Genomic DNA, 53,720 nt, shown 5'->3' on the forward strand with positions numbered 1-53,720 from the left:
ATTTCCAGACATTCGTTGGAAATCTACTGTCATTGCGCGTCTTTTTCAGTATATGTCAAAAAGTTGAAGCGTAAATAAAATAGTTTTCTGCCGCTTCGACTATGTCGAATTTCGAACCAACGAGAGTTTTTGCGGGGAGTGTTACTTTATTACTTCAATATGAAGAAAAAAGCTGCAGAAAGTCATCGCATTTTGGTGGAAGTTGATGGTGACCATGCTCTAACTGAGCGAACGTGTCAGACGTGGTTTGCACGGTTTATAAGTGGTAATTTTGACTTGGAAGACGAAGAACGTTCCGGACCACCAAAAAGTTTGAAAATGAAGAATTGGAGGCTTCATTTGATCAAGATCCGTCACAAACCCAACAACAAGGGTTTTTTGCATCGAATCGTTACTGGCGATGAAGAGTGAGTCCATTACGACAATCCTAAACGTCGGGCAACGTATGGATCATTCGGGATCACCTTCGGAAAAAAAATTGTGTTGTGATGCCATAACAGTCACACTTAACACTACACCATCTTCGTCACCAACTAATAACAAATGCTGGCCTGATGCCAGTTGCGTCGAGTAGGGGGTGTGGACCGCACCCGGGTACACGATTTTGGGGTTGCAGATTGATCCGGAAAATTAAACCGGATGCGGGATCTCCACTCGACGCCGCTGCCTGCTACCAAATCATTTACCTCGCTGTAAAGCATGAGTCATTTAATATCTCGACGCAAGAGAACAGATCTATCTTGGAACCGTGTTGATGAATTAAAAATGCTAAGTACTCACAATGAAGGTCATTTATTGCACTTTAAAGAAAAAATAGCGAAAAATTCATTCTGATTTGGTTTTAATGCAATCTCGAACTTTTCTTCAAACACCACTTATCATATGTTTGACACTCTGTTGGCTAACCTGAGCGGCCATTTTGATTCACCATCTCTGTCGCATCCCGAGTCAACTTTCCATTCTTCTTCAACTTCTGTTTTACAATCGCCCAATATTTCTTTTCAATTGGGTAGAATTGACGGCAGTTGCGTGGATTAATGTTTACAATCCACAATACAATCCAATTAATACAATACAGTTAATAAAAAAATTACAAATTGAAACAATAAACTTCTTCTTCTTCATAACTACCATCAGATTCATAATAATCTTTTCCTGATTCAACGATTGTGTCCTTCAATAGAAATATTACTTCATCCAGAAGCTTTTTAGAAATTACTTATCTTCTTTTCAAAATATGTGTTTATTTTTGGATCTGTGGAGGTGAGAAGATGTGAGACTTTGTGAACTTATCAGCAGGAAAAATCTTTTCATTTCGTCTTGTGATTTTCAATACTTCATTGTTTCATAGATTTGTTGTCTTTCTAATCCGTTTCCTTTGGTTAAAAGAGTATATTAAAATACATGTATCAAACCATGAAATAAACAACTTACTCGACATTGAATTGTGTGGTACCGCTGAAGCTGAAGGCTCCATAATAAAACTCAACGAAATTATAAATTTGATTTTCCAAATATAGCTGATATCTATTTTGAACGAATCGTAGAAACAATGACACTGGAATCACACAACGTTTCCAATGAAGCTGAAGAGATGCGGTATTGCCACGAATGCTCTTTGTTTTTTTTCTCATACAACGAACTAAGTTTTACTGTTTGCAAAGAAGTAGAAGTGTTCAATCAGTTTGTGTGATAGTATTTTTTACTGAATGTTTTCAATAAATATTGTTTTTAATGTGCTCAAAATGATAAATTAGTTTCATATGATTTTGATTTCATAAATATTTTTTTACTCTACCCTACTTTTATACCTTTTTTTAATCACATACTTTTCTATAACTTTTTAATGATGAATTTTGTGATGTTTAGCCCATATTTATATTTCATCCTCTACAGATTACTGTGATACGAAAATTTTCATCAATGGATTATTATGATTTTGATTTATTTGTATCCTAGATAAAATTTAAATATAAAAAAAATGCTGAAAACTTACTATCGCTTTTCTCACTAAAACAACAATTCGCGGAGTTTTGCGCATCGTCGGACAGTGTTCAATTAAAAGCTTTTATTTTTACCTAAATTTTGAATATAGTTACAACTGCGGCAAAAAAAAACTTTTACTTTTCTACAAAAAAATCACAGTTTTCATGTTTTTTTTTGAGTTAGGCTTACTATGATCAAATTTTACAATATCTAATGAAAGAGATTTTTTTATATAGTTTTTGGAACAACTTTTTCTTTGACGCCAAAAAAATCCAAGCTATCATTGAAGCTGCAGAGCGTTTCAAAGTAATGTACTTTTTTTCAAAAAATTATCAAAAACGTCAACAAAGGATGTGTCACATCAAATTGCATCACGGAAAAAACGCTGTAGAAATTCGCCCAGTAGACCGATCCTTTTGAAAATTTTAGACAGTAAAATAAAAACTATTAAACAACTTTTGGCATTTTCTTTTTATTCATACTTCCTCTTTACCCCGTCCATAAGGTTCTGTACAACGTCAGGTTGTAGTTTTTTTTTAACAGAAATTCATTTTCTCTTGAAGTCCGCCTCCGATTTGACAACTTTTGGGTTCTTCCGGAGGGCCTGCTTCATAATGGCCCAATATTTCTCTATTGGGCGAAGCTCCGGTGCGTTGGGCGGGTTCATTTCCTTTGGCACGAAGGTGACCCCGTTGGCTTCGTACCACTCCAACACGTCCTTTGAATAGTGGCACGAAGCGAGATCCGACCAGAAGATGGTCGGGCCCTCGTGCTGCTTCAATAGTGGTAGTAAGCGCTTCTGTAGGCACTCCTTAAGGTAAACCTGCCCATTTACCGTGCCGGTCATCACGAAGGGGGCGCTCCGCTTTCCGCAAGAGCAGATCGCTTGCCACACCATGTACTTTTTGGCAAACTTGGATAGTTTCTGCTTGCGAATCTCCTCCGGAACGCTGAATTTGTCCTCTGCGGCGAAGAATAACAGGCCCGGCAGCTGGCGAAAGTCCGCTTTGACGTAGGATTCGTCGTCCATTACCAGGCAATGCGGCTTCATCAGCATTTCGGTGTACAGCTTCCGGGCTCGCGTCTTCCCCACCATGTTTTGTCTTTCGTCGCGGTTAGGAGCCTTCTGAACCTTGTATGTACGCAGGCACTCCCGCTGCTTGGTCCGCTGGACGAATGAACTTGACAAATTCAATTTTTTTGGCGACATCCCGGACCGAACTTCTCGGATCACGTGTAAACTGCTTAACTACGCGCTTGTGATCCACAAGCGGAGTGATGACGGAGAATCCATTTTTGCCGTTCTTCACCTTCCGGTCGATGGTAAGGTTCTCGAAGTATCGTTTTAGTACTCTGCTGACCGTGGATTGGACGATTCCCAGCATCTTACCGATGTCCCGATGTGACAACTCCGGATTCTCGAAATGAGTGCACAGGATTAATTCACGACGCTCTTTTTCGTTCGACGACATTTTTCCAAATTTACGAAAAATTGACAGTGAAGCATGGCCAACGTGATCTATACACTCTTATCTGATTATAAGCGAAAGCTAAAGATATAATTCCTAAAAATTAAATTTCTACAGCGTTTTTTCCGTGATGCAATTTGATGTGACACACCCTTTATGCTTTGAAAAGTCATGAAAAATCAGATTTGATGATATCGCGCTCAAATGTGGAATTCAAGCACTCTAGTGCTTAAATGCAAGTGCAAGTATTATAGCAAGAAAGGAAAAATATTACTAAACAGCTGACACCAATTTTGTTTTTTTTGTCTGATGGCCACTGTAGTAAAGCCATTTTGTAAGTTTTTCAACGAACTTTAAGGGATAAAGACATGAAAATTATTCGTGGTGGAACAAGAACATGAACATGGTGGGTTTAAAAATTCATCCGAACAGCTGACGAAAAATTTTCATTTTTGATTCCCTTTCATTTCCCTACGAAACGACTTCCTTTCCTTTTCTGTACGCTATTTCTATGCTATACTTATTGCGACCCAAACAAAAATAGCTGCAAAAAAACATGGCGGATCACAAGCTTTATTGTGAATTTATCAGCAAAAATGAATTTGAACTTGCTAGGGACATCACAACGAGCATTGTTTCTATAGAACGGGAAGCTCCCCATAATCCATCTTCAAGTAAGTTTCGTCGTTCATGAGGATGTGTTGTACTTCGTAAGAACCTCATTATACAACGCACGTCTTTTGGCCACTAGATTCTGCTTCATTACATTTCAGATCCGGCCACTAGGAGCACTGCAGTGAAATACACAGTGCGTCCAGATATTAAATGACTCGAGGTTCATTTATTCGTTCCACGAATGAATGTACAAAAAATGTACATTTCGAATACAGCACTGAAACATTCATTTGAATATAAACTGCTCGAATGAATGAATGTTTCAACTCGCACCGAAAATGACGATTGAAAACTTCAGTGTGAAAAATGAAACGAAAGGATGTGAAGGTAGTGTTCATCAATATCACGAGACAACTGATGTCCAACATAAGTCGAAAATCTTATTCAAATTATGACTCACGAAGTACGATGCAACAGGTTCCCTTTTACTGAGCTTCGGCAACACGCTTTGGCCGATGAAGTAGGCGGTGAAATTATTCGTAACGAGTTGTTGATTGTCGCAGAATGTATTTTATCTTCATCGATCAAAGCTTCGGTTGTTGTTTCTTGTAGTTTTATACTATATAAATACTATGTTAAACGGTGAGAACAGGGGTTTCGTGTGTCCCTCCTCACAGAAAAAGCGGAATCACGACAGGAAAAGTTTTGCCGACATTACGAAAGATTGTTGCAAATTCGAAGGCACTGAATATTATTGACAGTGGTTGTGTTTATGCACAAGAAAATTTCAATTTAAAGTGTAAACTTCTATTACATCAAATGGCATGGTTTTTCTCATTTTGACGATCATAGTGCGATAACTTGCAACATGCTTTGATCATCAAAGGACTCTGACAATCTATTTATCAGCAAAGAGTGGAGAACTCGATTTGTCGTGTTACGTTTTGTTGTACGTCGTTTGATGGTAATGTTGCATCATCGTTATAGCAGCTCAAATATATGCAGTGACAATGACCACTTTCAGCGGCCATATTGTTCCACCATCTCCCTATGTCTGCAACATCCCGAGTTGCACCATTCTTCAATTTCTACATGACAATTAGATTGGGTGGAATTGGGGGCAGTTTTCGTTGGGCGGAATCGAGGACAATTGGGAGGATTGAGGTTTTTTCAATGTAACTAACCCCATTGTCGCGGTAACACTGTAGTGTCTCTCGGCTAGAATGGTAACTTTCCAAATCAGGCTAAAACATTACCGGAACCAGAACGGGAATTAAACTCGAACCCCCGGCATGATAATGTGTGACGATGACCCCACGTTCACAGAAACACAACACGAAATTACAGCCTTTCAATAATAACTGAAACATTTTAAAATTGCTCCATATTTTCTTTATTTCAATTTTTTGTCAAGTGTATGTGGAGTGTGACTTCTTCGTTCGCCTACTGGAAGTAACCAAAATCCACTTACTTTCCGATCAGTACATCGTTCGCATTATTGAATGCCAGTTGAAGCAATGCATCGTAATTCAATCACCCAAAGTATCTGCTTCCTGATTCACTGACGGCTTCACCCGAAATATGCAAACTGAGTCAAAAGTCACCCCATCGGGACGGACAAAATGGACCACAACGCAAAACAACTGCTCGACCTACTTTCGAGCCGAAAGTTACAGCTGTCCGTTCGTTATCCTTTTTCACCACCCCTAAAACCTGAAGAAGAAAAAGAGTCCAAATGAACACAAAACGATGGGAAAATGAAAACATAACCAAGTACCGCAAATTGGGACTCTTCCGCTATTTACAGCTGTAATACTTTCGGCATTACAAAGTTTTTTTTTTATTTTGGAACTACACTACGGAACATATGCGGTACAAATTGTAAATATGGCCTCCGGTTCATGTGGAATTTCGTTGTACGTTGATTTGGGCGTTAAAATCAGAGATCAATGCGACAGTTTAGTTAGGGGAACTGGGGGGAATGTGGTCACCCTAAGGAACATGCCCATTTCCTGTGTCCACTTACCACTAAAATTCCCGTTCTTCGAAGAATATTGTAGCTCAACTTATTGTAGTTCAAGATAGTAAGTGGTTTTTATTATGAATATTAAAAATAGTACATTTTTAATTATTAGAAAAAAGGTGAAAATCGAATATTTCTTAATGAGGAGGTAAAGTGGTCACCTGTGGGAGGCAAAGTGGTCATTTGCACATATCACGCTAGAAGAGATAGATTTATGCGTGTTTTCTTGTCCAAATTTGGTTAAATCATGATTGAAATAGTAGGTACATGCATGAAATGAACTAGGCCTATTCACCTAGAATCGTAATTGAATTTTACTCATACGTACAAAAACGTAGTAGGAAACACATAACGTTTTTCAAAATGAGGCCTGGTTGGGGTGGCATATTTGTCCTGGGTCAAAACCACAAAAGGGACCCTTTACAAGCAGAAGGTGATAAGGTATTAAGTTTTTGAAAACAAAATATTGTCAGTAGTAATCCTCCACTGACTACTTTGCCCCCCAAACAACGAAATGCGAAATATGCGAAATAATCGCTGAAATTGAATAAAATATCTGTTCACCTCCTCTAGAATATGTGAACAGTCGTCCAAACTGTTGATTTGTCGCAAATATCAGATCAAATAAACTGAATTTCACTAGAAATTCTTTAAATTCGAAACGCACAAAACTACGGCCGGATGGCTACAGAGAGAGCGTTTTTTATTTTTTTTTTTATATCTTGACATGCGACAGCTTCACTGTAGTACAGAGTGACTCAAAAGTCATGAAATTCTTCAAACATAAGATAAGTATCAATACATTGTCAATAGTCAATAGTTATACTACCAAACAAGCTTTACTCCACGTAACCACTTTACCCCCACTAACCCTACTCGTATATTCGACTGAATTTGTGAGAAAATGTGCTGAATACGATCACTTCACATCTGACAACCAATCTGGTATTTCAGTGTTATATCTAAGCAACGTTATCAATATTTCAATGGACTTTTCTGTTTGTGAACTGTTTCAATATATCAGAAGCGTATCAATATCGAAAACTTTGAAACGGAAATGCTATCCGACCAAATACCAGTCGGTTAATCTGGTCTCGACATCCGATCCGAGGACGACGCAAAACACTACCAATTGGAACTGCAATCTGCATCCGGTTTATATCATGAATCATCAATCCTCGTATGAACTCTGCTGCAAACTTTCACCGTCATCTAAACCTTTCCCCGCGAAATTGAATAGTTGGACTGAAAAAGGCCATCTGCTAAACGCGGAACAAAAACAATCACCGCTGCACGGCTTTTGGCCCTCTGATCTGTACAGATGAAAGACAGACCCAGAGAGGGAGGGCCATGCCGTCCGCAAACTTTCGCGTCCATCAGGCGGCATTTGTATCACGCATGCATTTTCTTACCGAACGAAGGTTCGCCTCTCCCCATCCGATCCAATGCTAAACGCTGTGAAGGCAGACGGCGTAATGAAAGTGTTGCATTATGCGTGGGAAATTTTCACAGCACCATGGGTTCGGAACGGGAAAAGCGTTAGGAACCATGCGGCTAGCGGTTGTGTTTGTTATTTTGTTTTATTAACAAATTGTAGTAGTTTTCCAACAGTGGGAAATATGTAATCGCGTGTTACATGTTTATACTAACTCAATAGTTTGATAGTTCAGAAAATATATGAAGCTTTCGATTTATTCACTCCATTCAATTACAAGAAATTTGCATTTCTCCTTTCTTTTAGGTACCATTTGCGCTCAACACGCCAACATGAAATCTTTCGCATCGTCTTGAATGTTTTGCTTTCGATTCGAAAGTGGTTCTGAAATATAAACGTATATAAAAAAGATCGCACGACTTAACCTATATCTGTCTGGAGTTATTTTAAGGTAGTCTGTCACTTGCGTTTTATTTTGTGTCGATTTACATCTGGACAGCAGCGTCCATTAGAAGAGGATACAGTTTTTTTTAAATTCATTCAATGTATGTAGACTATTCAAAATCAAGAACTTCAATTCTATTTCACCTTGTTCTTCATTTGAGCAATGTCGCTGGTGACTGCACCCTTCATCTTCAGCTCTCGTTTCATTATCATACAATACTTCTTTTTATTGGAAGGAACAGGGAACACTTTGGAACATTCAGCTCTTTTGGGATGACGCCATTGTCAGTTTAACACATCCTTGCTGTAATGACAGCTGGTTAGATCTGGCCAAAACGTGACTTGATCATCATCGGTCCTAATGAAGAGTAAAATCCACGAAAACAACTTAAATCTACTAGGAACCTTGCCACGAGCAGGAACCTTGTATTCCCCTTCGGGAGTTGGTTGAAATAGGCTCTCGCATAAGTTTCATCGTCGTTCAAGACACCTGAGAATTCAACTACAGTTATCGAACAAAGGCCAACAATTTAGCCAATTCTCGGATTGACACTAATGATATTGGAGCTTACTGTGCATTTTTTCGCCTCTTGCATTATGAACATATTGAAACCACACGAGTTTTAAACTGTGAAAAATACCAAAAAAAAATACAAACGAAAAATTCAAAACCTCTGGGAGCGCCGCTGTCGCCAAAATGGAATGCCCCATTTCCACATTTCCAGGAAATCCTGTACAATAATTTGTACCGGCTTAACATTCTATTATTTATCACGCGTACTTTTGATCGAAATCCAATTGCTACGGCGAATAATTGATTGATTATAATTGTGGGCCAGGCTGGGAAGGTAACCGAATGAACGCCTCTAAAACCACATGGAGAGACCGGACAAACTACGTGTAGAAACACCGAGGCAAACAACATTTTTGACCACAAAACTTTCACTAGGGAGTACCACGTTTACAACCCGGATTTTTCCTTCCAGGCGAATGCCGTGAGAAGTCTCGAATCGCAGTATTTTAGAAGGCAAATGGCGTGACGATAGTTTATCATTAGAGTTGATTTTAAGTTGTGTCCTCTTCTGCTATTGATTTGGGTAGAAAATAGAACCTAAAAAGTAAGGTGCTTTTCATAATAAAGCGAGTGACATTATTACCTCACGTGGCTCGTGGCATAGAATAAGGGAACCCTTCCCGAGATGTGAAGATAGAAGGCAAAGTCTCCGTCGCAAGTAGGAGCGTCGATTACTTGAAACGAGCATGTTTCATAAACTCGAGAATGGGGCAGCTTATGAAAATACTGAGTGTTATTCAACTGCATTCAGCATCTTGTGAAAACGATAAAAAGGTTTGTAAAACGATAAAAGTGTTTGTCGTTTCGAGTGACTTCCATTGGTTCAGTTCTCCCAAATTTTATAAAAGAAGATGCACATTTTTTGAACCGAAGGTTGATAATTGTACCAAACGCAAAAAGCTTTGTTTGTGAAAAATGTAATGAAAACCATAGTTAGTCTCCAAGATGACAACTCAACTTAACTCAACTGTCTACTCAAGAATTGGACTTTGATACAGATGAGCTTTACCTTAGGATTTCACCTATAAAGAAGAATCAACCTTCGAAATAAAACTTTTTTCAGTTGTTCCCAGAAAGTATCGAAGGTCAAAAGGTTGACAAATTCCAAGGATAGTGAACAAAAAACCAAACCAAGAGCTGCTGGTCATTCAGTCCCTGACTGCGATAGAAATTTCACTCTGTTAGGCCGCGGTGACATTGCTTCGGAGTACATACGAAAACTGACAAAAAGAAACAAACTATTTTATTCGCTCAAAGCAGACGATTTCGAATGTCGAAACCACATCAATGCAGTACTTCGTGTAGCCACATTTTCGTAAGAAGTTGCGAACAATGGGCCCTATCATAGAAATCGAGGCAATAAGAATTTTGCTCGTTAGTTCTATTTTGCTCAGTCGATAGCATCGACTGAGTGAAAGCGCTTAAATATCGGGGTTTTCAATAAGAACGCTACCAATGTTTTTTTTAAATAAACAAAAACGGTTTTGGATATCAATGAAATTCTTTATTCATGTTGAAGTACATTTGATGCCGTTATGTATGGAACGGTTTTCAAGCATAAATCGGCCGATACTGCTGCAATTTCACTGGCTTGTTGGCATAGACCATAGACTTGACGAAGCCCCACAGGCAATAGACTAACGGCGTCAAATCGCACGACCGAGGCAGCCAATTGACTGGGCCATTTGGTGAGATAACACGCTCACCAAACTTGCTTTTCAATAAATCGATTGTTAAATTCGCTGTGTGGCTTGTGGCGCCGTCCTGTTTTAACCACATATTGTACAAGTCCATATCATCCAATTCAGGCCAAAGATATTCGGTTATCATTGAGCGGTAGCGATTCCTATTTACAGTAACGTGCCGGTCTTGATCATCACGGAAGAAGTACGGATGACGCCGCCGAATCATAAACCGCACCAAACCGTATTTTTTTTCGGGGTGCAATGGTGACTCATGGAGTACGTGTGGATTGCTGCCTGACCAATAAGGCATATTTTGCTTATTGACGAAGCCATTCTGCCAGAAATGAACCTCATCATTCATTCGATGAAAATCCGGATCATTTTCAAGTTGTTGCTCAGCCCAATTCACAAACATACGACGCATCTGATGATCAAGCGGCTTCAGGCCAAGATCTTTTCGCAAAATTCGCCACAATGACGCCACAGAGATGCCCAACGCTTGAGAACGACGTGTGAGAGACTGATTCGGGTCTTCCGATTTGGGATGCGCTAGCGGCAGCAATATTCTCGACACTACGAACACTTCTTTATCTCGCTGGCTAGATGCTCAATTGTTGATCTAGCAGGACGATTATAACGACCATAAATTGGACGTAACGCTCTTAAAGTTGCGGACATTGACTCCGAATTTCGGTAGTAAATTTCAATAATCTCGTCTCGTTGTTAGGTCGTATATCTTTCCATTATGAAATGGCAAACCTTACTGAAGAGAAATGTCAAGAGAGCGGGAACAAATATGGCGTCGGTCTACTTTTGTAGCGTCCCTATTGAAATACCCTTTAGCTTGCGGATCAGCAATTCGGTCGACTTCTGATAGCGACGAATTTCACGCAAAGAGACGGTTACCGGTCGGTAGCGATGTGGCTTCTTCACACCTCCTGTGGCTGGCGCGCTTTTCCGAGCTGCTTTCGTGGCTGTTCGAGAGAAAATAATGACGAAAGCAAAGGAAGCGTTGTGTTTTATACTGAGTTAGTATGGAATGTATACCCGACCTCTTCCACATTCTTTTCATTATATCTGTAGCTCAGTCTAATACTTATGACAGACATACAGCTGAACTACCGCTGTACTTCGAAAATTGTATGTCTGTCACCATGTACAACGCTAGAACCATGCAAGCAACTCGGTACAATCGCTGTATCTGTACCGACCTATTTCACCGTTGTACATGGTTACAGCTTGTCAATATCAACTGCTCGCAGCGCCATAGACGGGTAGTGGTGGCACCATGAACAAGTTTTGTCAACACCGAATCAAAACACCGCAGTGTTAAATATTCAGTTAGAGACGAATGAACTCCCAGAGTTTAAAGACTCTTAAATCCAACACCAATTCCAATTCCTATTCAGTTCGTGAGGAAAAAAACTATAAACTTTATATACCTGTGGCCAAGAGTAGTTGAACAACGGTAATGGAGCTAGCAAAGAAAAGGAAGGCTACGATGCTCGACAAATTGGGGATGCTGGTCGTCATTGAAGTGTGGAAGGACAATATTCTGTCCCTTCGGAGCACTTCCAAGAACTCCCACATCTACAAGCAAATGTGTGAGGCCACGGCGTTATACTCACGGCGGTCGAATTGAAAAACCGGATCAATAATCTCTCTCGGAAGTACAGGTAGATACTTTTTGAAAAGAATATAAAATCAAGTCAAAATAATTGAAGCAGCTTTGGATTTATGAGTAATTTGAGTTGGGTTCTGATTCAAGATAGAATATTTAGATAGTTCATCCGGCATCTTCTGGTAAGTATTCCAGCCAAATTTTATAGTTTTTCACTCAACTTGATAACAGTTTTTTGATCTATATCAGGCATTAACGAAGCAACTAACAATATCTTTTATTTTGTTCCAGATGATGACTACTGCGATGCTGAGTATTTAGATGAAGCGTACAACACGGAGAACGACACATTCGCTCAATCTATGTTTATGTCACCTTCTGTGCCGACATCATCAGTATCATCGCCATCACCAACACTGCCATCATCAAGCCGCAGGCATTCCGCTCCTAAAAAGAGAAAACAAAATGTGCAGGAAAAATTGTTGGAATTGGCTATAAAAGAAAACGAAAATATGGTTACTTTTATGGAGCATTCCAAGACTACAGATCTTCAAATAATCGAGCTCATGAAAGAAAAAAACGCGTTGATGAGCAAGCTGGTCGATAAAATTTGAATTGTGTACTTGGAAATTTGAACCAAATAAAACATGTTAAAAAAATCAAATGAATACAGAAATTGATAAAAAGTTTGCGGTGAATATAGAGGGAGATAATGGGACAGTTTCCCTGTGATATTTACCGAAATGTACCATCAGTGCGTTTCTAATCCTGGATGCTGATGCGTTTTCGTTTCTTACTATCAATCCTCTTTGTGGTTGTTGCTTCGAATTTAAGGTTTGAAGCTGGATCATCCATTTTTTGTTAATATGGTCATTGTGGTTGTTACATAGGTTATGTAGAATGCAGCAAGTTTTGATAATTGTATTGACATTATTTAGGTCGACCTCCAAACCTTTCCCGATTCTTCTGAAACGGGCCTTCAGATGGCCGAAAGCCTTCTCTACGACCCGTCGGCATGCTGAGAGATGATAATTAAATAACTTTTCATGCTCCGGCTGATCTACAGAAAATGCAACGGCTTCATCACCTGGTTTGACAGTCTGAAGGCCGAATCGCCGATCAACAGCATCGGTACTACAACCCTTTCGATTAGTTTCGAATGCGCTTTAAATGTCTCGTTCGTGCAGTGTACTTTTTTGAGTTTGGAGTTCTCAAAAATAGTTGAATCATTTGAACGGCCAGGAACTCCTACGTTGATATATGTGAACCAGTAACGATGATCCACCGCAGCAAACAGAATAACCGAATGCCATCCTTTGAAGTTATAGTAGTCGGTTGCCTCATTTTTGGTACTTTGACTTCTATATGGCATCCATCAATGGCACCGTAGAATTGTGGAAAACCCAGTTTCTCGAAGCCACCGACTATTTCTGATATCTTCTCCGAGGTTGGTGGGTATGCGTCGAAAACTTCGTGTTGCACAACATCTACAACCGCATTGCAGATTTCAATGACCAGTTCACCCGTAGTTGTTCTTCCTACACCGAATAGACTTCCAATAGTTCTATATTCCGCTGACGATCCGAAAGCATACAGGGCAATAGCGATGCGTTTCTCCAACCGAATAGCAGACCGCCAAAGAGTATCTTCTCTTTGCAGGCGATGTAATTTTTTGACCAACAAATTAAACGTACATCTGTCAACCCGAAACGTGTTTTTGAACTTTTTATCACTAAACTTTGGTACTTCATCTTCCCAAAATCTAGAATTTTCTACCTGAAAGACCGACATAGTTAGAGAAATTAAAGTTGATATTCAAAAGCATCTTACAGTTGACCACACCCTACGTTTTCGGGAATTAACCGGACTAGAGAGTAACGAAACGTATTTCCTGTAGAGCTTCCTAGATATCGAAGCTAACATCCTATATTTTCTGCTCTGCTTCAACAGCATTTGAATTTTTCTGTTATTTTGAATCATTTTCGTTCTGATTACGTTCAGCATCCTGAAGAAATAAAGATACAAAAAATAAACAAGCAAGAACGTTGACGGCATTGAGCTTCGTATTACGAAACGGGGGAGTAGGCATGACAATATGGGTTTGCAGAAGAAATGAACCCACTTTCAAAATAAAAACTATGAATGATAATTATTTTTCCCAAATCAAATTAGTACTCCATGTAAATGAAAATCACTTTTGCATGCAAGTAGTGAAAAAATATCATACAAAAATTATGTCTAAATATAATTTTATATGTTTTGGTAAGAATATTGTTTTGGTGAGAATATTTGGAAATTTATAGAAAATAGTTTAAATTAGGGTCAGAACAACGTACTTCTAGTAGGCAAACAATGCCAAGAAAAAAATTTCATACAAATTTTAGTAATTGAAAACTGCCTTAGGGTCGACTAATCTGATAGAGAAGAGTTGGCCTCACACAAACTAATGTCGTATCCAGATGTCGACACCATTCCGTCGTCAACCCGAATGCAATAGATTTAAATTCCTGATTGTCAGTTTGACATGCGGTACAATGTACAACCAAAGTATGTCTGTCATGGTACGATAGTACCTGTACAACGCTGTACTCTTACAACGCAAGTACAGCTGTATGTCTGTCCCTGGTATAAGAGAGGAACGAATCAAGACGGGTCTATGGTACTAGGTGAGGCCGTTTCGTCACTAAGTTGGTTAGGGGAGCGGTATATGAAAACAGTACGGAAGAAAGCAGAAGGGGAATTATTTGCTTGAAGCGTGAAAGAGACAGACTGATCAGGAGCGAGCTTCGGCACTAGCGTATTGTGTTTTGTTTACAAACAAAACACAGTAGACTTCCAAGATGGCTGAAGAGTGGTTTTAGCAAGTTGACCCACCTGAGGATATACTTCTAGGCGCCTTGGAACGAATAACATCGAAGTAAGTGTACAGTAGAGTGCCAATGGATGTATGGGAAAAAGTTACCCTCGAATTTCCAAAGCGAACTTGATTTAAAATGTTGATTCCCACGAAAAACTACCCTATGCAAAATATCAGCTCAATCGGACTTCATTTACTAGTGTCGCACAGCGGTCAAAGTTTGAGTTTTTTGAAAACCGAAAAACCACCCAAGGGGGGGAGTAAAAATCGCAAAAATTTGATGTCAAATGTCTTCAAATTGCATGAAACTTCGAGATCTACTGTCATCTCGGAATACGAGGCAAAACGTATGATTTTGGATGCCAATTAAAATCGTCATATCGATTTTTCATACGAGACTCCCTAGGGAATGTTGATTTGCACGATAAAATACCCTCTGCAAAATATTGGCTCATACGGACTTCATTTACTATTGCCGCAGATCTCAAATTTTTTGTTTTCTGCAAATCGAAAAATCACCCAAGGGGGAGTAAAGGAAATCGGGGTTTTCAAAAAAAGTTTTTTGATGCCAAATGTCTTAGGGTGCTCATACACTGTTTGACCGAAGCCAAATATTTGACTCTTTTTGACAGATAAAATTTGGTCAACGTGTACTGATCAAATATATTCTACACAAAACACGACAAGCAAATATTCAATTATTGGATGCCTAAAATATTTTTTCAGTCTGTTCTTCGAACCTGTCGGTACATGGTTAGGTTACCTTGGATATTTCAGTTTTTTTTCCATGTTCGGTGTTTGATATTGTTTACTACTGTTTAAAATTGAAGAGTGGCAAACAAAATAGTGTTTGTACAAATATCAAATCAAACCTTATCTGTCAAAAAACCATACGTTTCGTCTCGTATTCCGAACAAAAACCCACAGTCCCACAGTGTCTATATTTGACAAACAATTTTTTTCGAGATGACACTAGATCTCGACGTTTCATGCAATTTGAAGACATTTGGCATCAATTTTTTTCCAAAAAACTCAAAATTTAACCGCTGTGCGACACTAGTAAATGAAGTCCGATTGAGCTGATATTTTGTATAGGGTAGTTTTTCGTGGGAATCAATATTTTTCATCAAATTCGCTTCGCGAAATTAGAGATGGCCATTTTCATTGGCACTCTAGTATACAGTAATGTATTTGAATCCGGACACTTTGCATTACATTCAATATCCAATAACTATTAATGGGTTTCCAAGTGGGCGCGCTACATACGGATACGAATGATTTCAACAACCTGTTTTCAAAGCTATTGAAACAATTTTTTGAGTCAATAAATAGCAATCATGTAACTCTTGGACATTTTATCTTTTGTATGAAATGATTATCATAGTGTTTCGTTGATCCGAAGCAGAATGATTAATGCTTAACGTTACGAGCGTCGTCTTTAGACGACATGAAATTCATACTGCTCTTCGATCACACCAGCGCGATGTGCATACTTTTCGGCGAAGTGCTCTGTACAGGGGTAGCACTTCGGCGGAGCTCACTGCCGCAATGAAAGGTGTTACGGCCCTGATCAATGAGTGAACACAGGCCGCTAAATGCGCAATGAGTTAGTAATCGAAGTAGACAATGGCAACTGAAAATCATTTTGAAAATTTGAAAAACGTCTTGAATTTGTTGTAATAAAAAATATATTGCATTGTGAGAACTATTAGTTTAAAAAGAATTTGCATAGTTTAAAGGTAGGCTGTTGTCATAGAAGAAAAGGGGGAAATAGAACATTTATTTTACTTTTAGTTCGTAACCGTTACTCTGTACTGAGAAGACAGGAAGATTGGGGGAAAAATATAAGGAAAAGGAAAAACCAAATTTGTAAGAGATATAAAATAATGTATTTGTTCCAATGGTAATTTATGTATATTATAGCTTTGAGTGTGACATAAATATCATACTACATCGAGTGGTTTTTTATTTAATATGCTGCCCCGAACACCCCCAACAAAAGGGTTAAAGAAGGAATGGATTCCTCCTTGGAATTACTCAGCAAAAATAAAGCCCTTTCGCAACAATTAGAAACGACAAACGGTTGCGACATTCGAGCACAAATAATTTTATAATATAGCTTTCATCAAAGTGATTTCTCCGATATGGTGAAATATCCACTACATCATGTCATATATTTCGTAGTCTTCATTATCAAATCCATAGTCAATGGCACCATCGGTATCAAATTATCATCAATACCACGATTTTCGCAGAATGCTTCTTTCATTTCGGTTTGCAGAAACTTTTCTGAACTATAATCCATCAAATTTGGTATCCCTGAAAAGGGCCGTTGATTATAATAATGTCTATAATAATAACAATGACTAAGATAATAATGACGAAAGTGGAAGCGCGACTGTTCAAGCACGCTCTCATCGGATACGACGGGCCAGCTGGATGTCCTTTGGCATGTGACGCGTTTTACGTGGATAGCACACAAATTGGTATCTTCGAATAGGCCTCCTGCAGTGCCATAACAGCGGAACTTTGGAAACGCAAGTCGGTTTTGAAGTCCTGGGCAATTCCACGAACCAAACGATGCAAAGGTAGCTTGCGGATCAGCAATTCGGAAGGGCCATAACTGAAACATCCAGCGATTGTAAGCGATTTGTGACATAAGGTGGAAAAGATACATGAATTGTGCAATTTTCTCGGCAATATTTAAATGTTTCCAAAGCGCGAACCAAACGATGCAAAGGTAGCTTGCGGATCAGCAATTCGGAAGGGCCGTACCTGAAACATCCAGCGATTGTAAGCGATTTGTGACATAAGGTGGAAAAGATACATGAATTGTGCAATTTTCTCGGCAATATTTAATTGTTTCCAAAGCGCAATGACTTTTTGATTGATTTTTTGAAATTGATTAGTTTACATTGTTTTTTGCTACCTTTTTCAAATGTTCCAGAACATTGAAAAACAGTTTTCCCGTTATGCAATCGTTAGTTGGGAAATTAGCAAAGACAATGGACCCAGTTGGACCACCTGTGAACTAGAATAATGAAAACGTTCTATTCGAAACTAGTTCGATAGCTCTTTCCATCTCATCTTCGTTTATGCTGGTTCTATCGGTTTTCTTTTTGTAGTTTCGATCCTTAGGTTGGTTCGAAACTACAAAATCAGACTAAATTTTATTGAAATAATAACTACACATTTTTCTTTTCTTTATTTCTAAAATGTTTCTTACTTTATAATGCGTAGAATCAATTGTTTACGCGAATCTTGGGGGTATTTTATCTCTAAGAGAATTTGTAGAGCTGATTCTATCGGTCGGTACAACCATTTACGCTTGTGAAACATCGCTTGAGTATAAAATTTGTATTTTCTCTTATTTCCTGCAGAAAAATAATATAAATAGGTATCATCATAAATGGTTGAATATCTCAAGAAAACTTACCGCGCACTCCTCGGACCCATCATCTAATTTCAAAATTGATTCCAACTTCGACTTAAGATTTAAGTCCTCATTTTGACACCTGTGAACACCCTCATCACACAGTGCTAAAAGATCGAGTGCCATCAGCGAAATTTCCAGCTTCTGGTTGTATCCACTCGTAGGCTTAATTGATGCGGCCACATTTTCCACGGCGTTAAGCAGAATAAATTCGTCCCTCACAGCAGAGTCTGCCTGGCACATGGCAGCCATCAGGAAAACCGATTTAACCCGTAGTTGTGTGTTTTCCGACTGTATGCATCCAATTATACACTCCTTGCCACCCATATCGGCGAAAGCTTCCATGCAGTTGGCATTGTTCCGCACCATACAGGAAATTGCATACATCGCTTTGGCAGCAACCTGATCCTCATCCGAAAGCAGTTCCACAAGCCGCGGCATAATGTTTGCTTCTAGCAATTTTTGTTGACTGTATGGATTGTTCTGTGATAGCCCAGCCACTAGCCCAAGTGTTGCAACGCGAATATCGGCACTCGGGGAGTTTAACCCTGGTGGAACAATCACTAACCCACCCACTTTGCAGAAATCTGTTACGTAGGGTATACTTGCTAGAGCACAAGATTTTTAAAGATAAATTCAGCTACCCACCATCGGCTGCATTGATATCCTGTATGAAATCGGTTATCTCTTCAATAGCTGTAACTTTGTCCGATTCTTGAGCCTTCGGATCCATTATGACCGTCATGGATTCTTCCATTCTCTTAACCACGTCAACCGTAAAAGAATTGATGGCTTCCTCGAGAAACCTCCGTCGTTCCTCATCCATTTGTTGGAATTGAGACGGATTTGGCGCATCCTCGGATTTTGTTGTTTCCATGGCAAACTTGAGCAGCCCCTGGAATGAGATCACAATAAGTCATTGACACATAAGTTTTCCCAAGGCACTTCCTCTTCCACTTCCTCGAAACCGGATCATTCACATTCATATAAAAGAACTCACCTGTAAATCTCGGGGTTGTCTTGGTTGATCGGGATTTTCTCCTCCGCTAGCCATTCTTATATTAACAGAAATTTCAAAATCTAGTAAAAGGCGAAAGATTTATTCGACAATGGAAGAGAGACCAGAGTTATTTCAAAATCTACAAAGCGGTACAAAACACACAATTCAGTATCGTTGCGTTTCACGTTGCTTCATGGAGTGTTCATTTGACAAAGTCAGATCGTCTCAACGTTTGTTTACATGCTCTCTAGAATCATCTCGAATCCAAGGCGGTAGCAAGACGGGTCTATGGTACTAGGTGAGGCCGTTTCGTCACTAAGTGGGTTAGGGGAGCGGTATATGAAAACAGTACGGAAGAAAGCAGAAGGGGAATTATTTCCTTGAAGCGTGAAAGAGACAGACTGATCACGAGCGAGCTTGGACACAAGCGTATTGTGTTTTGTTTACAAACAAAACACAGTAGACTTCCAAGATGGCTGAAGAGTGGTTTTAGCAAGTTGGCCCACCTTAGGATATACTTCTACGCGCCTTGTGCGGTAGCTCCTTGCTCGAATCGTCGCGAGAGAAACAACCCTATGCTGGGCATAAAACTTAACAATCTGGGCTAAGAAATCTCTTGTGAACGGAACCAATGTATTAATATAGAAGGTAGCTCAATTTGCTCATTTGAGTGATGTTATATTAAATCACTTTAACCGTTTGAGTGCGGGGCAAATTTTGTGAGCATATGCCAAAAGTCCGGATGAGTTTAAGTACATTAAAAAAAAAATAAACGTAGATAACTACGTTCACAAAAGATCACAGATCTTGTCACAAAAGTGGTGTTAAATTAAAAAAAAAACACATAAAAAGTGGTATTCACGAAATTTATAAACATCACCTTTTTTTAAATAACGAGAAATGTATAATTAAACAATTTTATTCACAATTATGGTTTGCTGGATGACCAATAAGTGATTGAATCTATATTTATTCTATTTGTACCTCCAATATGTTCCCGAAAGACGAAATCCTACTTGGCACCTTAAGTCAAAAATGTTAGCATAAAACAAGAAAACAAGAAAAGTTTTCGTGACTCAAGCTTTGTTTATTTACGTTTTGACTAGAATTTATCCCAGAAAAGATTATTCTTCTGCAGAAATCTATTACAGTGATTTGGCTCTAATTGGACTTATCGAGCCACCACTTAGTGTCGCGTTAGTGGCGATTGTGACCTGTTATTGGACATATTAACAAACACAGATCACTGTGAAAAACAAGTTTAAACAGGAAAATCATTGAAAATATAACAAATCATTATCAGCATTAACATTAACAATAACTAGAAAAGTACATGATCTAGTAGAATGGTTGAAAAATGATTAAAAATACTCCTAAGGATGTTTTCAAAAATGTCCAATTAGAGGATCAAATTGAAGACAAAGCACTGTATTACTCAGCGATGTCAGATTCCTGATCAGTGTTGAAAAAAATCATCTTCGCTAAGCTCAAATGCATAGATTTTCAGGATCAAGACAACCAGTGAATATGAGCAAATGAACGTTTGTTCTTCAATATGTTTTGAAGTTTATTTTTCTATGGGTGGATGCCAGAATTGAATTTCATTTTAGCCAAACATTTAACTGTTGTTTACTTTTAACCTGAGGCAACTATGTGCGGTTGGTTTTTATTTAGTTCGGAATGTACTGCTGCTTAAGTCCTTCTCAATCAACGCAGGCAACAAGAATATTATGATATGTAATCCATTTGAATATCGAGTCAAGAAGCAATTGTTATTCAATTGCAATACGGCGCTCGCGATGCCGTTATTACCGTCTGGCCAAACAAAATTCTGCGCGATTTCTTGCAAAGTTCGTTTCATCGAACTCTGGCGTTTTTGTTCTCTAAATGGTCTTGCCTGACCAATTTATTTATTTTTAAATTTTGACTCAAAATCAATGCCAGGACGAATATCGTTTCAAATGTGATGAATATCAATTTGTTGCTTTTGATATTCAAAGTATAAATAACAGCGAATGTGTGAACCCCACTCAATGCCGCATTCATTCATAATAGCAAATGTGTTCGTGCATCAGCGATATGAACAAAATAAATTCGTTTGTTATTGTCATCAATATAATGATGGCAGAGTGTTTCGAGCTGAAAAAAGTTATTTACACTGAAATAAAATCATATTCGTTACTCGTGAATATGTGTTGATATTCTAAGACACTGTTCCGATACAGGCAGTTGAAAGACGAAATCATAGGAAACGATTATTCGAAATATTCGATTTGAAGCGTTTCTTTTTTCATTGTATCGTTGATACAGCACAGAGTAAATACGGAGAAACTTTGGAAAATTAAAGAAAAATAAAGAGCAACAGCCAAAGTATGTTCATTTTTATATTAACATTGAACCTGTTTTTTTGTTTTGAAATAACTCGAATGAAATAAATGTTGGAGTTTTTGTTATTCGTATTTTTAAATTGTTTTCATGAAAGAAAGAAGAAAGTTCAAATAATATCATTCTAATGTTCAGAAATAGAAAACCTAACATTTGGCGAGAAGTAAAATGGAATTGTAATAAGGACATCTCAATAAAACCTGTTTTTTTTATCCCATTTATTTATTTAAGGCTCATTAGCATTTTTAGCTGTAACAGAGCCGAATTTTAATCGTGTACATGTCACATGGTTATCATATCTATAATTAGCACATTACACAGTTGCCATTCGCCAGTATTCCTTCTATACCATTACATATGGTACATTCACACAGTAGCCATTTAGGCGTAAGACTATTCTTTCTGTTCTTCCATTATCCAGTTGGACCACCGAACAGCGGAGACAGTTGATTGATCATTGTTGAGTTATTTATAGAACAGTAGCCCGATGTGTCTGGCAGAGCAGAGCAGTTGTATGGATGAATCGATCTTAGTTCGACCGTGGATCGATCTCCATCGCTGATGATTGTTGCGTAGACGTAGCTATTCTATAACAACACAAAGATGGTCAATGAGGGCCCTGAGTTTTGAACTCACGGTCGATCGCTTACTAAGCGAACGCGCAACCAATGTGGCTACGGAGACCCCCCAATAAAAGCTTGACACAACATGGGTCATGTGGATAGAATATCAAATTGGTTGTAAAGAAGAATCCAATAGAAATGTCAAAAGAGATCCAATAATCAGGAGGGGAAAAAGTGTTACTTTTCTTATAGTATTCCACTACATAAAGAAAGTATTGTTATTAAAGATGAACATAATCGACTCAATAAAAACGAACAAACTACATTTCTTCATCAATTAACGCTAGCGATTCAAATCATAAGAGCCCAACTGACATTTTGTCAGATACTGAAACTTCAATAAAATTGACTCCTAAACATACATAAACTTAATGATGTCTCAGTTTTACTTCTCGCCAAATATTCGGTTTTTATTATTCTGAACGAATTACGCAAATTGCAACATTTATTTCAACTCTGGTTCGGTCAAAGGTTAATAAACAAAACCCGAGTCACGAAAACCTTTGCTTTTTTTAGGAGAAGCTTCTGACAGCATGCGGGAAAAAGACAGCATGGGGAAAAAGGTACAAGAAATTTATTTTTCAAGCAAAAAGCGCTTGAAAATGAAATTTTATTGACTTCGCACGACCCAGGACAATCATAAGGCTAGGCGCAAATTGAGAAGCGAATAGCGCTCTTAAGCGAACACGAGACGGCAAACACGACTCATATGTATCACAAACGAAGCGTGGCGGTGCGCATATTGAGTCGCAGTTTGGTGCAAATGCCGTGCCACTCGCATATAATGTTTGATTTACATAGAGTTTCGCGATACATTTATTTACTATTACAACCACCCGACCGGCATAACCATACAACCAGACTCACGGCGCTATATGGTTGTCCACCAACACAACCACCATAGCCGGCACGACAAGCACGAGAAACTGTGGTTCAGCCACAGCGTCACGTGAGTCGTGCCTCACGAGCGCTGCACCATCTCGCGTCTCCTCGTCAATTTGCGCCGTTCTATCTGTTTTCATTAGCCACAAAAACAGGCGCAATATCGCGCCAAGCTACACGCGTCTCAATTTGCGACTGGCCTAACCCATGAATCTTGCCACTTTATATCATGGACAGACATACAGCTGTACTAGCATTATACGTGTACAGCGTTGTACAGGTACCACGGTAGCATGACACACATACTTTGGTTGTACATTGTATCGCATGTCAAGCTGAAATTCAGATTTTGACCTATTTTTACAACATATTTCAATGAAAAAGGGTTTTATATAGCGTCCAAACTATCAAACACAACAAACCAGTTTCCAATATGAGTTATTAACTCAAGAGAAAGTCAATGAAAAGAATATTTTCCAAGTGTTTTGATTCAGTTTGTTTATTGTACCACCACTAACCGTCTATGGCACTGCGCACAGTACAGCTGTAGCCATGTACAACGGTGAAACAGGTCGGTGCAGATACAGCGATTGTACCGAGATGTTTGCATGATTCTAGCGCTGTACATGGTGACAGACATACAATTTTCGAAGTACAACGATAGTACAGCAGTATGTCTGTCATAAGTATTATATCCTACATCTCGCCAGGTACGGAAGAGGGTAGGAAATAACGTGAACTATTTTTACTCGGGTATAGAATATAGGGACCAATGTGCCTAGAAGTATATCCTAAGGTGAGGCCGTTTCGTCAATAAGTTGGTTAGGGGAGTGGTTTATAAAAACAGTACGGAAGAAAGCAGAAGGGGAATTATTTGCTTGAGGCGTAAAAGAGACAGACTGATCAGGAGCGAGCTTCGGCACTAGCGTATTGTGTTTTGTTTACAAACAAAGCGCAGTAGACTTCCAAGATGGCTGAAGAGTGCTTTTAGCAAGTTGGCCCACCTTAGCATATACTTCTACGCGCCTTGGGATATACTTCTAGGCGCCTTGATACACTGAGAGGAAAATTTAGTAAATATAACAAATTTTTTTTGTAAATGTTACCAATTCTCTAGTCATTTTCTACCCTACTAATCATTGGTACATGTTACAAAAAAAGAATGGTAGGCACATATGTCAAACAAACTACAAATTGTTGGTCCAACATTGGTGCAATAACAGTGAAAATTTTGCTTCATATTTGTGAGAGGTAATCATCAGGGATAATGACAATATTTTTTAATAATTATTTTTAATTTAAAAAATTGTATTTGATTGCGTTTAATTCTACATACTTAGAATACATTATAATAACTTATGCTATATACAACATCAAAAATTCTCGTATGACAATAAAAACAAACTTACTAATGGTATGAAGTAAAATATACGAATTCCTGGTAGGAACATTCATTGCGTCTCACATCTTTTTTACGCAATTTTAGTAATTTTTACAAAAAATGTGTATATTTTACCAATGTTTTTGCTATTAAAGATTTGGTAGCTGCTTTTACTAAACTATTTCTCCAGTGTAGGGACCAACGCGCTAGCTACTACCCACCCCTGCAAACTACCTGCTGTCAAAACATATATAAACAGAAATAATTCTAGATGTTGCTACAGTTTGTTAATTGCAAATAAGATTACCTTTCCGAAAGAGATTCACCATGGCTTATGACGCTGCTGCCCACGACGATGGACCAGGGTTTGTTGGTATCCGTTTTTGTCAAGAATGGTAAGTTTGGATGAAATCGAAAACTATCAATGCACTATTAACCGGCCTCTTTTGCAGCAATAATATGTTGTACCCGAAAGAGGATAAAGAAAACAAAATCCTGCTGTACGCGTGCCGAAATTGTGATTACAAACAAGAAGCCGATTCCAACTGCATCTACGTGAACAAAATTATGCACGAAATTGAGTAAGTCGAAAATTATATTTGTTTTGAGTATAGTGTGTAACTGTGGTGTTTTTCCTTCTTTTATAGCGAGTTAACGCATATTGTGCCAGACGTAATATCGGATCCAACACTACCCCGAACGGAGGAACATGCTTGTCCCAAGTGCACTCATCGGGAAGCAGTCTTTTTCCAGGCACAAACACGACGAGCTGAAGAGGAAATGAGACTGTATTATGTGTGTACTAATCCGAATTGCTGCCACCGTTGGACTGAATGAGCTACTCTTCTGTATAATATTTCTCCAATCATCGTGCTTTTCTTCTACTGAAGAACGTAATAAATTATTCTGTACAATTACTACGAATGTGTTTCGACACATTTCAACATCGATGATGGACACAACAAGACGCCAATAAAGACACTGGTTTTGAAATTGCTAATAAAAATTCTGTAATTAAAATGACTTTTTTCTTTAAATTTGTTCATTTCTAAAGCAAAACTGCTAGATCTTCACGGAGCTAATGATCCGTTGTTTTCAATTAATCCATATCGTACCAAACGCGTGTGGTCCCCATGGCCTAGTGGTAAGCGTTGCGATTGCCAAGATGGGGGCTCCGGGTTCGATTCACGTTCGGGTCAGAAATTCTGTCTTCATAGATCGTTTTTCTGGCTTGCATTGGTAAAGGGGAACTGTCTAGGGTGTGGTGGGATGAGCAATTGGGCATTGCCATTCCCCAAGAAAAGCCACAAAAACCCGGAAACAGCTCCTCTAAGCGAATTGACGCCGCTATATGTGTCTTTGCCCAGTCCTGGTGGTACTCGGGACGTAAAGCAACAGTATCACGATGGTCCTCCAGCGAGATAGTGGGGTTGGTCACAGGCCTTGCAAGCCGCACCACTAAAACACCAAGCAACGAACGATACACAACAAGATTGTGAATCAGTGAATATTATAAAGACGTCAAGCCAAAATAAATAAATAAACCAAACGTTGGAAACATCCAACAGCAACTTTAACAAATTTTCATTTCTAACTCAACAGAACCTAACAGATGATTAAAACTAAAGATTGGAAAATTGGGCAATTTTTAAAAATTATACCAATGGTTTTCGTCCTAAAATACATTTACAGCTTAGGCGTCGTGCACAAATTACGTAACGCTAAAAATCCGGATTTTGGACCCCCTCCCCCCCTCTACGTAACGCACTTTCCTATCTCTAATACACAGAAAGTAACGCAACCTCGACCACATAAGCCGTTCGATCTTCATCAAAGAATAGACCGTCATCACACTCGGGTTCGGGAGGACCATTTTCCCACGGTCCAATGCAATACACGGTCAAACCTCTTCGTATCTGCTCGATATACACGTGGAATCTGTCTTTAATCGAACACAATAGATTAATTTTATAGATCGTTAAAACTTTTAAACACACTTACAATACATTAGTTATTTTTATTTACCTGCCAAAATATTCACTAGAAATAATTTATATGACAGAAAAACGTTTGCCGGGTCAGCTAGTTTGTACATAAAATAATAACAAGCTTGTCCTGTAATTCGTATGTTTGTATGTTTGTTACATGTTTGTCTGTAGCGCTTTACCACATTAATAGAAATTTGACCACCTTCCTGTTGATCGATTGATCTGAAATTTGGAACACACCTTTATCTCTGCAGTAATAATAACACTGCGTATTTCATGATTTTAAAAATCCAAGATGGCGGCCGCTACAAAATGCCGGATTACATACTTTCTCAAAACCTCATCAATGTGGGGTTTTCCAAAACCCCATCAATATGGGTATCAAATGAAAGGGCTAGAATAGTAGAACACAGCTATTCACGAGGAATGCGAATCCAAAATAACCATAACCACCATAACGCCATAAAATGGAGATATTTTTTTTTCGAGATCCTCATCAATATGGGTATCAAATGAAAGGGCTTGTTTAGTAGAACACAGATATTCATGAATGACGGAACACATATTTTCTCAAAACCCAGCAAATATGGGTACCAAATGAAGGGGCTTGACCAGTAAAACCAGGTGTATGGCACGATTTTCGCTATCTCACTCTACCTACCATCACCACATATCTCACTATCCCTCTGCTGTAAAAGTTCATCATCGACATCACGATATGTCAGATGGTGGTAAATTGGTAATTCGCGCTGACAGAAAAATAGTATCGACGTCTGGCGGCGACTTCAAATTAAGGCCATAATTTGGGTCCCAAACTCGTTAGTTTAATTTCTATCAGATCGAAAGACACGAAGCCGGTTTATAAATTTTAAAATTTGAATGAAAATTTTCACTTCATATTATTGAATTATTTGAAACACTTATTTCTGACTTTCATTCAACCATATAGTTATACAATTCCAACATTGTTACTGATTTTTTTTTTCCTTATTATATAAAGTTGTCTTCATAAACAATTTTCCTAAGAAACTTTTTCACCACCTGCAAACAAAAATGTTTTTAATTTAAATAGAATACTAATTTGATATGGAAAAGCTAATTTTCATTCATAATTTTAATTTTGAAAACGTTCATTCCGACTGAAAATTAGCTATTCTTTGACGCTCCCCTAGAATAGTAAACGAACCTCATTGCCGTCAACGCGGATCGCTGTTTTGAAGAAAACGAATACTTTTGATGTTTGAGATGTTGGCACCAAAAACATGGCGGGTGCCATACGGCTGAGTTAAACACAGCTATTTGTGGAAAATCTAAATCCAAGATGGCCGCTGTAACAAAATAGCCAATTACTTTTTTAAACGGTTTCACTCAACTTGACCTGTTTGTATGCATGTTCGTGTGTCTGTAGGGTTGACCCACATTAGTAAAAATTTGACCCCGTTCCTTTCCACTAATTGATCTGAAATTTGGAACACACCTTTATCTCTGCTGTCATTATAATACTAAGTATTCTCCTGGAAAATCCATTTTGGTCGCCGCTAGAAAATGACTGGTTTCACATTAGTTTAAAATAATGTTAATGTGAATTTAATGAATGTTAATGTGAAATTAAATGAATGGAGAACAAACTACATTATGAACAACATAAATTCCAGAAAGCACGCCGGGACAAAATGGTCGACTATGTATTTTTTTTTGCAATCCCATCATAATCAGTATCAAATGAAATGATTCGACTAATAGAATACAATACATCATGAAAACATTCCGAAAAAATAGGTAAAAATCAAACATTTTAAAAAATTGTGGAATGTTTTTAACTAAAACTAAAATAAAATCGTGGGGCACGTTGGATTTACGTTATTAATAGTTAATAGTTTCAACATATGCCCTACGATTTTATTTTAGTCTCATCAATGCCTTAGATTAAAAAAAAGAGGTGTGATCAAGCTTTCAGTACATTATCTGTTTTATCACAATGAAACCGTTTAACTTAAAAAGTATTTTTTTTTACTTTTTTTTTTATTCGCTGGTAAGGATGGGCCCGGCTTAAAAAAAATGTCCAACGTTGTTGGCCATCTATTTCGTTCTTCAGTGATTTATAACAGCTAATGGCTTAGTTAATTCAACGAGAAACTGTAGCGCTACGTTCGACGTCGGGACGTTATGAGGATGCTCATTCCTTATTCGAAATAGGAAAAAGTTTTCGACAAATTATTTGATGTTAGCTGTTTGGATACAACAGGCCCTGTCTATTCATCAAATGCCGGTTCTGTTTGCAACTGAATGAGTTCCTCAAGTGAAAGGAGTTTCCTATCAGCTTCAAGTAGATCAAGCACATAGTTCGTTCAAACCTTCAAAGCCGAGATCATGTGCTAGTTCAAAATGTTTTGCCTAATTTCAGGAAGGAAATTAACTTCTGCATCAGTACTTTTTACACATTCTGGCCAAACATGGTTCATTGTTGTTAATTTTAATTCCTTCCACGATTCACTGATGCGGCCTACAGCCTTGATGTTATAATTTTTCCAAAATGTTTTAATTGAAGGTTTACCATCGTTTTCCCTTATAAGTTGTCGGAAAGTTCGGCGTTGGTAATATGCCTTAAAAGTGGCTATTGCACCCTGATCCAATGGTTGGGTCAGAGCTGTTGTATTTTTCGGAAGGTATTCAATCATGACATCTTCAGGTAGTTCGGATAAATTAGTAGGATGCCCTGATGCATTATTCAAAATTAGCAAATCTTCGTTGCTTGAGGGGGGATCGTACTCTGGAAAGTCGAAAAGTAACGGATTTTCGTGATTTTTTTCCAGCTTTTGGAATTAAAATTGAGTGTTGGAATATTTTGGTGATTGGTAAACATTTTTACATACCAATTTCAACCAGATCGGACCACTAGATCCTGAGAAAAACATACCACCAGATTTAGAAACAGCATTCACGCGTCCAACTGCCAACAGTAGAATTATCACTACATTGACACCCAAAAAATAGAAAAATACATCTTCGAATGTACCTTAACCAATCACCAAAATGTCCCAACATTCAACTTCAATTCCAACATCCGAAAATCCGTTATTTTTCGACCTTCCAAAGTAGGGCTCCCTTATGTCATAATTGACGTTGCCTCGCAAATATTTTTTCACTTCTGTACAAAAGTGATTTTTGAACCAATTCTCAAGCTTTAGTTATCCAAGCTTTCTTGTTGGATCTCCATATGACGGGTAATTGATTTTTATTTAGCCACTAGCTGACCCGCAAAAATTTGTTTTTTGCTATCAATACCTTCAAATATTCACGTTTTCTTACTATGAGCTTACTATGAGTTACTACTAAGTTCATGGGTGCAATCGCAGAACTGTTCATTGATTGATCTTCTAATCGACCCCGTTGAATTTACCTTTTACTGTAAAATTCCTAGTATTTCTACCAAAACTCATCATTATAATATCAGATTATTTTCAGACACAATTCACGTTCAAGATTTTTCAATCACTTGCAAATAACATGTTTCTCCGTTACATGGAATAAATGTTTTATACAGAAAATATGATAGAATAAAGACAGCCGTAAATCGGACAATTTCTTCCTCGAGTTCTGCTCTTATCAACACATTCGGCGATACTTTTTTATTGGTATAGATAGAAGAAGATATAGGAGTGCGTTTCATCACATTAAAATCCGTTTCCAGTTTCGAACAAAGATCAAAATTTCGCTAGCGCAAACATCAATTGAACTAACAGCACTTGTCACTATGTAATTGAAGAACATATGGGAATTTAATTATCCGAATTTTCCCTTTTTCCTTCAGAGTTTTCCGAAAATTTTCAATTGTCATGCTTGGTTGGAATATTTTTGGTTGAAATATGTGTAATATTTTTATGGGACCCCCTCTCCATTCCATATTATCCATTTTATTGCACCCTAAAACCTCCACATGCAAAAATTGGTTCCATTTGCTTGAATAATCCTCGAGTAATGCAGAAATTTGTGTTTCATTTGCATGGCAATCACCACCCTCCTTACCCCCCTTAGAGAAGAGGGTGGAGAGTCTAACCACCATAGAAACATTTATTCCACCCTAAAACCTTCACATGCAGAATTTGGTTTCATTTGCTTGATTAATTCTCGAGTAATGCAGAAATTTGTGTTTCATTTGTATGGCAGCCCCTCCTAAGAGAGGAGGGAGGATAATCTAACCAACGTAAAAACATTCATTGCATCCTTAAACCTCCATATGTCCAATTTGGCTTTATTTGCTTGATTAATTCTCGAGAAATGCAGAAATTTGTGTTTCATTTGTATCGCAGAGCCAGCACAAACCCCCCCCCCCCAAACTAAGAGAGAGGGGTGGAGTATCTAACCACCATAGAAACATTTATTGCACCTTAAAACCTCAATATGCCTTATCTGGTTTCATTTGCTTGATTAGTTCTCGAGTAATGCATAAATTTGTATTTCATGTATATGGCAGCCCCCATTTAGAGAGGGGGTGGAGAGTCTAACCACCATAGAAACATTTATTGCACCCTAAAACCTCCACATACTAAATTTGGTTTCATTTGCTTGATTAATTCTCGAGTAATGCAGAAATTTGTGTTTCATTTGTATGGCAGAGTATGGCATGCAAATCGATTTTTCTTCATGACAATCACACATAATGGATACGATTTTTATGTTTTCTAACGATTTTCCTTAAAGAAGAATTATGATCATGGTTTGACCACCTCTGATCATGATTTGTCTAAAAAATGATCATGGTTTGTCCGGTTTTAGAATGGTTTAATGGTTCAGCTATGTAAATCTGATACAAATGGTGTGCGAGCATGATGTTTACAATATTTGTAAGTGTTATAATCCAGAAAAGGTCTGAATACGTGCCAAATAATCATCTGGTTATCGATTAAAAGTTAGCGCGAATGAGGGCGCATTGACACAAATACAAGGTGTATTTTATAATCCTGTAAAACATGTGATTCCGTAAAAATATACTATAAAACTACTGTAAATCATGAAAAAGACAATTTTATTCATATGTTTTGAAACATTCGAATACCTTATCTGACACAGGAGCGCTGAATTAGAGCATTCAAAAAAGTGGGCAAACCATGATCATATTTTCGACTGGGCAAACCAAAATCATTTACCTTATATAGATTTAGGAAGCATTGTATATTAGAAGTGGTTTTAGATTCAGCACCAAGTAGCACAGTTAATCATTCTTCAGACACCTTATAACCGTAACATTGCGTAACTGTTGGAAAGTAAATAACATATTTAGAAAAAAATAACATTTAAATGTACTGTTAAGAAATGTTACCCAAAAATTTAATTTAATATTGAAAACCTTTATAAAAAATATCGAAATAAAATATTCCAATTTAAGAGCTGGTGAAATGAGAGGGTTCAAAAAAAAGTTGTGCCATGGCGAACACGATTCCAGCCCTTCTGGTTATTTAAAACAAAAAGAATGGAACAGATTCTGAATCAGTAAAAGTGGCGATATGGCATGAACCTCGGACAAGTCAAAAACATCTTTTTTGACAAATTGGTGGCCGTTTGAAAAACACAATACGGTTTAAAACGTTTTTTCTTATGTTGCCCGATTTTTTGAATAGGTTCAGTAGAACTTGAGATATCGTGTACGTCAGTTTGAAAAAACTAGTTTCGAGAAAAACGCGTTTCAATTTCATTGTTACAGCCGTACCAGGTTAGATACCGCATCACTGAAATGGCTCTAACTCGATAAAAAATAGAATTTTCGATAAGTCCTTTCTAGGATGTATTCTTGAATGCTTAAACTAGAAAAATATAATTTTTTTTTTCTTTTTTTAATTTCTAGTCCAGAATACTACCTTAAGGCTAAGCCAACGCTCAGTCTTAGTTGCCACTTGAAGAGTAGTTAACCACATTCGGCGATCATTTGCAGAAAAAAGGACTGGTTCTAGAGACTTCGGAGATAGTCACAGCTTCTTAAATATCTCATTCTGAAGGGACGGTCCCCAGAAATGGTTCTAAAATGGCACTATTTTTGCCAGAATCTCGAGACTAATGTTATGCGTTGAATGCACATAACCGATAGATATTTAGGACGAATTTACAGCGAAGGTTGAAGAGATAGCAATTTAGTTACAGTGAACAAATCACGGATTAGTTTTGGCATTTGGCGGTTTGGTATGGAATGGCTGCTGGAAGATCAAAATCAACAATTATTGTGGCGATCTATTCTACAGCTGACAAACAACCCAACTAACAATTCCCCATCAGTGTGACGTTTGTATGATAGTTTAGTTCAGCTCTATGGTTAATAATGTCTGAGCTATCTTTATATATAAAAGAGACTTTTTCCCACGTACGTATAACTCATCATCACGGGAGAACGGCTGATCAGATCTACGTCGTCCATATATTTTGTGAGTTTTGTGAGTACTTTGGAAAATATTTGAGATGATTAGAAAAATTCGAAAAAATTGACTGCATATCTTTATATGTAAAAGAAGGATTTTCCCACGTACGTGTAAAATATCATCACGGGAGAACGGCTGATCAAATCTACGCCATCCATATATTTTGCGAGTTTATCTTCACCCAAATTACAATGATAGATTGCTTCGGAAAATATTTGAGATGATTAGAAAAATTCGAAAAAATTGACTGCATATCTTTATATATAAAAAAAAGAATTTTCCCACGTACGTGTAAAATATCATCACGGGAGAACGACTGATCAGATCTACGCCATCCATATATTTTGCAAGTTTATTTCACCCAAATTAAAATGATAGATTACTTTGGAAAATATTTGAGATTATTAGAAAAATTCGAAAAAATTGACTATGCACATCAATATATATCAAAATGGATTTCTGTCTGTCTGTCTGTCTGATTCTTATGGACTCGGAAACTACTGAACCGATCGACATGAAAATTGGTATGTAGGGGTTTTTTGGGGCCGGGGAAGGTTTTCATTAAAGTTTGAGACCCCTCCCCTCTCTCTAAAAGGGGGCTGCCATACAAATAAAACACAAATTTCTACATTACTCGAGAATTATTTAAGCAAATGCAACCAAATTAGGTATGTGGAGATTTTAGGGTGCAATAAATGTTTCTATGGTGGTTAGATACTCCACCCCCTCTCTAAGGAGGGGCTGCCATAGAAATGAAACACAAATTTCAACATTGCTCGAGAATTATTCAACAAACGAAACCAGATTTGGCATGTGAAGGTTTTAGAGTGCAATAAATGTTTTTACGGTGGATAGATACTCCTCCCCCTCTCTTAGGGGGGGCTGCCATACAAATATAACACAAATTTCTGCATTACTTGAGAATTATTCAAGCAAACGAAACCAGATTTTGCATGTTAAGGTTTTAGGGTGCAATAAATGTTTCTATGGTGGTTAGACACTCTACACCCCCCCCCCCCTCTCTAAGGGAGGACACTCCTGCCTCCTCTCTAAGGAGAGAAGTGGAGAGGGGTCTGTCTTTAATCTATCATATTTTCTGTATTAAACATTTATTCCATGTAACTGAGAAACATGTTATTTGCAAGTGGTTGAAAAATCTTGAACGAGAATTGTGTCTGAAAATCATCTGATATTATAATGTTGAGTTTTGGTAGAAGTACTAGGATTTTTTTAGTAAAAGGTAAATTCAACGGGGTCGATTAGAAGATCAATCAATGAACGGTTCTGCGATTGGACTCTTGAACTTGCGCTTAGTAAGAAAACGTGGAGGTTTGAAGGTATTGATAACAAATAAAACAAATTTTGGGCGGGACGAAGTTTACCGGGTCAGCTAGTTTGTTATAAAAACCTCTATTCAAACCATGTTCACACAAATTAGGAGAAATTATTAAGCTAATCTAGTCATTTCAAGTCAATTAGAAAACGTGTATTTAAATCCAAGAAATAATGTTTTTTGACCTTTTTTGATATAAGAAGATGATAAAAAATAAATGAATAAATAAATGAAAAGAAAGAATGTACTCCTGGATCTGGTTAGTAGCGGACAAAACAAAGTCCCTTGGTTGAGTCTCAGAACAGAATATTAGAATGTCAACGCTAGAAAAGCCCTATGTAGTGTCGGTCATTCACGTCGTAATCGTTAAACAAAGCACAAATCATGAGTGATGAGATTGGCTGTCTCGCGAACGTGTAACCTTGAACTTCTTTGCATGCAATTGACACAGCAAACAACGTCGCGGCTTCGCTTTTATCTCAGCAATGGATGTTCTCCTAACAAAATACATCTAGTATATTAGTACAACAGAGAGACTTCCATCTGATGTCAATTATTGTAGTCTGGTTACACACACCAATATGTCATGGCATTTCAACATTCCAGGACACTCACAACTCTATGATAGCCAGGTGAAAAAGAACCCGGTTTCTCAATCATCGGGAGCACACGCAACGGCGCAATGGAAAGGAAATACAAAGTGCGAAGCATTCTATAAAGACGAAAAGAAAGTCAAGCGCAAAACCCCAGATAATGGCGTAAACACGCTGAAAATCTGCACTTCTCATGTACAAAGTTCGCCTCGTGATGCAGATAAATTTTTACAAGTGGACAAATTATCTGAGATAAGCAATGGAATCTTATACAAAAATTCAAAAGAAGATCACATTTCTGCTATATTTTGAACGTATTTCATTACTATCAAAAAAGAGAGAAACCAACGGAAAGTAGACAATGCCCATGCAAATCCGATCCAAATTTTTAGGTACCTATACGAATGAGGAGAGCTTGTCTAGACTATAAAGTTACCTAAAAAATATATAGGGGGAATATTGAACAAAATACCTGTCCATCTCTCTTATAATATGTGAACAGTTGTACAAACTGTTGATTTGTCTGAAATATCAGGTCAAATAAACTAAATTTCACTAGAAATTCCGAAAAATTCTAAACGCACAAAACTACGACCACATGGCTACCGAGAGAGCGATTTTTGTTTTTATTTATATCTTGACATGCGACAGCTCCACTGTCCGGATTTTTAGCGTTACGTAATTTGTGTACGACGCCTAACCATTGATTAATAGCATTTATCTTCTCCAGCCTTAACCCTTCTTTGCATGATTTTTTCTACATTGGTGAAATAAATCAAGGTCCAGACACGACCAACTTAAAGTGTACTTGTTCTTTTATATAATTTTTGGACATTCAATGTTATGATGTAAATTTCCATCATTATGTAAAGAAGGGTTAAGTCTGTTGGAGTATAGTGTATGGATATGCTTCAGTGTTCAATGATTACAAAATTCGAAACTAATCGCTTTGTGAAACGACTTAGACTTGTGCGGTTGGTCGTTTGTGCGGAATCTATATGAATAAAATTTTGAAATTGTCTTTTTAATAAATCACTTAAAATAACACTAGTTTGATGTTGCTATAAAAATATTCATCACGGTGCATAGTTTTTTTACAATCGTCGATTTTGTTTACAGCTTCAATCATTCGTGTTGCTCACTCTTACCTGACACTGCTAGGTAAATGAATAAAGTGTGCTGTTTATCATGATCATGTTCTGAAAACACTTTTGTTTTCATCTTGTCCCATTGCTGCCCCAGCCGAAAGCAGACGCATGGTTTCTGTGCGACGTGCTTCTCTTTTGTTGTCCAACTTAGACGCCACGTGACAGTTATCGCGATTGACTAAATTCGAAGCGTCCTTTTTTGCGATTCGTGTTTTCTGCGCGCATTCTGATGATGTTTACCAGACAATTTCGTGAGAATAAAAGGGAAACTTATATGACGATATCTTCTTGGGCATGTTTCTTTCCCCAAATCATTGCCAGAACTTAGTACAACCAAAACATCCTGGTAGTGGTGAACAGACGAATATATATTTGTAAAAGTCCAATTAACTAGTCCACATCGACTAGTTGCAGATGGCTTTGTATTCGCGAACTCGCCGCTCTGTGTACAAGTAGGTAATCCAAAAACAGAACTGTTTTTCCGTTCCGTAGAAATTTGCGACGCAACGCGAATCTCGTGGCGTGTGCACAGTTGCGCGATACTGTTGCGGAAAAAGGAAGCCTCCTCGTGAAGGTGGAGGATTGGCGCGAGGAGCCAAGTGGCGTTGGAAACGGTGGAAAAGTAGCGTCACTTTGGATATGTGCCTTTTTGTTTTTATTTGTGTTGGCGAGAATATTGCGTGTTTTTTATTATTATTTATTCCTTTCCTGTATTTGCATGGCGCACGATGTTAGTGTGGGGAAGGGATTTTCCGTTTTTAAAGAGTATGCCAACAAAGCACCGAGCTGGCTGCTGACCCAGAAGAAAAGCTGCTGAACTCAGTTAGCGTCGATCCTCCGAAGAGGAAGGCAGTATACAACAAGTGGACAAGTGAATAAACATTGAAATCAGTGAAAAGTTTTGGACATAGTTTCACTGTGTAGCTGCCAGTGAAGAATTTTGTGGAAGATATAATCATATATGTGTCCCGATAGCTGGAGAATAATTGACAAAGTGATTAGCATTAACATTCTATGAAACGCATTTCAAGATTTCAATTCGAGGTGAAAAGTGATTAATTAGTTAAGTGTTGAAAGACGAACTTCATTTGAGTCCAAGTGCAGCTTCAGAGTTTTCGAGTAAGTCGCAATGAGACAAATGTGTTTTCATTTTTCTTCGAATTCGAACATGGTAATAAAATGAATGTAAACGTCACTAAATAATCCAAAGAAATTAGCTATTAAGCTTTTGGGTGAAATCAAAGCGAGAACAAAGAGAATTTATTTTCAACAACAAATCAGGATTACCACTTGGCTTAGAACATTATTACGACCTATCCCTATGTGAAGAGTTCATCATTTTTTATGTAGCTAATGCGCAGATAATAATTGAATTGTTTGCGATTCACATTCGTTTTGCGTGATACGCTGTTCTCTGTATATGACTGCTATTCAACTCAGATAAACCGAAAATTATCCTCAATAAAGAAGTTTATTAAACTTAACTTTAGACAGTAGAATATTGTGGCAATTATTTCCTTGTCTCATGTTTCGCTTCCTTTAAACATCTCATCATATTCTAGCAGGTCGAACGTTTATTGTACTGTAAACACTAGAACTAGAATAATGTTTTTCCAGACAGATAGCGAGGTTTAAGCAAAAACGTATAGCTATAGATATAGATGACTATCAATATATTTATAATTTTCCATGCCTACACTTCGATATTACTCGAAGTTTTATCACAAACTTAATTTGTTACAAATATAGATGCATTTGGTTGCTACAGATCACATAGACTAGATGATGATTATCAAAAATTGTCGTTCGTCCAACCGCAGAAACTTGGATGAATGCTGTTCAATTTAGGTTCTAGATTTTAAAAAAACACAAGCACATTTAAAAAGTCCAAGAAAAGGCAATATTCTGAAGAAAGCCTAAATTATGAATGGATCAATATGATGACAGTAAACTCGAGCAATGAGAAATGGAACATCTACTTGAAAATTCGTATTTCTTCATTCAAAAATAGTGATTTCTAAAACCGGACAAACATAATATCTTTACGTACAACCCATGATCAGAGGTGGACAAACCATGATCATAATTTCGCTTTAAAGAAAATCGTTGAAAAACATAAAAATTTAGATAATACAAGAGACTTGGGGCTTTTCAATCAGCACAAACTCGTCTCGATCATATGTGATCATTAACAAAAATCGATTTGCATTTACTAGTTGCGTGAAAACACCCTAAATCGGATAAACCAATCATTTACCCTAATACCGATACTGGTTTATTCAGATTTGGATTTATTCATGTCCTCAACGTACAAGCATCCGGTATAATTCTCTCTGACAGACATTAAATCAGTTTCATGGTCCAGTTGTCACTTAAATATTCATACACCCATACCTCGCTATACGGCCGCTCTTGATACGGCATTTCGCTATAACGGCCTCCTGCAATTCAGGTACGTTTTCGATTTACGGCCTAAAATGTTTCGTTATAACGGCAAAAAAAATTTGACGATTGGTTTAACATCACTTTTGTACATAAGTGAAAAAATATGTGCGAGCCAATTACTTAAGTTGTTGCTGAAATTAGGTATGTATACATACGCATATTCCATGTAACATGAAGTTGTTTCATTTTTGTTTATAGATTATTGTTGCTTTTTATGTATGTGTGTTGTATGTATTTTATGTTTTTCATTTATGTTATGTATGTATTTTTGATTTAAATGAAATAAATTTAATTTTTGATTCAAATGGAATAAAAAGATAAAATGCATTTTGAATGATAAACCATGTTACAAATTTAAATTTAACAAATTGCGAACCGATCTGATTGAATTTGTATGAATTTGTATTAGAATAATTTTCGCTTTTCGTCGAACGTATCAAGGCCGTAAAGCGAGATATGGGCGTAAAATGTTTTTTTGTCCATATGCTTCGAACGTTTACTGTCTCTGTTTTGATGAAGCTGATAGAACTTTGGTTGTCTTCGAAGGCTTTCGTGGCTGTTATAGGTCCCTCGTATGAGTTCTTTGTGCACATCCAGCCTTCTTGAATGATCGCTAGATTGACGATGACTTATCCAATTTATCGGTACAATGACAAATAAGAAAACAAATTCTGTTGTCGACATCCTACTCTCTTGATCACCGGCCCAATAGTCATCTAAGTATCCACCAAGTCTCTGCAGGGCCATATTTTGGTTTTAATTGAATCGATTCTTTTTGGGAATTAGGCTTCGGTGTTTTATCGTCTTTCAATCTAACTTTTCTTCTTAGAAACAGCCCACTAGCAACAATATCAGGACTCCCGTTAACTACAATGTATAGGAGTGCATCGACCTGTTGTCGGTGAATATCATAAACATAACCAGCTGTATTATTTGTTACCGTTTTTTGCGACAAATATGTAATTATTACGAAAGTATGAAGGCCGCCTGTTTTTAGTTAAAATTAAACATAAATTCTGGAAATTATTTTCTTTACATATACTGCAAATATAAGATTCGTACATCTGTCCCGTATTCTCGATTTTTGCTATCGATTGTATACAATTGTAAACGAGCACCTTCTTGTGAACGTTCTTCATGAGATTCATCACAGACTTCTTGGCCACAAGCTTTGACAGTTTTTACTAGTTCTTTTCAGTTTGTTAAATGGTCTGTTGTGTGCCTGCTTCAATGCCCAAAATTCTTCAATTGATCGAATTTGTGGACAATTAGGTGGATATTTCCTTTGGAACGGATGTTACATCTACGTTCCATTTTCGCTAACTTTCTTAGTGACAGTCGGGGTTCTGTACACTACTTTTGGCTATACTAGGTACACCATTGCCTGTCGAGCTAGAGGGATCATAAGAGCATCAGACTCTAATATTGGAATACCCTCATCAGATTTCCCAACCTGCTCGGAACTATTTTCAAGTCAAGTTCTCTGAATATTTCACGTCTTACTAATAGAGAATTGAACCTGGGTTAGTTCCAAATAGACTCTGTAATGAAAAAACGTTTTCGGGTTCGCGAGTGAGGCGGTTTATTGGTGTGCATTATATAGTCTGATTTGTTTATATTGCGATGACAAATGTAAAGTATCGACGTCTGGTGGCGATATTCGTGATTGGGAGGTAAATTATTCTCTATCAGATCAGAAGGGCAGAGTGAAGTGTAAAATTATTAAAACTTGTATGAAAATTTTTACTTCGTGTTGTTTGATTACCTAACACATGTAGTCCTGACACTTACTCAAGCATTTGTCTATACATTTCCTGTTTGTTCCACTTACCATTATAACATCGCGTATACACATTCGAATTTTAAACGTAAATTTAAATTTTCATTCATAATTTATATTTCAAAAGCATTTTTATTCCACCTGATAATCCATTATCAATTTCCTATCAATGAAAGCACACGAAGCTTAAGGCTTTCTACGCGAATATATTCTTCAAAATCATAATCCGGATTATATTCCGATTCCCATAATACGAAGCAAAATTAGCAGGTTTTCCATTTTCATTGTTTTTTTTTCCAAAACAATACTCGAAACTTGACGGTTCAGTATAGTTGTATTGGTGAACCCGAGTGCGATCCCGTGAAACATATCAGTGCGAACCCAACAGTTGAACCTATCAACCCGAAAACTGTTGAAGACTGTAACCTATCATGCGAAATTAGGTTGAAATTGTGTGAATAAAAACGTTTTGACAGCAGTTAGGTTGGACCTCGGGCGAACCCAGATTGAAACTGAACAAAAACGAATTTGCTTTAACAGTTCTTGATGGTAATCTATTTTTTCAACATACTCTGCTGTCATGACAGCCTCGCCCCGTTACCTCCACTCTGTTACTTTCGCTCTGATTCTTCATTCAGTTGTGAAAAATAAGGTCACTTTGTATTGAGTTTCCGAGCTTCTGATTTGCAAAATATTTGCTGATCTCACTGACCTATATATTCACAACCCCATCTAATCAAACAATCTGTGGCTGCTTACCGATAATTTTTTTCAGATTTTCGTCCAACGAACGCAATGTTTTATTCTCCTGCTTTTATTTTTTGGACGTAGGACTTCTTCTTGGATTTCTATAATGGGGGTAACAAATTTTCAAATGCATATTACGCAAAATCGCTATTGTTATAGGGTAGAACCCCGATTATCCGCGAGCGGATGATTCGCGTATACAGGCCTTCCCGGAATTACCCAATCATGGCTCTCACATTATCTGACCACTGGTGCACACGACCTTATAGATAGATATTTTAATAATTTCTGTATTGATGAAACATAGTTTTCATGCCGAAATGTCTTTTTTTCGAGTTTGCACTCCATTTTTAGTTCACTATTGCGTTATCCGCGATTTTCGTTAGTCGCGGTGACCTTGTCCGACTATTACGCGGATAATCGAGGTTCTACTGTATATGTTAAAATAACTCGTAATACAGCGTAATATACTATTAGATAGGTATTTACTCAGCTGTTTTTTGGTTAAAATACTAACAGTAGAGATAGAAAAGCTAGTGAGAATTTTAGGAATAGAGTAGGTATTTTTTTTAGATTTTACTCACTGCTTGCGCTGTGGTGGAAGAGCATGTCTGACATGTTTGACATGTGGTTCGACTATTAGAGTAACACAGGGTGATTTGGTCATACGGGGTGATTTGGACCACCCCTATATCTCGAAAAGTACGTCTCAATTTGGATTTTTTATAATGTCATAACATTCTATTGTTGAACCGTATGTACAAAACGTAAAAAAAAACCTTTGGTAATATTTCAGAGGGAAATGGTAGCATGAACACAGCAAGCACTTTGATAGTCAGAAAATGTGAATTTTTCGATCGAGGTTTTAGGGTTTTTTTTTTCGCTGATTAAACAAACTTTTCGTGTATTGTGTATGTTAGTCTACAGAGGAGAAACTATTTGATGCAGTGAAACTGTAAGTTGACAATGAACTGTTAAGATAACAATGAATGAAATTAATTATATTTTAATTATTGCATGTTGTGTGGGGTGACATGGACACGTTTCTGTGGGGTGAATTGGTCCTACAGGTTCGAGGCTTTTCTTTGGTCTGACTGATTCCAGATGTCGCGGAATTACAAAAAAGGATGTACACTCAACGTTGGAAGTAGAAGGAGATTGAAAGAGCAACACAGGCCATCAAGGACGATTTTTTTTACCAAGCATCGAAAGTGTTTGAAAATGCTCGAACAACAGTGAAAAGATTCATACAGAATTCGAAATGATCTCAATGCAATTTTTCTTGTCTGGAATCTGGCTAAGACACCTGGTATCAATATCAGTTATCGTGATAATCATTACCGGATCGTTTGTGAAAATTCAAAAATTCCGTTACGGTTTTTTTCTCTAAATGAACTCTTATTATACATCTACATTTACACATGTATTTAAACATCAAACTTTGATGAATTATTCAACAATAACTATATGTATTACAGTAAGTATTATACATTGAAAGTAGTGAAAATATGTCTCCTACTAAACGGTTCACAGTTTTCAGAAATATTCGTAATATTTGTCAAGATATTACTAATAGTAACATTCCCGTTTTGACCCAATCTTTTCACTATGACCCATTCTCATCCCCATCGACGGTAGTTCAAAATATACTGTTGTTGTTTACAGAAATATGTGCTAAAAGTTTGAAAAACGGCCCCCAGGAGCACTGTAATAAGTAAACACGTTTTTTTTTACAAAATGGAAATCTTTACACAACAGGGATGCGCGTAAGGCGCGATACAATTGAACATCAACTTAATATTACATACTGACTGGATAATTACAGGAGTTAAACATGTGAAATTCAATTATTAAAAACAATTGGAAGGTTTGGACTTAATTCTTTTTTTTTTAGAAAACAGCACATTGTGCATCTTGCAAAAAGTTCCAGTTCCAAATATAGATTTATCATAAGTGAAACAGAAGTTCTTCAAAATATTACGATTATGAAAAAAGTATTTGTCTTCCTATTCCTAGGTCCATTTCACAATGCACGCCTCCAGTGCTCGGGAGGATGCAATTTAAATTTAGCGCCACCTCATTGTCCAATTTCCCATTCCAAAAGGTAATTATTCCACCCGACAGTGCTTAGGGGAGATCTGGTTTGTGTCAGCTCAGCGCAACAGAAACAATAAAATCGCACTTTCCCCGAGCCACTCCACGCGGAAAGTTTGCTCGCTTGCGCGGTAAATGCGCAGGAGATATTGCGTTTTCCGCATTGCTATTTCGGCCATTATTTCAGAGTTTGCTTCCGTCAATATTTTGACAGCTCGCGGGTCCAAGAACACGTTATGGTTTTGTTGAGCTGTACGACGACACACTGCAAAAGTCACCGACCAGATTGGCTGTGTTTTTCCGCTTCGTCACGAGAGTTAATCACTGGGGATACTTCGCGAGATCCGAAGATATTTACATACACGCGCCACGGTATTTACCATTTGATAGCGAAGAATGCCGCGAAGAGTGATATACCGTTTATACATATTGCTTCAGACAACGAGTAGCAAATTTGTCTACCTGACTGGTGGTAACCTTATTAATGTGCGATGGAATAAGATGTGATTATTTTTAGAGCATCTATTTATTTTTAATTTCTTTTGCACATTTGGGCTGAAAAGTAACCCAGAAATCGCAAATAAAGAAGATGTTTCAAAAGCATGTGATCTGCTAGCGTTATACATAGAGAAGACGACAAGCTGTCTACCTACACGGGACAATTTCTTTTTTTTTTCACAGAACATTTATGTACAAAACCACAATTTTGGTTTATCTTCGGCATGTGTAACGCATTGTGTCGAAAATGAACTGCTGTCCGGTCATCGACGGCTGTTCTGTTTGACAACAAAGAAGCCGCTTCATCCCAATAATAACTTCTTGTACGTATTGGTTGGTGTACAAATTATTCTCCCACAAACGCGGCGAGTTTAAACATGGAACACACTAAACAAGAGAAAATGATTTCCCACTTATGTTTAGAAGTGTACCATGTTGTCGTCCGATGATCTTGATGAATTCAACTGAAGATTAAATGATTGCAATTTTCTGTACAATATTTTCTTAAATAAATAAAATATTGACATGAAATTATTTACAAATACAAATAGAATCATTGTTGTAAAGCACTTTTATAAATAGTTCGGACGATGCTCAATTTTATAGTTCACATTCACAACAGCTGATCCGAACGGTATCATCGGAAGAAGAGAAAAAAAAACTTTCATTTCACTTTTCTTTTTGTTGCGCGCTCAGTTGTTCGCTTACGCTCTTTTAAATGGGGCGTAAATCTCTTTCATCAGCGTCCTAAATCGAGTAGTAAAGTGAAAAACGGGTGCGCATTTGGATTAGGCGAAATAAAAAAGTGGAACAAATTCAAAGTACAAGAATTTAAACGGAACGCAATACAGAGGAAGCCTTTTTTTCGAAAACAAAACTTCGCACCGAAGCACGTGCTGTCCTGACAAACTCTGAGTTGGACCAAATCTTATAGTTTTTCCAATCAACGGAAGTACTTATTCCCGAAAGCTTTTCGGAAAGAAAACGGCGAAATGAACGGAAGAACGGAAGGTCAGTCAATCTGTGTTTTCCTGGACTAAAACACGTGTTAGAATTAAAACCGCGGATCATTTGCGCACAAATGAAAATAAATGTATTAGATAACATTGTAGCTTGAGTTTGGGTTTTTCATTTTCGGTCAGCGCACTTATTGGTGTAAAAATACATCCGTGGGGGATGAGGCTGGCTAGAGTTTGATTCTAACAAATTGAAATTTATGTTCTACTAGTCCACTGCAAGCAAATTTGTCTTGTGAAACGAAGTTAAATGTGTACATTTATGTGTACAATTATATGTCCAGAATTCTGTTTCATTTTCCACTACTCCTCATGACAGGAGTGAATACCACTCAATCAAACAAACAATAACATTTCAGTATTTTCTTATACCAACTCGCGGAAGGTGGAATAACTTCATGTCTTTTGGTAACTGGAGTCGCACGGTATTTCATGAACAACAGCGATTGCATGTCACCATGCGGCCCCATGGAATGATTAGTTAAACGTGCCTCTAGTCGGTTCCTGGGAACTTACACTAAAATTTCGTTTCGTTCGCATCGGTCTTTTCTAGTAACCAGGGGTCCACGGACTTTTCTAATTGGCCCATCTGATGCTACCCCATTTTAAACTATTTTGTATTTATAGCAGTTAGTGATGAAACGTATATTAGTTTGGCCGGATGGCCGAATATCAGACCGCCGGTTCTTTGCGAATACGAAACTGAGAGAAACTGCATGTGTGCATGAAGCAAATAAATAATCGCAATTGCATTTAAATTGCATTTAAGTTTTCCGTTCTAAATCAATATCCTTAAATAGTTATTAAATAGTTTTTTTTTTAAATAATCTTGAATAGATAGTGATGAGATTTTTGTGGATATATTGAAATAATTTTAATATTGGGAGAGCAGAAGTAAGGACAACGAATTTTAATATGTAAAGAACATCAATCAATTATTTGCATTCAAGATTTAGAAACTAAGAGCTGTTTTCAGGAATGATAATCTGAGAAAGATAGATTTCACTACAAATAAAGAAAATAACAAAAATATAACTTTCGGCCTCTCCTGTATATCTGAAGTAATTTCGAAAATTGCTATATTAGGACGAGACTGCACACAGAAAACCGAACTGACCATCATAATTAACCAATGTTATGAGTTAGTATAAATTTTACATTGAACAAAAATTTATGCATTTCAGTAATCAAACCTTATTTTTCATTATTTTGAATGATGAATGATGTTAATGAGCTATTTTGTTATGGCTTATCTTCAGTTAATCAGAAATTATTGATTTTCTCTAATATCCGGTATCTGGCCGGATAGCAAATACTGGCCGAAAAGACCGGATGCCGGATAGTTTCCGGATATTCGTTTCATCACTAGTAACAATAACGAAAACGGAAACATTACCAAATTCTTTTGACGTAGGACTACGTCTTTCAGTAATGCCAAACTAGCCTTGTTCAAGGCTAGAGATGAATGTACTGAGAAATTTCAAAGCCTCTATAATTCAAACCATGAACATCATCATTTAAGTCGCAGTCTCGTTCCAGCTAGCAGACAGCAGTCTTTCTCAACGCAGATGTCAGACACAGCTTTTTTGCTCGATACAAACGAAGAATGGAAGATAGATATCGCACACAGTGATGCAATTTGGTTCGGTGGAGACACCGAGTCGATTTTCATGCCATCTGATGGAGAGAGAGGGCTTCTGTATTGTTGTACCACATCATATTTGCATTTGTACTGGGGTGTAAGTTGAAAAGATCGAAAACGAGAACGTTGCGTTTGGGATCCAAGTATTTGAGCGTTAATACCCCTTTACCGACTGAACGAAGTCGTATGACAATCACTTCAGAATGATAAATAGTATATGAGTAATGTTTGTTACTTCTTGGCCAAACAACTTTTTACATAGTTAAAAAACTGCCACTTATTGAACTTGAGCTTGGGTAGACTGTACATTTCGTAGTTGCTCTCCGTGATTGACCTGTACCAGTGAAATTGCACAAAGAACACACTGAATGATGCTTGGGAGTAGCAATCCATTCTCATTGTGCAAGTTTCGGTGATTCGAACTTTAAATAGTCAATAATGATGCCGGCCATGTCCTTACAGTCACCAGGGGAAGGGAAGGAATGTTGGTATGCTAATCAACGCCCGAAGGTCAGAAGGGTCGCCTCTATAGCGTGGCTCCCTAGCGATTATCATGGAAGGTATAGTTGTTAGTGGGAAGAGGTGAGAATCAGGTGAGATTCACTGAGGTAAGTGATGTGATTATGTAAACGCGAACTATTGACCACTCAACAAAACCTAATTCTAAAAATCTCATATCCCAATACGCAGCATAGATTTTTAGGTATCCTTAGAAGGAAAACCTGTAAAATAGATTAGATCGGTTGTATATTTTATTAATTATCGGATATATTTTTCGAAATCCAACCGCGACGGCTTAGAGTTATTTTTGAGAATGAAACCGAAAACCACATCCGCACTCGTTGACTGCTCTCGCCTCTCCTCTCTTAAAAAACTGCCACTTATTGAAATCACCAAAATCTATAAATATGCTCAAAAGATTATCGAAGTCAAAAATTGACAACGGTTGATGCATATCGTCGGATGGCCGTGCAATCACTACAAATATTGTGCTCGTCCTATTCAACCTCAGTTTCTCCCGATTCGGTTCGGATTTCCTGTTGCCGTCCTGAGTGTTTTTTAAACCTTTCTTTTCGAACATTAAATGGGCAAAACATTCGAAATAGTGAACGCAAAATTATAACTCGAATGAAATAACGGTTTCGAACGAAATGGAAATCCGCCAGAATACAGAATAGGGCTGATTGTCTAGAATAACTGAGATAGACAAATACCAGTAAGGAAAAAAAATGCAAACTCACTCCAGTTTTATTTCGCTACCAACAGGTCGCATTATCACCATGCCGGCTGAGTGTGCGGCTAACCCGCTGCAGAGGTCCCTCGCCGATGCTATCATTCGGATGGTTCCGATGGATGAGCTTCGCATATTGCTCGCGTGCGGGGCCAAAGTGAACGAGCAGGTAACTCAGGGATTGCGTCCACTACACTACGCCGTGTGGCAGAACAACGAAGCCGCCGTGAACCTTCTGCTGGTTCGCAGTGCCGATATCGATGCAATTGACGAAGTTGGTTACAGCGCGTTGCATTTAGCCGCTGAACACGGGTATGATTTCGGGGTAGGTTGCAACCTGAACCCACTAATAACGATTTATTTTCACAGATATTATGAATTGGCGAAAATATTGCTGGACGGTGGCTGCAAGGTTGATTACCGTCAGCCAACAGATGATCCTTACCCGAGAACTACACTCTGTGACGAGCCGCTAAGACTGGCTCTCCGTAATCGGCATTATGATGTTGCCCGCCTCCTACTCGAACGTGGAGCCGATCCAAACAAGAGATATTTCTTTGGCTCCGAAATCAATTTGGCCACAGATGTTGATAGTTTGGAGCTGTTGCTTACGTTTGGAGCAAATACAGAAGCTCGAGATCGTTCTGGAATAACTCCTCTAATGAGAGCCGTCAGGACAAACGGAAACATGGATTCCGTATTGCTGTTGCTCCAATATGGTGCTGATGTGAATGCTATGACAGACGCCAGGAATGATTACAGAACCGTATTGCATTATGCTGTGCTATCAGGTACTGTTCGAATTCTCATGAAAAATCTACAAAATCATGCCTTCGAATTTTAGTCAGTTCCCTCTGAATTTACTTATAATGCTCTGACTCTTATTCGCTAAAGTTCCCCATATTTTCCAATGTTTCGACAGGAAATGCCTCTTTGGTCACATTGCTCATCAAACAAGGTGCTCGTGTTGATACACCAGCACCGCTTCCAGAGCCAGACAGACCGAGCCCGTTGGACTTGGCTGTGCTTCGTGGAGATCCAACTTTGGTACGAATTCTTCTGGAGAATGGCGCAAATGCTAATCGCTCCAATCCCATCATCGGCTCACCATTACACGTTGCATGTGCGGACAACATACCACACAGAGTGGAAATTATGAAGGTTGGTTATTTCAATATCTGTAATAATTAGAAAACATCATAACCTAATCTCAACTCAGATGCTCTTGTCGTATGGTGCGGACCCGAACATTCGAGTTATTGGTGATATAGGCACAAATGCTATTCTGAGACCTCCACTTGCTGAATTGATAGCAAGTAATGAAGTTGTGACTCCCGAAGAACTCCGGCTGTTGCTGAAACATGGCGCTAGAGTAAGTTGTATGCGTGTTTCCACCGTTTCCAGACTCATCAATCCTTCCTTTCGATATACAGGTGATCCTGAAGACCCAGTACCGTGACTCGGACGGTCTGCTAAATTGTCTCAACAATATGGATTCCAGTTCACCTGCATTCAGAATAATTTTGGAAGCCGCCGAAGAATTCGACCCCTGCATGATCCGAAGAAATCAACAGCTCAGTGATGAACAGCGAATGATGCTGCTGGAATACGCCACAAACCCGGTTACACTCAAGTCAAGAATCCGCGCGCACTACAGGAGGCTGTTTGGTCGAAAACTCCCCGAGTTTGTGCCGGACATGTTTATCCCAAGAGAACTGAAGAGTTATCTGCTGTATGAGCACAGTTTTTGAGATACTCTCAACTTCTTGATGGTATATTTATGGTACAAATTTCTTGGACAACTTGGATAACACTAACGTGATTCTCCTGTGAGAAGCTACTGCACGCAAACGATAAGACTTGCATAAGTAAACGATTGTATTCCTGCAAAACAGAAAACGATACTAAACTAGGTGGTAGATTTGTAGGAGATAACATTTTGTTACAATGAAACGCGCATCACTGCCGCTTTTCAGAGGCTGAAGCATAGTGTGGCAATTTTCCTGGCGAAAAAGGCCCACGCAGACCGTGGAAAGATGTGGTGATAAATAATTTATTTGTAGATGTTTAGTCAAACATAGTCTTTTGAAAACGATTCTTATGAAAACGTCATGTTGAATAAGTTTTCCCAAGAAATAACAAGTTGAAAGAAGTGGTAAAAAATGGACAACTTAACGTTCAGTAAGTTATATTTATAAATATTGTAGTATTGACTATAAACATGATACACTGGTATTGCAAAAGGAAATACATAATCAAATTGAAATTCTACTAAATATATAGTTCTATTTATAATTCCAAATTTTCTATGAAATGATCTGTGGAATGTGCAAACAAAACACCTTCTGCTTTTGAGAACTTCGGTCGGTTAGTTTACAGAAATGTGAACTTCTTGGGTGAGAAAGGTGTAGTAAGGTGTAGTAGTAAGTCATCTGAAACTTTTGAAAACTGTGAACATGAGATTCTTTGGATCTCTAAACTCGGATGCACTTAGGGCATAAGAATCTGAGCGCCAGTTTATATTTGCCTATGACTATGTTTGCATCAAATCTGATGCGGAATTGAAAAGCAGCGAGTATAGAGAGATTCAGAACTATTAATCATCCAATATCAACTCTTAAACCTAGTTCTGATCGAATGCTTTGCACAATTCATAATGACGCAGAAGAGGTTTATTTTCACTAAGATTTGTGTACATGCAAAACATGTTTGTATCATGGGTGTATATCGATATTAGCATCAGGAGTTCCGTTTAAAAACCGCACACACGAAATTCATTCTCAAAATTCAAGTTTTTATCCGATTATCACCAAATTTTCACGGAGTAAAAATAAACAATTAAAGTTAGTTCTAATTAGAGATGGGCAAAACAGTTCATTTCAGTGAGCGGCTCAAATCCGTGCGCTCAATAAAAAGAGCCGGCTCATTTGAGCGGCTCGACGGCTCTTTTCAAGAACTGATTTATTCGGATATGTGAAGAATGAAAGACGTAAATAATAAGGTTTAAAATAATAATCAGTGCAGAGAAAAGTAAAAATGTTACTTTACTGAAGGTTTTCTCTGATATATTTCCATCACAATGATCTTCTTTATTTTTTTTTTTTATTTATAAACATTATCTTTTCAATGTTATCTGATGAAAGTCTTCTACATCTTTCACTGCAAACTTGTCTTGCTTTCGGAAAAACTCGCTCACGTGGTACTGAAGCCGCCGGAATACATAATATTTAAAAAAAAGATAGAGCCGCGGAGAGATAGATTTCCTTTCATTCCACCAGAACGAAGGGTCGCTTAGTCTCAGCAAATGTGGTTTCGCAAAATGTTTATCTACAATAGATGTTGCAGCAGCTTCTGGATCATGTGGAGATCGAAGATTACCAACCAATGCATCCAACTCCTCCATTGCAAATGACAGCGCTTCATCACCAACGATTTGTGGTAGTTTCGTAGGTGTTTATTCTATGGATGTCATTTTTAGCACCCTTATCAACGGCTGGTGTACATAGTTGTACTTTCTGTTATCCCCAAAACCTTTCTGCTTGAAGCGAGGATCTAGCAGTATTTGTTAGAATACTAATTCGTCTGACTCAAGATTTGTAGATCGCTTTACCAGATCCGAAATGAATTTATACGAAGCTTTTTTATAATCACTAGAACTGATTTCACTTGATCCATATAATGTTGATCATGTCGAATTATCAGTCGGGAGAATATAGCAGTTTTCGATAACGACACAGTTTCCTCCCCGTTTTATATCCCAAACGTTTTTAAAATATTTCGAATGAAATGTTTTCATGATTAGTCAAATCATTTCATTCGATACCCATATGCGGGTTGGATTTATCATAAATAACTGTGATTTACTAGTCGAGCCCGTTCATCTGATACCCATATGATGGGGGTTTCAGAAGGAATATAGTCTGCCATTTCGTAACGGTCGCCATTTTGGATTTACATTTTTTATGAATAACTGTGTTCTACTAATCATGTCCTTTCATTTGATACCCATATTGATGAGGTTTTGGCAAAATATGTAGTCTGTCATTTTATAACAGCCGTCATCTTGGATTTACATTTTACATAAATTAATGTGTCCTACTAGTCAAGTACTTTTATTAGATACCCATATTGAGGGGTTCTTAGAAAAAAAAAATACATACTTCGCCATTTTGGGGTGGCGGCCATTTTGAATTTACATTTTTCATAAATAACTGTGATCTACTAGTCAAGCCCTTTCATTTGATATCCATATTAATGGGGTTTTGACGAAATTAGTTGTCTGCCATTTTGAAACGGCCGCCATCTTGGATTTCCATTTTACATAAATAACTATGTTCTACTAGTCAAATCCTTTCATTAGATACCCATATTGAGGGTGTTTTGAAAAAATACATATTTCGCTATTTTAGGGTGGTGGCCATTTTGGATTTACATTTTTCATAACTAACTGTGATCTACTAGGCAAGCCCTTTCATTTGATACCCATATTGATGGGGTTTTGACGAAATTAATAGTCTGTCATTTTCTAACGGCCGCCATTTTGGATTTCCATTTTACATAAATTACTGTGTCCTACTAGTCAAGTCCTTTCATTACATACCCGTATTGAGGGGGTTCTCTGAAAATAAAATACATATTTCGTCATTTTGGGGTGGCGGCCATTTTGGATTTACATTTTTCATAAATAACTGTGATCTACTAGTCAAGCCCTTTCATTTGATATTCATATTAATGGGGGTTTGACGAAATTAGTTGTCTGCCATTTTGTAACGTCCGCCATCTTGGATTTCCATTTTACATAAATAACTATGTTCTACTAGTCAAATCCTTTCATTAGATACCCATATTGAGGGTGTTTTGGAAAAAACTCATATTTCGCTATTTCAGGGTGGTGGCCATTTTGGATTTACATTTTTCATAACTAACTGTGATCTACTAGGCAAGCCCTTTCATTTGATACCCATATTGATGGGGTTTTGACGAAATTAATAGTCTGTCATTTTCTAACGGCCGCCATCTTGGATTTCCATTTTACATAAATTACTGTGTCCTACTAGTCAAGTCCTTTCATTACATACCCGTATTGAGGGGGTTCTCTGAAAATAAAATACATATTTCGTCATTTTGGGGTGGCGGCCATTTTGGATTTACATTTTTCATAAATAACTGTGATCTACTAGTCAAGCCCTTTCATTTGATATTCATATTAATGGGGGTTTGACGAAATTAGTTGTCTGCCATTTTGTAACGTCCGCCATCTTGGATTTCCATTTTACATAAATAACTATGTTCTACTAGTCAAATCCTTTCATTAGATACCCATATTGAGGGTGTTTTGGAAAAAAATCATATTTCGCTATTTCAGGGTGGTGGCCATTTTGGATTTACATTTTTCATAAAAAACTGTGATCTACTAGGCAAGCCCTTTCATTTGATACCCATATTGATGGGGTTTTGACGAAATTAATAGTCTGTCATTTTCTAACGGCCGCCATCTTGGATTTCCATTTTACATAAATAACTGTGTCCTTCTAGTCAAGTTCTTTCATTATATACCTATATTTATGGGGCTTCTAGAAAATATGTAATCCGCCAAAATTTACAAACATACAAACAGTTAAATGAAACCGCTTAAAAAGCAGCATGGAAAACATATATTTCTTCTGTACTGCCGCAAGCCACCGTTCATCAGAACGAGCGTACGTTTCACAGTTTTTTATCTATAAGCCGGCTCTTAAAAGAAACACGGTTCTTCTATGAACCGCAGTTCTTTCTTGAACCGTGGTTCTCAAATGAACGGCTCTTTGATGAACCGTTTCAAAAAGAGCCACGGCTCATGAAAGAACCGTGGGTCTTTTTTGAACCGTGGTTCATTCAAGAGCCGTACATATAAGAGCCGTTCATTTGAGAGCCGCAGCTCATTTTTAAAGAACCGTGGATCGTACGCTCTTTCTGACGTACCGGCTCAAATGAGCGGCTCGTGAGCGCTCGCCCATCTCTAGTTCTAATATAATGATCTACATTCATTTAATTTATTTCGCCTTTGTATCTAAATACGCGAACCTTGGGCTTAACCTCTGCCATAAGGTTCTGCACGACCTCAGAATCGACAGATTTTTTGCCTATTAACCCATGCTTTCTTCACTTCTTCTACATTCTTCTCCACTTTAAGTCGTTTTATAAGGTGGCTTCATAATGGCGCACTATTTTTTTTATTGGGTGCAGTTCCGGAGTGTTTGTGGGGGTTCAAATCTTTCGGCACGAAATCGACATCATTCGCCCTATACCACTCTAGCACGTCCTTCGTGTATTGACATGATGCCAAATCCGGCCAGAAGATCATCGGACCGTCGTGAGCCTTCAGGAGAGGACGAAGCAGCTTTTG

The 53,720-nt window shown here is 37.8% G+C and overlaps 3 protein-coding genes across 6 annotated transcripts; 2 read left to right on the top strand and 1 right to left on the bottom strand.

The window, feature by feature from the left end:
• Positions 1-17,881: 17,881 nt before the first annotated feature.
• Positions 17,882-19,537, bottom strand: LOC129777684 (hsp70-binding protein 1). The gene is made up of 4 exons (XM_055784108.1): positions 19,143-19,537; positions 18,791-19,037; positions 18,146-18,729; positions 17,882-18,083 (listed from the first exon to the last, which is right to left on the bottom strand). The coding sequence occupies exons 1-4, from the start codon at positions 19,194-19,196 to the stop codon at positions 18,012-18,014; spliced, it is 957 nt and encodes a 318-aa protein (XP_055640083.1). The 5' UTR covers positions 19,197-19,537; the 3' UTR covers positions 17,882-18,011.
• Positions 19,538-24,649: 5,112 nt separating this feature from the next.
• On the top strand, positions 24,650-25,436 carry LOC129778572 (DNA-directed RNA polymerase II subunit RPB9). Its single transcript, XM_055785542.1, has 3 exons — positions 24,650-24,808; positions 24,866-24,994; positions 25,061-25,436. The coding sequence occupies exons 1-3, from the start codon at positions 24,741-24,743 to the stop codon at positions 25,248-25,250; spliced, it is 387 nt and encodes a 128-aa protein (XP_055641517.1). The 5' UTR covers positions 24,650-24,740; the 3' UTR covers positions 25,251-25,436.
• Positions 25,437-36,391: 10,955 nt separating this feature from the next.
• LOC129778086 (ankyrin-2-like) lies at positions 36,392-49,611 on the top strand. 4 transcript variants are annotated; one of them, XM_055784756.1, is made up of 7 exons: positions 36,392-37,001; positions 45,772-46,712; positions 47,371-47,647; positions 47,705-48,126; positions 48,258-48,496; positions 48,555-48,707; positions 48,769-49,611. In XM_055784756.1, exons 3-7 carry the CDS (start codon positions 47,385-47,387, stop codon positions 49,084-49,086), a joined length of 1,395 nt encoding a protein of 464 aa, XP_055640731.1. In that variant the 5' UTR covers positions 36,392-37,001; positions 45,772-46,712; positions 47,371-47,384; the 3' UTR covers positions 49,087-49,611. The 4 variants fall into 4 exon arrangements, with proteins under 4 accessions (XP_055640731.1, XP_055640732.1, XP_055640730.1 ...); XM_055784757.1 differs by having other exon boundaries at positions 45,772-46,697; XM_055784755.1 differs by lacking the exon at positions 45,772-46,712 and having other exon boundaries at positions 36,393-37,001.
• Positions 49,612-53,720: the final 4,109 nt, after the last annotated feature.

The sequence above is a fragment of the Toxorhynchites rutilus genome, chromosome 3 (assembly GCF_029784135.1).
Source record: "Toxorhynchites rutilus septentrionalis strain SRP chromosome 3, ASM2978413v1, whole genome shotgun sequence".
Classification (NCBI taxonomy): Eukaryota; Metazoa; Arthropoda; class Insecta; order Diptera; family Culicidae; genus Toxorhynchites; species Toxorhynchites rutilus.

Excerpts from the sequence above, each read along its gene's own strand:
- LOC129777684 (XM_055784108.1), bottom strand. The coding sequence starts at position 19,196 with ATGGCTAGCGGAGGAGAAAATCCCGATCAACCAAGACAACCCCGAGAT. Across the intron at positions 18,730-18,790 it reads GGATATCAATGCAGCCGATG|ATTTCTGCAAAGTGGGTGGG; the intron begins GTGGGTAGCTGA and ends CCTACGTAACAG. Across the intron at positions 18,084-18,145 it reads ATGGGTCCGAGGAGTGCGCG|GAAATAAGAGAAAATACAAA; the intron begins GTAAGTTTTCTT and ends ATTTTTCTGCAG.
- LOC129778572 (XM_055785542.1), top strand. The coding sequence starts at position 24,741 with ATGGCTTATGACGCTGCTGCCCACGACGATGGACCAGGGTTTGTTGGT. Across the intron at positions 24,809-24,865 it reads ATCCGTTTTTGTCAAGAATG|CAATAATATGTTGTACCCGA; the intron begins GTAAGTTTGGAT and ends CCTCTTTTGCAG. Across the intron at positions 24,995-25,060 it reads AAAATTATGCACGAAATTGA|CGAGTTAACGCATATTGTGC; the intron begins GTAAGTCGAAAA and ends CTTCTTTTATAG.
- LOC129778086 (XM_055784753.1), top strand. Across the intron at positions 48,127-48,257 it reads GCATTATGCTGTGCTATCAG|GAAATGCCTCTTTGGTCACA; the intron begins GTACTGTTCGAA and ends ATGTTTCGACAG. Across the intron at positions 48,708-48,768 it reads TGCTGAAACATGGCGCTAGA|GTGATCCTGAAGACCCAGTA; the intron begins GTAAGTTGTATG and ends TTCGATATACAG.